The sequence below is a fragment of the Oncorhynchus keta genome, chromosome 29, assembly GCF_023373465.1.
Source record: "Oncorhynchus keta strain PuntledgeMale-10-30-2019 chromosome 29, Oket_V2, whole genome shotgun sequence".
In the NCBI taxonomy this organism is placed as follows: Eukaryota; Metazoa; Chordata; class Actinopteri; order Salmoniformes; family Salmonidae; genus Oncorhynchus; species Oncorhynchus keta.
In genome coordinates, this window is record NC_068449.1 from 20,538,751 (window position 1) to 20,610,839 (window position 72,089).

The 72,089-nt window shown below is 43.7% G+C and overlaps 1 protein-coding gene across 1 annotated transcript; it reads left to right on the forward strand.

The window, feature by feature from the left end:
* The first annotated feature begins 6,306 nt into the window (after nucleotides 1–6,306).
* Nucleotides 6,307–36,398, forward strand: LOC118362444 (bcl-2-modifying factor-like). The gene is made up of 4 exons (XM_035742780.2): nucleotides 6,307–6,469; nucleotides 11,224–11,420; nucleotides 11,839–12,029; nucleotides 30,351–36,398. The coding sequence occupies exons 2-4, from the start codon at nucleotides 11,249–11,251 to the stop codon at nucleotides 30,465–30,467; spliced, it is 480 nt and encodes a 159-aa protein (XP_035598673.1). The 5' UTR covers nucleotides 6,307–6,469; nucleotides 11,224–11,248; the 3' UTR covers nucleotides 30,468–36,398.
* The last annotated feature ends 35,691 nt before the right edge of the window (nucleotides 36,399–72,089 follow it).

Consider the following 72,089-nt stretch of genomic DNA (forward strand, 5'->3'; position numbering starts at 1 on the left):
CACTGCAAATCAACTATTAATATTAACATTACCTGTGCAGAGTCTTGGTGTAGTGGTAACACCTGAGAACGGAGAGCAATCTCTTCTTCCAACCTTCCCACTGCTCCTCCCTAAGTCTGAATAAAGTGTCAAACCAGCTAAAAAAATGTGTTTTAAAAATAATATTAGCATACTTTAAATGTCATCCTCGAATTTTGAGTGTCCATTTAATGTTCAAAGCATCCTGAATACACCTGAATATACCTTTATTTTACACTCTTCCACCCTGGTCATAGGCCTAAGCCATGTCAAAATACCTAGAATTGCAGGAAATTAGCTTTAATCATCCAGAAGTGGTGCTCCTAGTGGCCGGGGTCTTTAATGCAGGAAAACTTATATCAGTTTTATCTAATTTCTACCAGCATGTCACATGTGCAACCAGAGGGGACAAAAACTCTAGACTACCTTCAATCCACACACAGAGATGCATACAAAGCTCTCTACCACCCTCCATTTGGCAAATCTGTCCATAATTCTCTCCTCCTGATATCTGCTTACAAGCAAAAACTAAAGCAGGAAGTACCAGTGACTTGCTCAATACGGAAGTGGTCAGATGGATACCAAGATGGCGTAGCAGTGAAAACGTGTTTGTTTGTCCTCTCGTGTACTTTTGTATTTTTCATATTTTTGTATATATATATTTCAATTTATCTCTTTTCGATTTTTAATTCGATTATACCTTCCGGTAACCTGCCTCACCCAATGTGATACGGAATCGCTATTATTTAAAATTTTAGAACACATTCAAGAACCTCCAGAAGCTAACCAGCTAATTAGCTACAACCTATTTAGTCATTGTTAGCCACTGCTAACGGCTTTTACCTTCTGCAGAGATACCAGCCCTGTTTTTAGCCTGGATAATACTCGCTAGTCTACCAGTATCGGACTGTCTCTCCACAACAACGCCGGATTCCTGCCGTAATCCCTGGACCACTACTTCTGATCTTCACAGCTAGCTTGCAGCTTGCTAGCTCACAGGTCGCAGTTGCAAATGAGAACGTGTTCTCAACTAGCCTACCTGGTTAAATAAAGGTGAAATAAAATAAATAAAATAAACAGCTTGCAGCTAGCTAGCTCACAGCCAGCTTGCACTCACCGTGGTACCCAGTACCCGGAGCTATCCCTGAGGCCCACCTACAGGCCTACTCAGCTCTTCAGCTGAACCCCACTCATACACGGCTAGAGCCCAATACTCCACCGGATTCTTGCTGTAAACTCTGGACCTTGGCACCGCTGCTACCGATTGGATATAGTGGCTAACGCCACTGCCACGAAGCTAGCACCAGTTAGCCGTGAGCCAGGCACATCTCCCGGCTAGCAAACTAAATTCCACAATACCTCTTTCGCCATCTGGCTTGGATTCTCTGTCGACGCGGCGCCCCGCCGCACCACCACGACTGGTCTGCGGATGAATACTCCATCCGCTGTGCCTTCATCCGGCCTCCATCGGAGCAGACACTCCTACTAGCCCAGGGATTTAACTGTAGCTCCAACTTCAAAATGTTCTGGGACACTGTAAAGTCCATGGAGAACAAGAGAACCTCCTCCCAGCTGCCCACTGCACTGAGGCTAGGTAACACGGTCACCACCGATAAATCCATGATAACCGAAAACTTCAACAAGCATTTCTCAACGGCTGGCAGTGCCTTCCTCCTGGCTACTCCAACCTCGGCCATCATCCCCCCCCCCGCAGCTACTCGCCCAAGCCTCCCCAGCTTCTCCTTTACCCAAATCCAGATAGCAGATGTTCTGAAAGAGCTGCAAAACCTGGACTTGTACAAATCAGTTGGGTTTGACGATCTGGACCCTCTATTTCTGAAACTATCCGCCGCCATTGTCGCAACCCCTAGTACCAGCCTGTTCAACCTCTCTTTCATATCGTCTGAGATCCCCAGGGACTGGAAAGCTGCCTCAGTCATCCCCCTCTTCAAAGGGGGAGACACCCTGGACCCAAACTGTTACAGACCTATATCCATCCTGCCCTGCCTATCTAAGGTCTTCGAAAGCCAAGTCAACAAACAGATCATTGACCATCTCGAATCCCACCGTATCTTCTCCGCTGTGCAATCTGCTTTCCGAGCCGGTCACGGGTGCACCTCAGCCACGCTCAAGGTACTAAAAGATATCATAACTGCCTTCGATAAAAGACAGTACTGTGCAGCCGTCTTCATCGACCTGACCAAGGTTTTCGACTCTGTCAATCACCATATTCTTATTGGCAGACTCAGTAGCCTCGGTTTTTCTAATGGCTGCCTTGCCTGTTTCACCAACTACTTTACAGACAGAGTTCAGTGTGTCAAATCGGAGGGCATGTTGTCCGGTCCTCTGGCAGTCTCTATGGGGGTGCCACAGGGTTTAATTCTCGGGCCGACTCTTTTCTCTGTATATATCAATGATGTTGCTCTTGCTGCGTGCGATTCCCTGATCCACCTCTTCGCAGACGACACCATTCTGTATACTTCTTGCCCTTCCTTGGACACTGTGCTATCTAACCTCCAAACGAGCTTCAATGCCATACAGCACTCCTTCCATGGCCTCCAACTGCTCTTAAACGCTAGTAAAACCAAATACATGCTTTTCAACCGTTCGCTGCCTGCACCCGCACGCCCGACTAGCATCACCACCCTGGATGGTTCCGATCTAGAATATGTGGACATCTATAATTACCTAGGTGTCTGGCTAGACTGTACACTCTCCTTCCAGACTCATATCAAACATCTCCAATCCAAAATCAAATCTAGAATCTGCTTTCTATTTCGCAACAAAGCCTCCTTCACTCACGCCTCCAAACTTACCCTAGTAAAACTGACTATCCTACCGATCCTCGACTTCGGCGATGTCATCTACAAAATAGCTTCCAATACTCTACTCAGCAAACTGAATGCAGTTTATCACAGTGCCATCCATTTTGTTACTAAAGCACCTTACACCACCCACCACTGCGACCTGTATGCTCTAGTCGGCTGGCACTCACTACATATTCGTTGCCAGACCCACTGGCTCCAGGTCATCTACAAGTCCATGCTAGGTAAAGCTCCACTTTATCTCAGTTCACTGGTCACGATGGCAACAACCACCCGTAGCACGCGCTCCAGCAGGTGTATCTCACTGATCATCCCTAAAGCCAACACCTCATTTGGCCGCCTTTCCTTCCAGTTCTCTGCTGCCTGTGACTGGAACGAATTGCAAAAATAGTTGAAGTTGGAGACTTTTATCTCCCTCACCAACTTTAAACATTTGCTACCTGAGCAGCTAACCGATCACTGCAGCTGTACATAGTCTATCGGTAAATAGCCCACCCAATTTACCTACCTCATCCCCATACTGTTTTCATTTATTTACTTTTCTGCTCTTTTGCACACCAGTATCTCTACCTGCACATGACCATCTGATCATTTATCACTCCAGTGTTAATCTGCTAAATTGTAATTATTCGCCTACCTCCTCATGCCTTTGCACACAATGTATATAGACTCTTTTTTCTTTTTCTTTTTTTTCTACTGTGTTATTGACTTGTTTATCGTTTACTCCATGTGTAACTCTGTGTTGTTGTCTGTTCACACTGCTATGCTTTATCTTGGCCAGGTCGCAGTTGTAAATGAGAACTAGTTCTCAACTAGCCTACCTGGTTAAATAAAGGTGAAATATATATATATATTTTTTTAAAGATGAAGCAGATGCTTCACTACAGGACTGTTTCGCTAGCACAAACTGGAATATGTTCTGGGATTCATCAAATGGCATTGAGGAGTATACCACCTCAGTCAGCAGCTTCATCAATAAGTGCATTGACGAAGTCGAACCCACAGTGACCGTAAGTACATATCCCAACCAGAAACCATGGATTACAGGCAACATCATCATAGAGCTAGAAGCTAGAGCTGCTGCTTTCAAGGAACGGGACCCTAATCCGGAAGCTTATAAGAAATCCCGCTATGCCCTCAGACGGACCATCAAACAAGCAAAACTTCAACACAGGATTAAGATTGAATCCTACTACAGTGGCTCTGACGCTCGTCGGATGTGGCAGGGCTTGAAAACTGTTACAGACTACAAAGGGAAACCCAGCCACGAGTTGCCCAGTGACGCGAGCCTACCAGACGAGCTAAATGCTCGCTTCGAGGCAAGCAACACTGAAGCATGCATGAGAGCACCAGCTGTCCTGGATGAAAGTGTGATCACGACCTGGGTAGCCAATGTAAGCAAGACCTTTAAACAGGTCAACATTCACAAAGCTGGGGGCCAGATGGATTACCAGGACATGTACTCAGAGCATGCGCGGTCCAACTGGCAAGTGTCTTCACTGACATTTTCAACCTATCCCTGACGGAGTTTGTAATACCTACACGTTTCAAGCAGACCACCATAGTCCCTGTGCCCAATGTAGCGCTCATGTCTGTAGCCATGAAGTGATTTCAAAGGCTGGTTATGGCTAACATCAACAGCATCCTCCCGGATACCCTAGACCCACTCCATTTCGCATACCGCCCAACAGATCCACAGATGATGCAATCTCAATCATACGCCACACTGCCCTTTCAACCTGGACAAGAGGAGCACCTATGTGAGAATTCTGTTCATTGACTACAGCTCAACATTCAAAACCATAGTGCCCACAAAGCTCATCACTAAGCTAAGGACCCTTGGACTAAACACCTCCCTCTGCAACTGGATCCTGGACTTCCTGACGGACCGCCCCCAGGTGGTAAGGGTAGGCAACAACAGGTCTGCTATGCTGATCCTCAACACTGGGGCCCCTCAGGGGTGTTTCCGTAGTCCCCTCTTGTACTCCCTGTTCACCTACGACTGCATGACCAAACACGACTCCAACACCACCATTAAGTTTGCTGACGACACAACAGTGAGTAAGCCTGTTCACCGACAACAATGAGACAGCCTATAGGGAGGAGGTCAGAGACAACAACTTTTCCCTCAATGTGAGCAAGACAAAGGAGCTGATCGAGGACTATAGGAAAAGGTGGGCCAAACAGGGCCCCATTGACATCGACAGGGCTGTAGGGGAGTGGGTCTAGAGTTTCAAGTTTGTTGTTGTCCACATCACCAACTAACTATCATGGTCCAAACACACCAAGACAGTCGTGAAGAGGGCATGACAACACCTTTTCACCCTCAGGAGACTGAAAATATTTTGCATGGGTCCCAAAAATCCTCAAAAGGTTCTACTGCTGAACCATCGAGAGCATCTGACTGTAAGGCTCTACAGAGGGTAGTGCGTACGACCCAGTACATCACTGGGGCCAAGCTTCCTGCCATCCAGGACCTATATAGTAGGCGGTGTCAGAGGAAAGCCCAAAAAATTGTCTGAGACTCCAGTCGCTCAAGTCATAGACTGTTTTCTCTGCTACCGCACATCAAGCGGTACCGGAGCGCCACGTCTAGGACCAAAAGGCTCCTTAACAGCTTCTACCCCCAAGCCTTAAGACTGCTGAACAATTAATCAAATGGCAACCGGATTATTTACATTGGCACCCCCTCCAATAGTTTTTTACACTGCTGCTACTCACTGTTTATCATCTATTCATAGTCACCTCACCCCTACCTGCATGTAAAAATTACCTTGACTAACCTGTACCCCCGCACATTGATTTAGTACTGGTACCCCATGTATATTGCCTCGTTATTGTTATTTTATGGTGTTAGTGTTTATAGTTCTTTACTTTAGTTTGATAAATATTTTCTTAACTCTTTCTTTAACTGCACTGTTGATTATGGGCTTGTAAGTAAGCATTTCACGGTAAGGTCTACACATGTTGTATTCGGTGCAGGTCATTGCTCTGGTCATTGCAAAACTATTGAGTGGGCATAGTGTAACCTATAACATTCAATGTTTTTTGTCACTCATAATACTACTGACATTACTCTTATTATACAGATTATACAGTAATACAGTAGTAGTCTATAAACCCTTTGTGCTCACTTGTTCTTACTTTCATTGATAGCAGCTCAATCAGCTAAGAATAATCAATAAACCGAAACAGTTTCGTGCACGAGGGAATTTCAAAACTGAAGCTGTCTCGTGCACAAGGGAATTTCCCGTCCACGTGTCTGAATACACTATTTTGAAGGCGGGATCAAAACAAACACTCTGATTGGTTATGAGAACAAAACGCGAAAAATATCTTAAAGGGCCATACACGAGTCACGTTATAAAACAATAAAAATGGCCTAACGTACCGATGCTTCTTTAAGACCACTTCAATTTAGCCTATTTTTTTTTCTGTGTTCACGCCCTGTTTGAGGGCGGGTGATTTTCTAGCTGACGTCTGTGAAATGAAATCAGCTTGTTGCTATTTGTCTCACACAGAATAAAAGTTTGCGTGGGGTGATCCTGAGTACGGACTAAACCCATTTGGGTTTACAGTGAAAATATACCCTTTTCATTTTTCTATACACTAAGGACTATCTTGTGGTGAGTTCCGAGTCTTAATGTATCAAATAATATTGAACACTGTCATTAACCTGTTGTTTTTTACATTGTTGTTTTGCTGGTCTGCATAGTTTGAAAGACCTGCCTGTGCTGTAAAATCTTGGACATTGTGTGTCATCATTGAGCCGCTACATTGTCTCTCACAACATCCCTGTATAGCCACTGGGATAAAGTGACTTTACCGACCCATTATGTGGCTATTTCTCACCGATATATGCCATCGGATGAATATTTTACTAACTTTTGTCTTGACAGTAGTTGTGGGGTGTTGTATTATGACAACAATCGTAGCCAACCTTGTAGGCTGTTTTACTTTTCGCGCTGCGATCTCTGTAGAGCTACGGTCTGTCGGCACCGTGTCGGCATTTCCAGCTTCTGGTTGGTTTACTTAAACTCTAAACAAGCACGCAATTTAACCAGGGACTCACACTGGAAAAGAGCACATCTATATTGTCGACTATGTAATTCGTTCAACTTTGATTATTAACGTGCATGGCTTATAAACAAAGGAATAAGCAAGTGTAATAAGACAGCTATTACAGGTTGTTCTGAAATAATCAGAGCGCGTTACGATAAAGAAGAAAATAAAGATTATCTGCGGCCGCACAATAAATGAGTTGAGAGAGACGGTTGTCATTGTCATATCTCACAGTTCAGTGTCTCTGGGGTAGTATAGCACATATAATGTCAGTTACCCGAATGGTTTTAGTGTCCTTTGCCTGACCCACCCGTCTTGACCACACTCCTTATCCGTAACCTCACTTTCCCAAATAACTATATGCAGAGACACAGATAAAGAACTAGTTATCACTGTCAGATTTCCAAATAGTGGGATATAGTGTGATGGGGGTAGAGAATTATTACAGGGGGCTGCATTTGTGTCTCTGTGAGTGTGTATGTACACTGCACGTGTGTAGTGTTTTTGGGGGGTGATGGCCTTCTTTGTGGTGTAGGGTCTTCTTTGTGGTGGAGAGTATTATTTGTGGTGTGTACATGACTCTGAGTATAACGTTCAACTATGTGTTGTTTATGACATTAGTGCTGTGCTCAAGAGGTGTAGGGGTGTGAATGTTAAGCTGAGCTGATGTGAGTGTGTTGTCAGTATCTGTGAAGGTGGTGTTTAGAGTTGTACTAAGTGATAGTAGGCTATTTGTAAATCCATGAACCCAATGCAGTAGGGGGAGCCACTGGCTGACACACTTAAAAGGGCAGACTTTGGTCTGTGGCAGAGAACTGAATGGAAGTAGTAAGAGAAATAACCTAAGTATATCTTTTCCACATTTTGTTATGTTACAACCTTGTTCTAAAATTGATACAAACATTTCTTACTCTCATCAATCTACACACTATACCCCATAATGACAAAGCAAAAACAGGTTTTCAATTTATTTTGCAAATGTATTACAAACAAAAAAACAGAAATACCTTATTTACATAAGTATTCAGACCCTTTGCTCTGAGACTCGAAATTGAGCTTAAGTGCATCCTGTTTCCATTGATCATCCTTGAGATGTTTCTACAACTTGATTGCGGTCCACCTATGGTAAATTCAAGTGATTTGACATGATTTGGAAAGGCACAAACCTGTCTATATAAGGTCGCCCAGTTGACAGAACAAAAACCAAGCCATGAAGTCGAAGGAATTGTCCGTAGAACTCAGAGACAGGATTGTGTCGAGGCACAGATCTGGGGAGGGGTACCAAAAAATGTCTGCTGCATTGAAGGTCCCCAAGAACACAGTGGTCTCCATCATTCTTAAATGGAAGAAGTTTGGAACCACCAAGACTCTTCCTAGAGCTGGCCGCCTGGCCAAACTGAACAATCGGGGAGAAGGCCCTCGGTCAGGGTGGTGACCAAGATGGTCACTCTGACAGAGCTCCAGGGTTCCTCTGTGGAGATGGGAGAATCTTATCAGAAGGACAACCATCTCTGCAGCACTCCACCAATCAGGCCTTTACGGTAGAGTGGCCAGATGGAAACCACTCCTCATGACAGCCCGCTTGGAGTTTGCCAAAAGGCACCTGGAGGAATCTCAGACCATGAGAAACAAGATTCTCTGGTCAAATGAAACCAAGATGGAACTCTTATTGCCTGAATGTGTTTGGAGGAAACCTGGCACCATTCCTACGGTAAAGCATGGTGGTGGCAGAATCATGCTGTTGGGATGTTTTTCAACGGCAGGGACTGGGAGACTAGTCAGGATTGGGGGAAAGATGAGAGGAGCAAAATACCCAAGAAGACTCAAGGCTGTAATTGCTGCCAAATATACTTTAACAAAGTACTGAGTAAAGGGTCTGAAAACTTATGTAAATGTGATATTTCAGTTGTATGTTTTTTTAATACATTTTCAAAAATGTCTAAAAACCTGTATTTGCTTTGTCATTGTGGAGTATTGTGTGTAGATTGATGCAATGTGGAAAAAGTCAAGGGGTCTGAACTTTCTGAATACACTGTATTTTCTTGCAACTTCCATGTTCTTGTCTTGTTTGCCAGAACAAAGCACTAAGTGGTTTTCCACATAGGGCTTATTGTGAATGCATACAGCGTGGCATAGCAAACCCCAGAATAATAGGCACTAAAGAGACTGAGGCAAATCTCTTTGGGTGAATAAATTAAAAAGTGTCCTCAGAAGCTGGCATTTTGACAAATCCAAGGAGAGAAGACGAGAGTGGATCTGTTGCTCTTCCTCCAAGGCTGTCATTACCCATTTGTTGCACTCTCATTTGGAAGTGGTGTGTTAGTAGCCTAACCCTGCATTAAAGGCTTGATGGAGAGTTCTGAAAGGGTTCACAAAGGTTACTTACATTTCAGAAGTATTTTCATGACTCGTTTGACCCCCATATTGCTGCAGGTTGCAATGCTGTGAATGAACCAAGCAGGGAGATTGTTGTCTGCTAATCTCTTGTGGACAGACTACGTAAGCATAAATGGTACAGTAGAGCTGTCATGCGTGGAGCAAATCAAATCAAATAAAATTTTATTGGCCACATACACATGGTTAGCAGATGTTGATGCAAGTGTAGTGAAATGCTTGTGCTTCTAGTTCCGACTATGCAGTAAAACCTAACAATTAATCCAACAAATTCACAGCAACTACCTTATACATACAAATGTAAAGGGATGAACAAGAATATGTACTGTACATGTAAATATATGGATGAGCGATGGCGTGTGGCATAGGCAAGATGCAGTAGATGGTGTCGAATACAGTATATACATATGAGATGAGTAATGTAGGATATGTAAACATTCTTAAAGTGGCGTTATTTAAAGTGACTAGTGATACTTTTATTACGTCAGTTTATTTAAGTGGCCAGAGATTTGAGTCTGTATGTTGGCAGCAGCCTCTCTATGTTAGTGATGGCTGTTTAACAGTCTGATGGCCTTGAGATAGAAGCTGTTTTTCAGTCTCTCGGTCCCAGATTTGATGCACCTGTACTGACCTCGCCTTCTGGATGATAGCGGGGTGAACAGGCAGTGGCTCGGGTGGTTGTGGTCTTTTTGGCCTTCCTGTGACATTGGGTGCTGTAGGTGTCCTGGAGGGCAGGTAGTTTGCTCCCGGTGATGCGTTGTGCAGAACGCACCACCCTCTGGTGAGCCTTGTGGTTGAGGGCAGTGCAATTGCAGTACCAGGTGGTGATACAGCCCAACAGGATGCTCTCGATTGACAACATATCCCAAGTGAGCCATGTTTCCGTGAAACAGAGAATGTTACAATCTCTGTCTCTCTGGAAGGCAACTTGTGCCCTAATTTCATCCACCTTGTTATCTAGAGATTGGACAGTTTAGTTCCGGTGCTTTGGACAAATCACATTTTCACAGGTGTTAGCATCTTTTGAATTTCGGAAGAGGAAGGGATATTTGGCCGCTAGTCTAGTTTCCGATCTCTTCTCAACACATATGAACCCAGAACTTAATCGAGCATCTGACCAATTACACAATACTTTAGTTCTGGGTTAACCAAGATTATTTTCTCTGCGAGCCTAGGGCCTGAAACACTGGAAGTACTGGGGGGATCCTTAAGTGTGATCTTGAAGCAATGTTGTACATAATCTTTTAACTTTTTTGTTGTTTTTTACAACTGTCTTGAACTATTTATTATAAGCAAGTCTTTAGAGACCAAGCTTCAGTTTTGCCATATAAACCTATTAGTCAGATATGCAAATAATTTGTTGTCTAGGCTACTCTGCATGTTGTAGTCTCAATCATTTGGACTGTATGAGGGACCAAGCTAGCCACAGGTCTGCTGGGTTGAGATCTGAGAGAGATGGAGACTGCCTCTCGCTCAACCAAACCCCCGATTTAGGTACATTTAGCCAACAAGTCTCTTAGCCGCAGCCAATTGTGTGGTTTGATGACTGTGATGAGCTGAACGATTTGTCTAAATCAGCAGTGTGCTTCACAACCACAGACTGAGCAGATCTCTGCTAGTTTTCTGTTCCACATAGATATCCCCCACTGACCTGGGTCTGCTCTGTCTGGATCAGCAAGCGTGGGTTTTATTTATGGAAGGGTAGTTATTATGGATTAGAAAGTTGTCTTTAATGATAATTAAATGTTAAATGTACTCTGCCTGAGGTCCTGCCTGAGGTCATCTCATTAGTACAGAGACAGACATGTTTAGAATCCACATTGATTTGAAGGTAATGATCTCAATTGATCAAAACAGTAGTCAAAGGAAGTCTTAGCAGAGCAATAGGCCCAACTCCCTCTCAATTTCTCTCTTATCCCCCTAGGCTGGTCTTGGCAGATCGCCGCCGTATGGACGATGAGGAGGATGATGTGTTTGAGCCAGACTCCCACTGCTGGCGCACAGCCTTCAGGGAGATAAAGTACGAGGACAGGGGAACCCAGACACCCAGCCCTGTCCTGCCACTGCCCAATAATATGCTGCCCTGCGGGGTGGCCCAGGAGCCCAGACCACTCTTCTACGGTACGGCCACACACACTATGTTAACACACACCCACGCAAACACAGTGTGAGGAATAGATAAGAGTGGAGCTCTGCTGTACTCCGTTCTTGGCGCCTGATAGTCCCAGCCACAACAGCTTTTATGACCTGTGTGTAGTGTACCCAGCTGCTTTCCCATTCAGATGGCGCCATTAGGTGATTTAGCCTGGCCCTGATGTGACAACAGGCCATACCTGTATAACTGACCCTTTACTAGAACACCAAGGATAGCTGTCTGTCAGTGATGCCCTCTCTGTCCTGTCACGCTACAGATAGCACTGGTAATGGAAAAGATTACTGTATCTGAACTTTGGAGTTGTTATGAGTTGCAGAGCATATGGCACTCTCAATGAACATTAAGATATTGACCTGACCAGTATCTATGGCTTTTTTCCCACAGGCAACGCAGGCTTTCGATTACACTTCCCAGCGCAGTTTGAGCGTGTTGGAGACCAGGGGCCTCTGGGAGAGCGAGGGGGGATGGAGCGGCTCAATCGGCAGCCCCAGCTGCCAGCACGCAGCATAGAGGTCTGCATTGGACAGAAACTCCAACTCATCGGAGACCAGTTCCACCAAGAACACCTTCAAGTGGTGAGAATACCCCCTGTGACTGACTGCACAGCACAGCTAAAGTCCACTGAGCAGGCCTACTGTACTCAGAGGTCTGCTGAGAGAGAGAGACTGAGCAGCAGAAGTGTCTTCTTTACGGGCATCCATTGTGGTTATGTCTCAGTGTCCCGTATTTGTTTTGGCTAGTCAGTGAGCATGCATTAGCCCAGTGTTCTGACCTCTCATTCTACCCCCCCCAAGACGTAGCTTAACCAGGGCAGCCTTTCCCACACTCACCCTTTCCCTCCCGGTCTCAGCTTCCTGTTTATTTCTCTCTGCCTTTCTCACCCCATTTCCTCCCTATGCTGCCACGGCGCCACAGGGGGCATGGAGGAGTCCACACCAAACACTGTATACTATGGTCGGGGTGACACTTTTAGTTCATGTACTGGCTGCATTGAAGTAGTCAGACTATTCTCTCTTGGCATACTATAGGTTAGGTTGTATTGGTGGTAGAACTGTGGATCATTGAGAGTTTCTTTCTGCAGAGCACCAATGGCACATTTAGAGGGAAAGGAAAACACAGAGTCAAAGACACACTCACACACACTCTTACACACATAAACACACTCAACACATTCTCACACAGAGACTAAGCTGAAGTGACCGGACTAGGTAAACATGTTGTACATGCTACGATTATGATATATGATTGTCTCACCCAGCTGTCTTAAGATGAATGCACTAATTGTAAGTCACTCTGGATAAGAGCGTCGGCTAAATAACTCAAATGAAAAAACTAATATTGTAACCCGAAGCTTGGCGCGTGAGCCCAGGTGAACAGCTGTGGTTAGGGAGTCTGACCAACTTAAGAAACCGTCTTGCATTTCCTTAAAATCTCTTTCATGAATTGAGTCTTAAGCATGAAACACACAGAGAATCTCACTGCCAATAGACTGCTGACTAGGTACTTACCACAGTGGGAGGTCATTCCTTCACTTGCTAGAACAAAAGCGGTACCTGCTGCATTCCGCCCCAGTAGCAACGAACCTGCCATTTCTATTTGTAGAATCGCAATGCTCGTCAGTGGCCAACTACTTGACTTTGAGCCAATCAGAGAGCACGAACCCCCACGTGGGGGAGCCATCAGGAGTGACAACAAAAATGAAAAAATAACACATTTTCTCTGTACATTCATGGTTAAATGTCATGAGCCAGTCATACTTCATATGCAATGTAGGCTATGGGATGGTAACTAGTTAAGTACACAGACGCAATGCAATGTACACAACGCTAAATACTTCCTCCAAACTAGCTAACACGGTAGTTAGTATTGACATAATTAAAGCTGCAATATGTAACTTTTTGGGGGACCCAACCAAATTCACATAGAAATGTAAGTTATAGATCTGTCATTTTTATGGAAGACAAGTCTAAGAAGGGGTAGATTGGTTCTATGTGCACTATGCCTATGCTTCCCTGTCTTGTACACCACCACAAGTTTTGTGAAAATACATGTTTGGTTATGGAAAATATATTTCACAGCAGTTTAGATGGCACAAGGATCTCTACACTATACTTGCTTGTTTTGTCACAACTGAAGTTAGGTGAACTATTCAAATTTTAGCAACCAGGAAATGGCTGAGCGATTTCTCTGTAGTGCACCTTTAAATCACAATGGATTAGTGTCTGTGAAACAGCTGCCTGTGTTAGCTGCCAAGTTAGTGCAGTGTCCTTAGCTAGCTAGAAAGCTATATTGTGCTAGCTAGCGAATATGCTAACATTTGGTAGCTAGCAAAAAAATTGGCTATGGGCCGGCACTGGCAGTATGAGATTATGGAGAGGGAATTAAGTAGTTTCTTCATCATCTTGCTAGGTAGTTATCTAGCTGTGGCCATCTGGGATTTCTACAAAATAGCAATATTTAACATAGCTATCTAGATTTCATTGGAATCTAAACCATAAATTAAGCAACACTCACAGACATGCGTTTTTCAAACAATGCTACTGCCACCATCTGGTGTGGAGTATTTTAACAAGGCTGTGGATGACGACTTCAAGGTCTTTGCTGTGTGAACACAAAATAGATTGACTGCTGACACTGTTCAGAGGTGCTAAGGCAGGCAAACATTTGACAATCCTACCAGTGTGTTTGAGCTACAGTGCATTCTGAAAGTATTCAATCTACACACAATACCCATAATGACTAAGCAAAAACAGGTTTTTAGAACTTTGTGCACATTTATAAAAAATATTACGTATACATAAGTATTCAGACCATTTACTCAGTACTTTATTAAAGCACCTTTGGCAGGGATTACAGCCTCAAGTCTTCTTGGGTATGACGCTACAAGCTTGGCACACCTGTATTTGGGGAGTTTCTCTCATTCTAATCTGCAGATCCACTCAAGCTTTGTCATGTTGGATGGAGAGTGTCGCTGAACAACGATTTTCTGGTCTTTCCAGAGATGTTTGATCAGGTTCAAGTCCGGGCTCTGCCTGGGCCACTCAATGACTTTCAGAGATTTGTCCCGAAGCCACTCCGTCATTGTCTTGGATCTCTTCTTTGGGTCGTTGTCCTGTTGGAAGGTGAAACTTCGCTCCAGTCTGAGGTCCTGAGAGCAGGTTTGCATCAAGGATTTCTCTGTACTTTGCTCCGTTCATCTTTCCCTCGATGCTGACTAGTCTCCCAGTCACTGGCACTGAAAAACATCCACACAGCATGATCCTGCCACCACCATGCTTCACCGTAGGGATGATGCCAGGATTCCTCCAGACATGGCGCTTGGCATTCAGGTCAAATAGTTCCATCTTGGTTTCATCAGACCAGAGAATCTTGTGTCTCATCGTCTGAGAGTCTTTTAGATGCCTTTTGGCAAACTCCAAGCGGGCTGTCATGTGCATTTTACTGAGGAGTAGCTTCCATCTGGCTGATTGGTGGAGTGCTGCAGAGATGGTTGTCCTTCTGGAAGGTTCTCCCATCTCCACAGAGGAACTGTGGAGCTCTGTCAGAGTGAACATCGGCCAAAGCCCTTTTCCACCGGTTGCTCATTTTGGCTGGGCGGCCAGCTCTGGGAAGAGTCTTGGTGGTTCCAAAATGATTCCATTTAAGATTGATGGAAGCCACTGTGTTCTTGGGGACCTTCAGTGCTGCAGACATTTTTTGGTACCCTTCCCCAGATCTGTACTGCGACACAATTCTGCCTCTGAGCTCTACGGCCAATTCCTTCGACCTCATGGCTTGGTTTGTGTTCTGACATGCACTGTCAACTGTGGGACCTTATAAAAGACAGGTGTGTGCCTTTCCAAATCATGTCCAAACAATTTGAATATGACCACAGGTAGACACCAATAAAGATGTAGAAACATCTCAAGGATGATTCATGGAAACAGAATGCATTTTGTCTCCCACACTCACGCTGAGATTTTATTAATACCACAGACTTCTGTCCTGCAGCCACCGTGCACTGTGACTCATCTGATATGACACAGGACATTGCAGGCAGGCGTTATTACACTAGGGCTATGATACACTGACTGACACACAGCTTAGCCTCAGCAGAGACAGGCCAGGGCAGGGTATAAGGGAATCTCTCTCTCTCTCTCTCTCTCTCTCTCTCTCTCTCTCTCTCTCTCTCTCTCTCTCTCTCTCTCTGTCTCTCTGTCTCTCTCGTTTCTCACTGGGTAAACACAACAAGTAACATCAGTTAGTATGAGAACAATGTGATGTCATATCCTGAAGCTACAGCGCGATAGGGCTCACACACTCACACACTGCTAATCTCAGCAATTAAACTCTCCCGGGCAGGTGGGACGGTAGCTTCGCAGCTGGCGAACATCCGGTGAAATTGCAGAGCGCCAAATTCAAAATACAAAATTGCTAATATTAAAAATTAATAAAAATACAAGTGTCATAGATTATTCTTTAGCTTAGAATCTTGGTAATCGAAGCACGTGGTCCAATTTACAATAGGCTTTACGGCGAAACCATAGCATTTGATTGTCTGAGGACAGCACCTCACGTACTTCCTGCATTAATATAAATTCATAACCTGCACAGGTGTCACAAAACACAAAAATAACAATAAAATAAATCACTTACCTTTGAAGATCTTCATCTTTTTGTAATCCAAAGGTCCCCAGTTACACAATGAATGATCGTTTTGTTCGATAAAGTCCCTCGTTATATCCCAAAAGCTCTGTTTGGTTGGCACGATTTGTTCAGTAATCCACTGGCTCAAAGGCGGTCAAAACATGCAGACGAATACATCCTAATAGTACTCGTAAAGTTTGTCAAAACATGTCAAACGATGTTTATAATGAATCCTCAATTATCTAAATAATCAATAATATTTCAACTGGACAATTGTGTATTCAATAGAAAGGAAAAACAACGAAGGACGCGCACACGGTCACGCAAGCAAACCAGCACTTCATGTAATCAGTGTCCACTAACCAAAAGGTCTTTGTCTTTGTAGTTTTTCAAACTACAAGACTGAAACCATGTCTAAAGACTGTTGACATCTAGCGGAAGCCGTAGGAACTGCAACCCGAGTCCTAGTTATGAGACTTTCACATAGAAAACCATAGGAAAGTCAAATGACCAAAAAAAAAATATTCCCGGATGGATTGTCCTCGGGGTTTCACCTGCAAAATCAGTTCTGTTATACCCACAGACAATATTTTAACAGTTTTAGAAACTGAGATTTTTCTATGCAATACTACCAATTTTATGCATATCCTAGCTTCTGGGCCTGAGTAACAGGCAGTTTACTTTGGGCACGTTTGTCATCCAAACTTCAAAATACTGCCCCCTGCCCCAGAGAGGCTAAGGAAAAAAACAACCGCGTGAGGCATTGTTTTTTAGATTTCCGAATCCCATAGAATAGTGGATCTGGAATATTGACTTTGATTACCTACATAGTAAGCAACAGTTAGGTGTTATTTCAGTTCTTGAAGTTCTTGATTTACTCTCTTGTCATTCGAGTGGACAGAATTACTGTTCTTGTGTGCAGAGCCCACTCAGCCCAGGGAGTTATACAGGCCTGAGTCTCTGAGAGTTTCTCTCTGCCTGTCTGGCTGCTGTTGAGTGATGCTTGTACAGACTAACCCAAAACAGACCCGTGTGGTTTGTATGCGTGATCTCAAGTTTAGCCCATGTCTACTATTCCTGGCGCTGTGGTTTTGTTGTGTATATAAGTCTTCAGCAGTGAGGTAGGTACACTCATTTCCGTGCTGCATGTATGCACGCACCCACATAAACTCCGAAAAAGACAGGACCCTGTCTTTCAAAGATAATTAATACAAATCCAAATAACTTCATAGATTTTCATTGTAAAGGGTTTTTAACACTGTTTCCCATGCTTGTTCAATGAACCATAAACAATTAATGAACATGCACCTGTGGAACGGTCATTAAGACACTACCAGCTAACGGGCCTCCCGGGTGGCACAGTGGTTAAGGGCGCTGTACTGCAGCTGTGCCACCAGAGACTCTGGGTTTGCGCCCAGGCTCTGTCGTAACCGGCCGCAACCGGGAGTTCTGTGGGGCGACGCACAATTGGCCTAGCGTCATCCGGGTTAGAGAGGATTTTGCCGGTAGGGATATCCTTGTCTCATCGCGCACCAGCAACTCCTGTGGCGGGCCGGGCGCAGTGCACGCTAACCAAGGTTGCCAGGTGCACGGTGTTTCCTCCGTCACATTGGTGCGACTGGCTTCCGGGTTGGATGCGCGCTGTGTTAAGAAGCAGTGCGGCTTGGTTGGGTTGTGTATCGAAGGACGCATGACTTTCAACCTTAGTCTCTCCCGAGCCCGTACGGGAGTTGTAGCGATGAGACAAGATAGTAGCTACTACGGAATTGGGGAGAAAAAAGGGGTAAAAAAAGAAAAAAAGATATTAAAAAAGACACTACCAGCTTACAGGCGGTAGGTCACAGTTATGAAAACTTAGGACACTAAAGAGGTCTTACTACTGACTCTGAAAAACACCAAAAGAAAGATGCCCAGGGTCCCTGCTCATCTGCGTGAGCGTGCCTTAGGCATGCTGCAAGGAAGCATGAGGACTGCAGATGTGGCCAGGGCAATAAATTGCAATGTCTGTACTGTGAGACGCCTAAGACAGAGCTACAGGAAGACCGGACGGACAGCTGATCGTCCTCACAGTGGCAGACCACGTGTAACAACACCTGCACAGGATCGGTACATCCAAACATCACACCTGCGGGACAGGTACAGGATGGCAACAACAACTGCCCGAGTTACACCAGGAACACGCAATCCCTCCATCAGTGCTCAGACTGCCCTAGTAGGCTGAGAGAGGTTGGACTGAGGGCTTGTAGGCCTGTTGTAAGGCAGGTCCTCACCAGACATCACCAGACATGGGCACAAACCCACCGTCTCTGGACCAGACAGGACTGGCAAAACGTGCTCTTCACTGACGAGTCACAGTTTTGTCTCAACAGGGGTGATGGTCGGATGCGCGTCTATCGTCTAAGGAATGAGCGTTACACCAAGGCCTGTACTCTGGAGTGGGATCGATTTGGAGTTGGAGGGTACATCATGGTTTTGGGCGGTGTGTCACAGCATCATCAGACTGAGCTTGTTGTCATTGCAGGCAATCTCAACGCTGTGCGTTACAGGGAAGACATCCTCCACCCTCATGTGGTACCCTTCCTGTAGGCTCATCCTGACATGACCCTCCAGCATGACAATGCCACCAGCCATACTGCCCGTTCTGTGCGTGATTTCCGGCAAGACAGGAATGTCAGTGTTCTGCCATGGCCAGCGAAGAGCCAGAGATCTCAATCCCATTGAGCACATCTGGGACCTGTTGGATCGGAGGGTGAGGGCTAGGGCCATTCCCCCCCCCAAAAATGTCCAGGAACTTGCAGGTGAGTTGGTGGAAGAGTGCGGTAACATCTCACAGCAAGAACTGGCAAATCTGGTGCAGTCCATGAGGAGGCGATGCACTGCAGTACTTAATGCAGCTGGTGGCCACTCCAGATACTTACTGTTACTTTTGATTTTGACCCCCCCCTTTTGTTCAGGGATACATTATTCCATTTCTGTTAGTCACAAGTCTGTGTAACTTGTTCAGTTTATGTCTCAGTTGTTGAATCTTGTTATGTTCATACAAATATTTACACATAAGTTTGCTGAAAATAAACACAGTTGACAGTGAGAGTACGTTTTAATTTTTTGCTGTGTTTACGAACACGCTGTGTGCGTGTGTGTGTGCATGCATGCATGAGACTGAGTATGTGTGTGTGTGAGTGTGATCTCGTCTTTCAGACTCACTTGGACTGCCACTTTTCAATGTTGATATGTCTCTCTCGCCATCCCTCCATTTCTCCCTCTTGTTGGGTTATTGCAATTATGTAGGGCATCAGCAGGCTTTCAAACACAGTTTAACATTCATCTCTTTGATTGACTCATAAATTAAGAGACATGGCATACTGTGTATTATGGCTCAACACCCTCCCATTTCCATATCATCCTACCATCGTGGCAGGGGAAGGGCTTAAGGTGCTTAAGAGTATAAGAGGAGCATTGGTGCTGACAGATAAATTGCTCCTCCGTATGAGAAGGCTGGAGGGGACGGAGCAGAGGTCCCCAGAGCAGAGTAAGCTGACATGACAGTAATGACAGACACAATGACAGGAAGACTGCCACAGTCTGCATGGGGGCGAGGAGCAGAGTTGAGTTACAATAGTGTGTTTTTCTAAAGACTCCTCCTGGTGCTTTCGATGAGTGTTGAAAGCGTAAGCATTGAATGTCCCTAGGGTGTGTGTGTGTGTTTACTTTCCTTATCTTCTCACTGTTTTATAAGGGCACTCTATTTTCTTTACAGCACACATGAGGGGGTGGGGAAAAATGCTTGTGGTTGTTGAGATGTGCATGTCTGTATTCCTGTCCACTTCTGCCTCTTGGTTGCACTCCTGTCCTGAGCTGTGAGTCTCTGGCCACTGGTCGCTACCTGTCTGTGTAGCTGATAAGCTAATGCTTGTGTGAGCCATTGGGCCGACAGACAGACAGGTTGCCTGCATCATGAGGCTCTGACAAAACACACCAGGCTTATGTTAAAGTGATGATGCTCGGCACACGCATACTCCGGCTGACTGGCTCTCGTTCAAGCAAATGAGAAATAAGAGCACTCAGGATTTCCGGAAGGCCAAAGTTAGTTACTTTAAGGAGCAGTTCTCTCACTGTGGGTCTAACCCCAAGAAGTTCTGGAAAATTGTTAAAGACCTGGAGAATAAATCTTCCTCCTCACAGCTGCCCATGTCCCTTAATGTTGATGATGTGGTTGTTACTGACAAAGAGCACATGGCTGAGCTGTTTACTCACCACTTCATTAAGTCAGGATTCCTATTTAACTCTGACATGCCTCCTTGCCCGTCCAACATTTCCTCATCTCCCACCCCTTCTAATGCGACTAGCCCCGATGCCCCTCCCTCTTTTCCCCCTGCCCTGCTACAAATTTTCTCCCTGCAGTGTCCAAGGTGCTAAAGGAGCTGATTAAACCTGACCCCAAAAACCATCTGGGTCAGTTGCTGCCCCTATCATTGCCAAGCCTATCTCTGACCTTTTTAACCTGTCTCTCCTCTCTGGGGAAGTTCCCATTACTTGGAAGGTAACCACGGTGCACCCTTTATTTAAAAGGGGATATCAAGCTGATCCTAACTGTTATAGGCCTATTTCTATGTTGCCCTGTTTATCAAAAGTGTTGGACAAACTGACTGGCTTTCTTGATGTCTATAGTATTCTCTCTGGTATGTGGTTTCCACTCAGGTTATGGATGTGTCACTGCAACCTTAATGGTCCTCAATGATGTCACCATTGCCATTGCCAAGCAATGTTGTGCTGCTATTTTTATTGACTTGGCCAATGCTTTTGATACGGTAGACCATTCCATTATTGTGGGCCGGCTAAGGAGTATTGGTGTCGCTGAGGGGTCTTTGGCCTGGTTTGCTAACTACCTCTCTCAAAGAGTGCAGTGTCTCAGCCACTGCCTGTCACCAAGACCTACCCCAAGGCTCGATCCTAGGCCCCACGCTCTTCTCAATTTACATCAACAACATAGCTCAGGCAATAGGAAGCTCTCTCATCCATTTATATGCAGATGATTCAGTCTTACACTCAGCTGGCCCCTCTCTGGATTTTGTGTTCAACACTCTACAGCAAAGCTTTCTTAGTGTCCAACAAGCTTTCTTTGCCCCTAACCTTGTTCTGAACACCTCCAAAACAAAGGTCATGTGATTTGGTAAGAAGGATGCTCCTCTCCCCACAGGTGTGATTCCTACCTCTGAGGGTTTAGAGCTTGAAGTAGTCACATTATACAAGTAATTGGGAGTATGGCTAGAAGGTACATTGTCCTTCTCTCAGCACAAGCTGCAGGCTAAGGTTAAATCTAGACTTGGTGTCCTCTATCGCTCCTCTTTCACCCCAGCTGCCAAACTAACCCTGATTCAGATGACCATCCTACCCATGCTAGATTACGTAGACGTAATTTATAGTTTGGCAGGTAAGGGTGCTCTCCAGCGGCTAAATGTTATTTACCATTCGGCCATCAGATTTGCCTTCAATGATCCTTATGGGACACATCACTGCACTCAATACTCCCCTGTAAACTGATCATCTCCGTATACCCGTCGTACGACCCACTGCTTGATGCTTATTTATAAAACCCTTTTAGGCCTCACTCCCCCCTCCCTATCTGACACAAACAACACCCGTTCTTCCAGTCACATTCTGTTAAAGGTCCCCAAAGCACACACATCCCTGGGTCGCTCATCTTTTCAGTTCGCTGTAGCTAGCGACTGGAATGAACTGCTAAATGACAAAAATGTAAATGTAAATGTAACTGCAACAAATACTTAAACTGGACAGTTTTATCTCCATCTCTTCATTCAAAGATTCAATCATGGACACTTACTGACAGTTGTGTCTGCTTCGCGTGATGTATTGTTGTCTCTACCTTCTTGCCCTTTGTGCTGTTGTCTGTCCCAAATAACGTTTGTACCATGTTTCGTGCTGCTACCATGTTGTGCTGCTGCCATGTTATGTTGCTACCATGTTATGTTGTCATGTGTTGCTGCCATTCTAAGTTGTTGTCTTAGGTCTCTCTTCATGTCGTTTTGTGGTGTCTCTCTTGTTGTGATGTGTGTTTTTGTCCTATATTTATATTTTATTTTTAATCCCAGCCCCCGTCCCCGCAGGAGGCCTTTTGCCTTCTTGTAGGCCGTCATTGTAAAGCATAATTTTTCTTAACTGACTTTCCTAGTTAAATAAAATGCGTTTAAAAAGTGTCTGTTCTCTATCACTGGCTAAATTTAGACCCTGACTGAGTCATTTTAGACAGTTGGTAGTGTGACTCATGACCAATGAGGGAGCTACAGGGTGGGCCCACACCTTGTCACCCTCTCTGTGCTGAGCAGGGTGGAGGAACCAGAGGAGGAGACAAGGTCTCTGCTGCCGTTTTTACAGGACATTATGGCTGTGAGAATGTACACATTAGAGGTCGACCGATTAATCAGAATGGCCGATTAATTAGGGCCGATTTCAGGTTTTCATAACAATCGGAAATCTGTATTTTTGGACGCCGATGTTGCCTTTTTATTTTACGAGGCAAGTCAGTCAAGAACACATTCTTATTTTCAATGACGGCCTAGGAACGGTGGGTTAACTGCCTTGTTCAGGGGCAGAATGACAGATTTTTATGTTGTTAGCTCAGGGATTCAATCTTGCAACCTTACTGTTAACTAGTCCAACGCTCTAACCTCACGAGGAACCTGCCTGTTACGCGAATGCTGTAAGAAGCCAACGTAAGTTGCTAGCTAGCATTAAACTTATCTTATAAAAAACAATCAATCAATCAATCATAATCACTAGTTATAACTACACATGGTGCGCATTCGCGAAAAAGGACTGTCGTTGCTCCAACGTGTAACCATAAACATCAATGTCTTTCTTAAAATCAATACACAGAAGTATAGAGTTTTAAACCTGCATATTTAGCTAAAAGAAATCCAGGTTAGCAGGCAATATTAACCAGGTGAAATTGTGTCACTTCTCTTACGTTCATTGCACGCAGAGTCAGCGTATATGCAACAGTTTGGGCCGCCTGGCTCATTGAGAACTAATTTGCCAGATTTTTACGTAATTATGACATTACATTGAAGGTTGTGCAATGTAACAGCAATATTTAGACTTAGAGATGCCATCCGTTAGATAAAATACGGAACAGTTCTGTATTTCACTGAAAGAATAAACGTTTTGTCTACGAAATGATAGTTTCCGGATTCGACCATATTAATGACCAAAGGCTCGTATTTCTGTGTGTTATTATGTTATAATTAAGTCTATGATTTGATAGAGCAGTCTGACTGAGCGGTGGTAGGCACCAGCAGGCCTGTAAGCATTCATTCAAACAGCATTTGCGTGTGTTTTGCCAGCAGCTCAAGCATTGCGCTGATTATGACTTCAAGCCTATCAACTCCCGAGATTAGGCTGGTGTAACTGATGTGAAATGGCTAGCTAATAGCGTTTCAAACGTGACTCGCTCTGAGACTTGAAGTAGTTGTTCCCCTTGCTCTGCATGTGTAACGCTGCTTCGAGGGTGGCTGTTGTCGATGTGTTCCTGGTTCGAGCCCAGGTAGCAGCGAGGAGAGGGATGGAAGCTGTTATACTGTATACTGTTACACTGGCAATACTAAAGTGCCTATAAGAACATCCAATAGTCAAAGGTATATGAAATACAAATCGTATAGAGAGAAATTGTCCTATAATTTCTATAATAACTACAACCTAAAACTTCTTACCTGGGAATATTGAAGTCTCCTGTTAAAAGGAACCACCAGCTTTCAAATGTTCTCATGTTCTGAGCAAGGAACTTAAACGTTAGCTTTCTTACATGGCAAATATTGCACTTTTACTTTCTTCTCCAACACTTTGTTTTCGCGTTATTTAAACCAAATTGAACATGTTTCATTATTTATTTGAGGCTAAATTGATTTTATTGATGTATTATATTAAGTTAAAAGTGTTCATTCAGTATTGTTGTAATTGTCATTATTACAAATAAATAAAAACAATCCGTTGATTTAATCGGTATCGGCTTTTTTTGGGGGGTCCTCCAATAATCGGTATTGGCGTTGAAAAATCATAATCGGTCGACCTCACATTAATGTCATTGTGTGGCGTAGCAGTGTTTGTTGATCAAATATATTGTGTTAACCTAGTCAGTTGTACAACTGAATACATCAACTGAAATGTGTCTTCCTCATTTAACCCAACCCATCTGAATAAAAGAGGTGTGGGGGGGCTGCCTTAATCGACATACACGTCATCAGCGCCCAGGGAGCAGTTGTCGTTGGGGGTTAACTGCCTTGCTCAAGGGCAGAATGGCAGATTTTTCCACTCGGGGATTCAAACCAGGCGTACATACAGCATTACTGACTGTCACAATTGCCTATAATAGGCTTCGCCGTCTGTCAGAGTTGGCCAGTTCAGGTGTAATCACAGACAGATTGATGGGCTTGGTTATGTGCTTTCTAGTTGTAATTAGATGTAAAGGCACAACTTTCATAAGTGCTGCTACCCTAGCTGTTGTTAGCGCTGTGTCTCTAGGTGAACCAAACTGAACAAAAATATAAAACGCAACATGCAACAATTTTTAAGATTTTACTGAGTTATAGTTCATATAAGGAAATCAGTTAATTTAAGTAAATTCATTAGGCCCTAATCAATGGATTTCACATGACGGAGAATACAGATATGCATCTGTTGGTCACAGATACCTTTAAAAAAAGGTAGGGGCATGGATCAGAAAACCAGTGAGTATATGGTGTGACCAGAAATTGCCTCATGCCATGCATCACATCTCCTTTGATTAGAGTTCAGGCGGTTGGTTGTGGCCTGTGGAATGTTGTCTTACTCTACTTCAATGGCTGCGCGAAGTGGCTGAATATTGGCGGGAACTGGAACACGTTGTCGTACACGTCAATCCAGAGCATCCCAAACATGCTCAATGGGTGATGTCTGGTGTGTATGCAGGCCATGGAAGAACTGGGACATTTTCAGCTTCCAGGAATTGTGTACAAATCCTTGCGACATGGTGCCGTGAATTATCATGCTGAAACATGATGTGATGGTGGTGAATGAATGGCACGACAATGGACCTCAGGATCTCATCACGGTATCTCGGTGCATTCAAATTGCTATTGATAAAATGCAATTGTGTTCGTTGCTCGTAGCTTTTGCCTTCCCATTCCATAACCGTACCGCCACCATGGGGCATTCTGTTCACAACATTGACATCAGCAAACCGTTCGCCCACACGACGCCACACACGATGTCTGCCATCTGTCCAGTACAGTTGAAACCGAGATTCATCTGTGAAGAGGACACTTCTCCAGTGTGCCAGTGACCATCGAAGGTGAGCATTTACCCACTGAAGTCGGTTACGACGCGGAACTGCAGTCAGGTCAAGACCCTGGTGAGGACGACAAGCACGCAGATGAGTTTCCCTGAAAAGGTTTCTGACAGTTTGTCCAGAAATTCTTTGGTTGTGCAAACCCACAGTTTAATCAGTTGTCTGGGTGGCTGGACTCAGACGATCCCGCAGGTGAAGAAGCCGGATGTGGAGGTCCTGGGTAGGCGTGGTTACACATGGTCTGTGGTTATGAGGCCGGTTGGAAGTACTGCCAAATTAGAGAAAGGAACATTCAATTCTCTGGCAAACGTTCTGGTGGACATTCCTGCAGTCAGCATGCTAATTGCACACTCCCTCAAAACTAGAGACATCTGTGGTATTGTGTTGTGTGACAAAACTGCACATCTAAGAGTGGCCTTTTATTGTACCCAGCAAAGGGTGCACCTGTGTAATGATCATGCTGTTTAATCAGCTTATTGATATGCCACACCTGTCAGGTGGATGGATTATCTTGTCAAAAGAGAAACGCTCACTAACAGGGATGTAAACAAATTTGTGCACAACATTTGAGAGAAATACGCTTTGTGTCCGTATGGAACATTTTGGGGATATTTTACTTCAGCCCATGAAACATGGGACCAACACTTTACATGTTGCATTTATATTTTTGTTCAGTATAGTTCAATTTGTGCATTGGATAATATATATTTATAAAGCAGACTTCTTTCGTTGTTATGCAATTATCAAAATATCCCGAGCTTATCTTTTGATAAATGCTATATCACAAAATCAATATTCCCAGTAGTACCTCAAATATCCGATGGCTATACAATAATGTATTTCTTCCTTTTACAAAAACGGGTGCGGGTGTGGAAAGTGCATGAGCCTGTTTGAAACTGGCACCAGTTTATGCAACGCTCTGCAAAGTTCATCTCACTGTATGGGGGCTAGTGGAAACCTGGGTCTTATCACATTGCAAAGTGCAGGCTAGTTGTAAACAGGTTGATTTCTGGGCTTGCACACAGATGCTGCATCAGATGTCATGTTAAGAAACATGTCAACTCGGCAGTCACGCTTTGGTGGAATTGGTTGACAACGGGAGAATGTTGTCTGACACTGGCAATGTGCTAAGCTTTTTTTTGTCAAAGCTTTTTATCCAGCCTATTGTTGCTCTTTGTTGACGTGTGACGTGTATCTGAAATAGCTGTGGTGTTATCAGGTCCGGTAGTGTCTGTGTTTCGTCTGTGGAGCTAAGCTCAGCTCTCATACTGAGATATGTTCCTGTGGATCCACACCCCTCCTCAAGTGCTCTCTAGTCCTATATAGTGCAATTATCTTATCTCCTCCTCTATGGCAGAGATAGCTTTATCCTCCAAATCACACACCATCCAGTTGGCTCTCCAGCCTGAGGGGGAGAGGGAGGCTGCTCCTGATGTGCTGTTGATTCTGTTTCCATAGACTTGCTGTGCAATGAATGTGTCTGTGGCACGGGGTGGGGTGGAAGTTAGTGTTACATTGGCTGGGGTTAGGGTTCTCAATCCTGCACACAAAGAACCTGCATTTATAAGTAGTGCTGGACACACACACAGACTGTTGTGAGAATATCATAGCCATTCCGGTGTCTGGTTATGACCTATCCCTCCTCAATTCACCATGTTGATCTCTCTCAATCACTATCACCACCCATCACACACCAGCACACATCCACAGCTCCAACTGAAGACCCTGGTAAAGGAATGATCAAATCAAATCAAATCAAATTTATTTATATAGCCCTTCGTACATCAGCTGATATCTCAAAGTGCTGTACAGAAACCCAGCCTAAAACCCCAAACAGCAAACAATGCAGGTGTAAAAGCACGGTGGCTAGGAAAAACTCCCTAGAAAGGCCAAAACCTAGGAAGAAACCTAGAGAGGAACCGGGCTATGTTGGCCAGTCCTCTTCTGGCTGTGCCGGGTAGAGATTATAACAGAACATGACCAAGATGTTCAAATGTTCATAAATGACCAGCATGGTCGAATAATAATAAGGCAGAACAGTTGAAACTGGAGCAGCAGCACAGTCAGGTGGACTGGGGACAGCAAGGAGCCTTCATGTCAGGTAGTCCTGCACGGTCCTAGGGCTCAGGTCAGTTGAAACTGGAGCAGGAGCATGGCCAGGTGGACTGGGGACAGCAAGGAGTCCTCATGTCAGGTAGTCCTGGGACATGGTCCTAGGGCTCAGGTCCTCCGAGAGAGAGAAAGAAAGAGAGAAGGAGAGAATTAGAGAACGCACACTTAGATTCACACAGGACACCGAATAGGACAGGAGAAGTACTCCAGATATAACAAACTGACCCTAGCCCCCCGACACATAAACTACTGCAGCATAAATACTGGAGGCTGAGACAGGAGGGGTCAGGAGACACTGTGGCCCCATCCGAGGACACCCCGGACAGGGCCAAACAGGAAGGATATAACCCCACCCACTTTGCCAAAGCACATCCCCACACCACTAGAGGGATATCTTCAACCACCAACTTACCATCCTGAGACAAGGCCGAGTATAGCCCACAAAGATCTCCGCCACGGTACAACCCAAGGGGGGGCAACCCAGCCAGGCCGACCACAACAGTGAATCAACCCACCCAGGTGACGCACCCCCCAGGGACGGCACGAGAGGCCCCAGCAAGCCAGTGACTCAGCCCCGTAACAGGGTTAGAGGCAGAGAATCCCAGTGGAAAGGGGAACCGGCCAGGCAGAGACAGCAAGGGCGGTTCGTTGCTCCAGAGCCTTTCCGTTCACCTTCCCACTCCTGGGCCAGACTACACTCAATCATATGACCCACTGAAGAGATGAGTCTTCAGTAAAGACTTAAAGGTTGAGACCGAGTTTGCGTCTCTGTAGGCAGACCGTTCCATAAAAATGGAGCTCTATAGGAGAAAGCCCTGCCTCCAGCTGTTTGCTTAGAAATTCTAGGGACAATTAGGAGGCCTGCGTCTTGTGACCGTAGCGTACGTGTAGGTATGTACGGCAGGACCAAATCAGAGAGGTAGGTAGGAGCAAGCCCATGTAATGCTTTGTAGGTTAGCAGTAAAACCTTGAAATCAGCCCTTGCTTTGACAGGAAGCCAGTGTAGAGAGGCTAGCACTGGAGTAATATGATCAAATTTTTGGTTCTAGTCAGGATTCTAGCAGCCGTATTTAGCACTAACTGAAGTTTATTTAGTGCTTTATTAGCCGGAAAATAGAGCATTGCAGTAGTCTAACCTAGAAGTGACAAAAGCATGGATTAATTTTTCTGCATCATTTTTGGACAGAAAGTTTCTGATTTTTGCAATGTTACTGTAGATGGAAAAAAAGCTGTCCTCGAAATGGTCTTGATATGTTCTTCAAAAAGAGAGATCAGGGTCCAGAGTAACGCCGAGGTCCTTCACAGTTTTATTTGAGGCGACTGTACAACCATTAAGATTAATTGTCAGATTGAAGATCTCTTTGTTTCTTGGGACCTAGAACAAGCATCTCTGTTTTGTCCGAGTTTAATAGTAGAAAGTTTGCAGCCATCCACTTCCTTATGTCTGAAACACATGCTTCTAGCGAGGGCAATTTTGGGGCTTCACCATGTTTCATTGAAATGTACAGCTGTGTGTCATCCGCATAGCAGTGAAAGTTTACATTATGTTTTCGAATAACATCCCCAAGAGGTAAAATATATAGTGAAAACAATAGTGGTCCTAAAACAGAACCTTGAGGAACACCGAAATGTACAGTTGATTTGTCAGAGGACAAACCATTCACAGAGACAAACTGATATCTTTCCGACAGATAAGATCTAAACCAGGCCAGAACTTGTCCGTGTAGACCAATTTGGGTTTCCAATCTCTCCAAAAGAATGTGGTGATCGATGGTATCAAAAGCAGCACTAAGGTTAGGAGCACGAGGACAGATGCAGAGCCTCGGTCCGATGCCATTAAAATGTCATTTACCACCTTAGTGCCGTCTCAGTGCTATGATGGGGTCTAAAACCAGACTGAAGCATTTCGTATACATTGTTTGTCTTCAGGAAGGCAGTGAGTTGCTGCGCAACAGCCTTCTCTAAAATCTTTGAGAGGAATGGAAGATTCGATATAGGCCGATAGTTTTTATATTTTCTGGGTCAAGGTTTGGCTTTTTCAAGAGGCTTTATTACTGCCACTTTTAGTGAGTTTGGTACACATCCAGTGGATAGAGAGCCGTTTATTATGTTCAACATAGGAGGGCCAAGCACAGGAAGCAGCTCTTTCAGTAGTTTAGTTGGAATAGGGTCCAGTATACAGCTTGAAGGTTTAGAGGCCATGATTATTTTCATCATTGTGTCAAGAGATATAGTACTAAAACACTTGAGCGTCTCTCTTGATCCTAGGTCCTGGCAGAGTTGTGCAGACTCAGGAACTGAGGTTTGGAGGAATACGCAGGTTTAAAGAGGAGTCCGTAATTTGCTTTCTAACAATCATAATCTTTTCCTCAAAGAAGTTCATGAATTTATCACTGCTAAAGTTGGGGAATGCTGCTTTTTAGTTAGCTTTGCCACAGTATCAAAAAGGAATTTCGGATTGTTCTTATTTTCCTCAATTAAGTTAGAAAAATAGGACGATCGAGCAGCAGTAAGGGCTCTTCGGTACTGCACGGTACCCCCTTCCAAGCTAGTCGGAAGACTTCCAGTTTGGTGTGGCGCCATTTCCGTTCCAATTTTCTGGAAGCTTGCTTCAGAGCTCGGGTATTTTCTGTGTTAGTTTCTTATGAGACATTTTTTAGTTTTTAGGGGTGCAACTGCATCTAGGGTGCGCAAGGTTAAATTGAGATCCTCAGTTAAATTTTTGTCCTCTGGCGTCCTTGATGAATGATGACATTTTTTAATTGAGGCCACTTATGCTGTTCTGACTCAGTTGTATTTCTCCTTTGTTTTGTTGCAGTATCACCGAAACCAAAGGAACATGAGGCCCTTGTGGTGGCGCCTGGCCTCGGCTCTGCTCACCCTGCTGTTTGAGCAGGAGGCCATCGCTGGAGGGGGGAGAGCAGGGTGGAGGTGATGGAGAGGACCAGCCCAGCCCAGACTACCCCTCTCCCACAGGAACTGGACTCCAAATGGCACTGTCAAATTTAACACGGGTCTGTTGGGGAAAAATTACAAAAGAGAAAAGGTCCCCGCGGGACGGAGACAACCATTTTTTACGAGGTTGTTTTTTTCCAAGAAGATGCCATGTTGTTTCACGAGATTTCTCTACTGGACGATGTCCTTATTTTGGTAATTGTTTGATGTAGTATTTTGTACAGTACATTATTCCTGTTGAATTTGTTTGCACTTCCGTATGTGTACATCTTGAATGACCTCCATGGTCCCGGGAATGCCTTGTCAATGTCTTCTACCACAACCCAATGACTGTTGACAAGAACCAAGCAGAAGAAAGAAATAGATGGAGGGATCTGAAGAAGGGAAAGAAGAGTGGTTCATATGGTTTTCTTTTCTGAAGTTTCCAGGAAATAATTGGTCAAACTTGATAACTTACTAATTTCCAAAGATGCAGTCTCTCAGAACAAAGCATTTTTCACCTAAACCTTCTCCTCAATGGGGTTGTGTATACTGTTATATTACATGTTGATTATTCTTTGCTCTTCCAGTCACTTTTATTGTTTTGATTTCAATAATTGTTGTTTTTCCCATTGTCACCAAAAATAATGAAACATCCAGTGGCTTCCGATGTGGTAAATGCCACTTTGTGGTGTGAAGGTAGATCCAGTACATAGCCGCGGGAAATAGGGGTGCTACAGCACCCCTGATAAAAAAGTGTATATATATATATATATAACATTTTCTCATAACATTTGTGAACTAGGCCTTTATTACTGCTGTATTAGCAGAGAAAAATACTCTTTAGGACCCCCACCCCCCACCCCCCTTCAACAGCACTCCCAAAACATCTACCCGCAGCCATGATACAACTTCCAAAGCAAAAGTGGATCCCACGAGTTACTCAGAGAGAACACCAGGTTTTCAATCATAGTTTATTTCAGAGTTATCTCTTACTCATTTCATAAATCCCTGAACTGGACCCCAGTCATTGTGAGAGAGATTGTACTGATCATTTTTTTGTTTTAAGACTACCAGGCCCTTCAAGTGGAGCTATGTGTCCACACTGTTTGCACTATAGTACATCAGTCAGGAGTAGATTCGGTTACAAAGCCAACCTCTGTCATTAAATGAAGGTTTTTAACTGTATCTGATTTGCAATGGTAACATTACAATGTTTTCATTCACATGACCAAGCTATATCTTCCCAGGAAGTGACTGAAAATGGCCTGTTATCATTAGAATAAAACATCTGAGGTACACGTGATGCTGGTTAAATGAATGCCTCATTGAAATTCCAATGTTTTTTAGCCCTCCAATCGATGTGCTCTCTAACCCACTGCCAGAGATGCACTTGTATTCTGGACACCAAAACAAACATGTGAAACAACAACATCTTCCCTCCTCTCAGGATTCTTGCATGGGCTTTTATATATATATATATTTTAACCTGTGTAGTGATCTTGTATTAGTTCTTTGTCCTCAGATCCTGTGGTGTAACTTTTTAATAGAAATCACCGCTGATAATCCAATTGACAAGAAAACGTGTCTGAGATTCGAAATGAACTGGTAGTATGCAAGACTGTAATGACTATTGAAATATGAATCTTTTTGAAGACACTGCTGTATTCTTGAAGATGCTGTTTGTTGTACATTTTATTGCCTTTTTACTTCACTTTTTGTCCATTTTGAAGTAGCAGTATATATCATGAGGCTGTAATTTCAGACACAACTCCTGTTAATATGGTTATGTTTAGTCCTACAGTACTTTACTTTTTGCCCATTTTGAAGGAGAAGTATACATCATGAGGCTGTAATTTCAGACACAACTCTTGGTAATTTGGTCCTACAGCCATCTTCTGTGTCATCTTCTGTCTGTATAATCAGTGCTTTCTTTCAACCCATAATTTAGAATGCTGGAGAAACAGGTAACTGCCAAAATCAAGGAAACACCCATATAAAGTGCCTTCATAGGGTGGTGTTGGGCCACCACGAGCCAGAACAGCTTCAATGCCCCTTGGCATAGATTCTACAAGTGCTTGGAATAATATGGTGTTTTGTTGATGGTGGTGGAAAACGCTGTCTCAGGCGCCCCTCCAGAATCTCCCATAAGTGTTCAATTGGGTTGAGATCTGGTGACAGTGACGGCCATTTCATATGGTTTACATCATTTTCATGCTCATCAAACCATTCAGTGGCCACTCGTGTCCTGTGGATGGGGACATTGTCATCCTATGGGGGCATAGCCATGGTAGCCAAAATAATGGCCTGCCCAACCTTTTTAAACATATATATATAATGGGATATTAATTCATTTATTAACTCAGGAACCACACCTGTGTGGAAATACCTGATTAAAATATACTTTGCATCCCTCATTTACTCAAGTGTTTCCATTATTTTGGCAGTTACCTGTATGTTTCAGTGCCAGGGAAAATACAAATAACAGTTTCCCATGTAGAGTAGGATGACAAAGGAATGGAGTGGTTCAGTCCAATTCTGTTGTCTGCATCAGTTGAAATATATTAGATACATAACCATAGATATAAAGGTATTCTTTAGACAGACTGGTCAGATGATGACGCTTGCTCTGTCTGTTGAGGCAGGGACTAATTTAGAACCATGTGGGGCAGTGAGAGATGAGCTGAACATCGCTGTTTTTGTTGTTTGTTGTTTCCTGCAGATCCTGAATGCTGAGCCAGTCACCGTAGCCTCCTGTCTCACTGTAGCCCTTAAACCGTCCCTAAACTCGCTTCTCTCGCTCTACTGTAGCCTACATCTATGTGTACTGCTCATCCATTTCCTTTAGGACTTTTAGCGTTGTTTTCCGTTTTTTTATTTTTTATTTATTTTTTGTATATTCACCCTTTTCTACTGTATGGATTTTGTGTGCAATTTCTCTTCCTTTTGTTTTTTAAAAATGTGTATATAATTCATTTGTTTGACTGTATAGAACGATGGTTATCTGCGAAGTGTTTTCCCTGAGGGTAGTCATCTCCAGAAATGGGCCCAATCGGTTAAGGCATTTATATGAATCAACCATGTCACGTTAGCCATTCAGCAGATAGCAGTAAAATCTCAGTGTTCATTCTGGAAAGATCACAGATCAGTTTAGCTACAGTTGAAGTCGGAAGTTTACATACACTTAGGTTGGAGTCATTGAAACTCATTTTTCAACCACTCTACAAATGTCTTGTTAACAAACTATAATTTAGGCAAGTCGGTTAGGACATCTACTTTGTTCATGACCCAAGTCATTTGTCCAACAATTATTTCACTTATAATTCACTGTGTCACAATTCCAGTGGGTCAGAAGTTTACATACACTAAGTTGACTGTGCCTTTAAACAGCTTGGAAAATTCCAAAAAATGTCATGGCTTTTAGAAGCTTCTGATTGGCTAATTGACATAATTTGAGTCAATTGGAGGTGTACCTGTGGACATATGCAAGGCCTACCTTCAAACTCAGTGCATCTTTGCTTGTCATCATGGGAAAATCTAAAGAAATCAGCCAAGACCTCAGAAAGAAATTGTAGACCTCCACAAGTCTGGTTCATTCTTGGGAGCAATTTCCAAACGCCTGAAGGTAATATGTTCATCTGTACAAACAACAGTACGCTAGTAACACCATGGGACCACGCACCTGTCATACCACTCAGAAAGGATACGTGTTCAGTCGCCTAGAGATGAATGTACTTTGGTGCGAAAAGTGCAACAGCAAAGGACCTTTGCAAAGGAAACAGGTACAAAAGTATCTATATCCACAGTAAAACTTATTCTATATCGACATAACCTGAAAGGCCGCTCAGCAAGGAAGAAGCCACTGCTCCTAAACCACAATAAAAAGCAAAACTACGGTTTGCAACTGCACATGGGGACAAAGATCGTACTTTTTGGAGAAATGTCCTCTGGTCTGATGAAAAAATAATAGAACTGTTTGGCCATAGTGACCATTATTATGTTTGGAGGAAAAAGGGGGAGGTTTGCAAGCAGAAGAAACACCAATCCAACTGTGAAGCACGGGGGTGGCAGCATCATGTTGTGGGGGTGCTTTGCTGCAGGAGGGACTGGTGCACTTCACAAAGTAGATGGCATCATGAAGAGGAAAATTATGTGGATATATTGAAGCAACATCTCAAGACATCAGTCAGGAAGTTAAAGCTTGGTCGCAAATGGGTCTTCCAAATGGACAATGACCCCAATCATACTTCCAAAGTTGTTGCAAAATGGCTTAAGGACAACAAAGTCAAGGTATTGGAGTGGCCATCGCAAAGCCCTGACCTCAATCCTTTAGAAAAATTGTGGGCAGAACTGAAAATGCGTGTGCGAGCACGGAGGCCTCCAATCCTGACTCAGTTACACCAGTTCTGTCAGGAGGAATGGGCCAAAATTCACCCAACTTATTGTGGGAAGCTTGTGGAAGGCTACCTGAAACGTTTGACCCAAGTTAAACAATTTAAAGCCAATGCTACCAAATACTAATTGAGTGTATGTAAACTTCTGACCCATTGGGAATGTGATGAAAGAAATAAAAGCTGAAATACATCATTCTCTCTACTATTATTCTGACTTTTCACATTTTTTAAATAAAGTGGTGATCCTAACTGACCTAAAACAGGGAATCTTTACTCGGAATAAATGTCAGGAATTGTGAAAAACTGAGCTTAAATGTGTTTGGCTAAGGTGTATGTAAACTTCCGACTTCAACTGTACATAACTACAGTATGACCATTGTCTGGTCAATGCTTTGGAGCTGGATCAGTACCGTGCAGATAATTTGCCAAAACATTTTTTTTGTCACTGGGCATTGGTTATGGGTTCAATCCTTTTAGTCTATTTTAGCATTCTTCTGTAATAAACATGCACTGGAAAGTACTTTGTGTCTGTAGATCTGATGTGTCCCTGAGCAGTCCCTGTGATATTGTACAGTGTACTCTGGTTCGTTCTTTCAAATCTGTCATGTGCTGAACGAGCTGTGTGTCTGTAGTATAGCAGACCATTGACGATGCATAGAACAGTCTTTGATTTATTTGAAAGAGAAAAAAGCCACCATGGTGCCCAGAAATTATTTTTCAGAGGGGGTTCTGAAGCTGTGTACTGGAGATAGACATATACTTGCCATATCTCAGCACTGTGCAAAGCTACAGGAACGCTATACAGTGAGTTTTGTATATTATGGAAAAACCGTCAGTGTCTTGATTTATTTTGTCCACTTTCTTTAAATGTACCTTTTTTTATGAGACCATTTCGTACTCAATTGTCTTTCCTAACTTTTTTAATGTCTTTTCATATGAAAGGGTCAGCTTTTATAGGGACAGTTTTGAGGCTTTTAAATAGTTTTTAATACCTGCTCGATCTTTTTAACAAGTCCAATGAGATCAAGGGCTTTTTTTGTATATAAATGAGCTTGAAACATTCCTTTTTTGACTGGTTCTGGTGTAAACATGTTCTCAACGATACCGTCAAAACGGAACCATTTATTTTCGTGTTGTGCTCCATATGACCTCTGAGGTTAACTCATAACCAAGAAACATTGTCCTTTTCTAGGAACCGATGAACTGTACATGTATTACTGACACCTGGAAAATGCCTTTAACTGCTCAGTTTCAACTAAGTCTTGATTATCACACACTCTCTGTACTCCCAAGAAAAGAGACCCAGCGAAAATGTAGCATTTTTGTGAACATTGACTGTGTGTTTTCAAGACTGTACTGTGCACTCAATTATTTTTTTGTGTTTTATTTTTGTTGATACATTATGGAAGTAAGGACAATTTGTTATGTAGTGCAATATGCTGTACATATAAGAGCTTTGCTCAACAAATCTTTTTCTGAATTACTTGTTCTGTTTTATTGGTACTTTTTTTTCAATAAAATTATATTGAAAGTGTAAATGGCTTCAATTGTTTTCTCCCCAAAAAATGTCCCCTGGTAAAACTACATGTTACAGTTGAATTCAGAAGTTTACATACACTTACAGTTGACGTCGGAAGTTTACATACAGTGGGGAGAACAAGTATTTGATACACTGCCGATTTTGCAGGTTTTCCTACTTACAAAGCATGTAGAGGTCTGTAATTTTTATCAAAGGTACACTTCAACTGTGAGAGACAGAATCTAAAACAAAAATCCAGAAAATCACATTGTATGATTTTTCAGTAATTAATTTGCATTTTATTGCATGGCATAAGTATTTGATACATCAGAAAAGCAGAACTTAATATTTGGTACAGAAACGTTTGTTTGCAATTACAGAGATCATACGTTTCCTGTAGTTCTTGACCAGGTTTGCACACACTGCAGCAGGGATTTTGGCCCACTCCTCCATACAGACCTTCTCCAGATTCTTCAGGTTTCGGGGCTGGCGCTAGGCAATACGGACTTTCAGCTCCCTCCAAAGATTGTCTATTGGGTTCAGGTCTGGAGACTGGCGAGGCCTCTCCAGGACCTTGAGATGCTTCTTACGGAGCCACTCCTTAGTTTCCCTGGCTGTGTGTTTTGGGTCGTTGTCATGCTGGAAGACCCAGCCACGACCCATCTTCAATGCTCTTACTGAGGGAAGGAGGTTGCTAACAGATCTTGCGATACATGGCCCCATCCATCCTCCCCTCAATATGGTGCAGTCGGCCTGTCCCCTTTGCAGAAAAGCATCCCCAAAGAATGATGCTTCCACCTCCATGCTTCACGGTTGGGATGGTGTTCTTGGGGTTGTACTCATCCTTCTTCCTCCAAACACGGCGAGTGGAGTTTAGACCAAAAAGCTCTATTTTTGTCTCATCAGACCACATCACCTTCTCCCATTCCTCCTCTGGATCATCCAGATGGTCATTGGCAAACTCCAGACGGGCCTGGACATGCGCTGGCTTGAGCAGGGGGACCTTGCGTGCGCTACAGGATTTTAATCCATGACGGTGTAGTGTGTTACTGGTTTTCTTTGAGACTGTGGTCCCAGCTCTCTTCAGGTCATTGACCAGGTCCTGCCGTGTAGTTCTGGGCTGATCCCTCACCTTCCTTTTGATCATTGATGCCCCACGAGGTGAGATCTTGCATGGAGCCCCAGACTGAGGATGATTGACCGTCATCTTGAACCTCTTCCATTTTCTAATAATTGCACCAACACTTGTTGCCTTCTCACCAAGCTGCTAGCCTATTGTCCAGTAGCCCATTACAGCCTTGTGCAGGTCTACAATTTTACCCCTGATGTCTTTACACGGCTCTCTGGTCTTGGCCATTGTGGAGAGGTTGGAGTCTGTTTGATTGAGTGTGTGGACAGGTGTATTTTATACAGGTAACGAGTTCAAACAGGTGCAGTTAATACAGGTAATGAGTGGAGAACAGGAGGACTTCTTAACGAAAGTGTAACAGGTCTGTGAGAGTCGGAATTCTTACAAGTTGGTAGATGATCAAATACTTATGTCATGCAATAAAATGCTAATGAATTACTTAAAAATCATACAATGTGATTTTCTGGATTTTTGTTTTAGATTCCGTCTCTCACAGTTGAAGTGTACCTATGATAAAACATTACAGACCTCTACATGCTTTGTAAGTGGGAAACCTGCAAAATCATCAGTGTATCAAATACTTGTTCTCCCCACTGTATACTGTAGCCAAACACATTTAAACTCAGTTTTTCACAATTCCTGACATTTACTCACAGTAAAAATTCTCTCTCTTAGGTCAGTTAGGATCACCACTTTGTTTTAAAGAATGTGAAATGTCAGAATAATAGTAGAGAGAATTATGTATTTTAGCTTTTATTTATTTCATCACAATCCCAGTGGGTCAGAAGTTTACATACACTCAATTAGTATTTGGTAGCATTGCCTTTCAATTGTTTAACTTGGGTCAAACATTTCGGGTAGCTTTCCACAAGCTTCCCAAAATAAGTTGGGTGAATTTTGTCCCATTCCCCCTGACAGAGCTGGTGTAACTGAGTCAGGTGTGTAGGCCTCCTTGCTCGCACACGCTTTTTCAGTTCTGTCCACACATTCTCTATGGGATTGAGGTCAGGGCTTTGTGATGGACACTCTAATACCTTGACTTTGTTGTCCTTAAGCCATTTTTCCACAACTTTGGAAGTATGCTTGGAGTCATTGTCCATTTGGAAGACCCATATATACAGTGTGTGCAAATGAGGTAAGATAAGGGAGGTAAGGCAATACATAGGCCATGGTGGAGAAGTAATTACAATATAGCAATTAAACACTGGAATGGTAGATGTGCAGAAGATGAACGTGCAAGTAGAGATACTGGGGTGCAAAGGAGCAAGATAAATAAATAAATACACTATGGGGATGAGTGTCACGCCTTGGTCTTAGTATTTTGTGTTTTCTTTAATTATTTGTTCAGGCCAGGGTGTGACATGGGTTTATTGTATTGTCATATTGTTTTTTTTGTAGGCATTGGGATTGTGGTTGATTAGGGGTGTGTCTAGTATAGGCTTGGCTGCCTGAGGCGGTTCTCAATCAGAGTCAGGTGATTCTTGTTGTCTCTGATGGGGAACCGTATTTAGGTAGCCTGGGTTTCACTGTGTATTTCGTGGGTGATTGTTCCTGTCTCTGTGTAGTGTTCACCAGATAGGCTGTAATTAGTTTTCACTAATAACTAATAGTTATTTCATGTATCGCGATTCATTCATTAAAGAACATGAGTAACAACCACGCAGCATTTCGGTCCGACTCTCTTTCAACAAACGAAGAATGCCGTTACAATGAGGTAGATAGATGGGCTGTTTACAGATGGGCTATGTACAGGTGCAGTGATCTGTGAGCTGCTCTGACAGCTGTGATTAAAGATAGTGAGGGAGATATGAGTCTCCAGCTTCAGTGATTTTTGCAGTTCGTTCCAGTCATTGGCAGCGGAGAACTGGAAGGAAAGGAACAATTGGTTTTGGGGGTGACCAGTGAGATATGTATTTGGCTAAGGTGTATGTAAACTTCCGACTTCAACTGTACATAACTACAGTATGACCATTGTCTGGTCAATGCTTTGGAGCTGGATCAGTACCATGCAGATCATTTGCCAAACATTTTTTGTCACCGGGCATTGGTTATGGATTCAATCCTTTTGGTCTACTTTTGCATTCTTTTGTAATCAACATGAACTGGAAAGTATGTTTTGTCTGTAGATCTGATGCGTCCCTGAGCAATCCCTGTGATATTGTACAGTGTTCTTTCAAATCTGTCATGTGCTGAACTAGCTGTGTGTCTGTAGTATAGCAGACCATTGACGATGCAATAACCTGCATAGAACAGTCTTTGATTTCTTTGAAAGAGAAACAAGACACCATGGTGCCCAGAAATTATTTTTTAAAGTGGTAACCCTATCTGACCTAAAACAGGGAATATTTACTAGGATTAAATGTCAGGAATTGTGAAAAACTGAGTTTAAATGTATTTGGCTAAAGTGTTTGTAAACTTCTGACTTCAACTGTGTGGTTACTTGATAAATTCTTTGCTTCGATGCAAGTACTGTAGTGCTGAGGTAGAAGTTATTATTCTCTTCCCTCCAACATCCAACATCAAGTTGTCCATTTGTTATAAGCATCATTGTGAAATGAAGCCACTTAAAACTATCCAAGCATCTGAGGATTGCCAGCTAGCCATTAGAAGTTAGCCAGGTGTTTGTCAGTGGGAGTGCCCGTCACATCCCTCCTGCTGAGTGCTCATTCATTTATTGGGAGCGATGGGGCCTTCAGCCTACACTCATGACTGTCTAACTAGCAGTACTGTATACACACACACACACACACACACACACACACACACACACACACACACACACACACACACACACACACACACACACACACACACACACACACACACACACACACACACACACACACACACACACACACACACACACACACACACACACACACACACACACACACACACACACACACACACACACACACACACAGGCCTGTCTAGCAGGGCATTGGTAATACTGAGGATGAGTAGCTACTACAGACAACCTGTGCCCTGGTCTCCAGCAGAGCCTTGGTTAGGAGGATGTGTCCATGAAGTCCCCTCACTCTGCATTACTGTCACTTCTACAAAGGTCAGAGCCACGGCTGCCATGCCTGCAGATGACTTATACAGTACTACTGGGACTGTCAGACCAGGGGGCTTGATATTTTATTTTATTTTTATTTCACCTTTATTTAACCAGGTAGGCAAGTTGAGAACAAGTTCTCATTTACAATTGCGACCTGGCGACCTATACTGCGACTGCAATTGCGATACTGCTGATTACAAATATATGCATGAATGTCCCTTATGCATAACAGTGGTGGAATATCAGTGTGTGGTTCCTAACATGGTGTTTATAATGACTATATAATCACTTGTGAATGTTCTTGTGAGATAAAGGTGTTGTTTTTATACATACATGACATACACAAGTACCACAACATAAAATAAACCTCACATTCAATATGTGAGGTTTATGTCAATTTCTTTGCACCATATCTTACAAGGGATCATCATTACAACAAATTGCAGTAAAACCCAGTGTTATTTTGCTCCTCAGCTCAGGCTGAGTTGAATAGACTAGTTAACGCTGTGTGCTGTGTGTAAAGTCACCTCCCCCAGGTCTGACGTGTGGCAAGCGTATTGTCATGGCTGCCAAGTAAGATTTCACACCTCACTGACACCCGACTCACCTGTTTGGCCACTTCCAGCAGGAGAACTCCCGGGCCTGTGTGCATCAGAGGATGTGGTGGGTTCTCACTTCTAGCTACTATAGGTTTGTCATTTAAAGTATCTCTTAAAATGTCTTCAAATCCTCCAAAAAGCAACAAGAGACTAAGAAAAGATAAAAGTGATAAAAGATGTGTGATCAAAACAAGTGAAGCAGCCAGACCAGGTGTTATCAGTGCAATGATTGCTTTGTTAGCATGGCTCTGCTCTGAGGGGGGAGGTGGCAATCCTCTCCTGGGTTTACTCTCCCTCAGGGAGTGGAAGGCTGAGGCTCTGCCTTGCAGCAGGAGGAGGAGGAAGGGCCCATAGTTCCCTGGCTCTCTAGCCTGCTCCTCTTGGCTCAGCACTTTTGTGGGCTTGAGTCTTGGCTGTTCCTGGCACAAACAATGGCTTCTCTGTTCCACGGACCGCCCGCTGAAAGAGACACCCATTAGAGGGAGCGTCTATCTCTGGGGTCAGGCCCATGGGTCACTTGCAAGTGCAGCTCTTGTTTATGTCTGCAAAGCCAATCGATGCAGTGCAGCCTCCGTGACTGGAGCCTTTGGCTGAGTGGGGCGGCTCACAAGAGAACCGAGAAAAGAAGACTGATTGTGCTCAGCTGATGAACACAACAAAACCAGCACAGAGTCAATCTCTACATGTCATTCGGTCTGGCCTCTGCCTAGTACTGGTTCGGTTTTCTCTCTGTAGAGGCTGACAGTTGTGCTAAAGGCATCAGATAGGCACAGTATCATTAAGTGAATAAAGTAGCTATGAGCTGGAGAATAACAGCAAATTAGCGCTGACAGGCACCTCATCACCCCCTGTGTCCCACCCAGCCACAGAATCCCCCCCAGGACTGTACTCTCACCCAACACCATCTCATCTCACACCATCTCACCCAAACACATAGGTAATTACTAAATTACCACCTATGAGCAGCACACTCATTTCATTAACCTATAATTTCAGACAGACATTTACTGGGGGAGCAACTAGTGACTACAGCTCATTTTAATGTGTCTACTATGACATGAATTACTCCTTGACAATAGCAATTTTACCCTATTATCAGGGACAAAGAGGACCATATAGAGCTGGATAGGCTACATGGATAGGTCGGTTTGTTAGTTCAATTGTTTGTATTTTCTGCCAGGCCTCATTGCCTGGCAGAGAAGGTCTGGCTGTTGTCTGGCTGGTGTGAAAAAAAGGACAGAGTTTTCTGTAAATGTATATGTTCCAAGTTTATGTGTAACATTTTCCAGTTTTTCTTTGTTCTGTTTGTTGATATTGTGCTTCTGTAACGACATCCCTCCTAGTCTGAAAGCATCTGCAAAGTGGGCTGTAAAGAGGGGGGCTAGGACGAGAACAAGGGGGGGTTGGGAGGTACCTCCTGATTGAGTGACAGCACCAAAACAACTCTGTGGCTCTCCTGATTGCATGCCAGATGAAGTTGATGGCAGGGGACTAGTGCTGTCTGGGAAGACATATTAAAATGGAGATAAACCAACCTCATGATTATAGCACTTTTCTCTTTTGTTTAAGATGGTTCTTTAGATAGCATTGTGTATTTTGGCATTGTTTGTTTTTGCCTTTAATTGTCTTGTCTGTGCTTTGGCTAAAATAATACTGGAGGTGCCCATGGCCTCTGACTCACTACCTGAAGTACTGTTGTGTTGTTGTTTGAGTAAGAGGCAGTGATCCACCAAATGAACATTATTACTAAGAGTTTATAATAGTCCATTGACAGTGAATAGTAACACCATCCTGTTGCTTGACACTTTATCCCAGAGTTATTTCCATGCTACTTCTGCAGAAAGGCAATAGTCTACATATCAAATAACAACCTCAGCCATGTCATAGCGAACACAAACACTGAAGTATTCTCACATTCTCTACTCTTCTCTGTACACATCTGGCTCCAGGAAAGTCTACAGTTGTCATGGGAACACCAGCTAAGTCAACAAAGCCAGAGTGCATAGGCTGAGCTAAGTTGTACTGGGTATGCTGGGGGTAACAGAGCCCCCTCCAACACAGCTAACCTCCCAGTCGGCACAGACTCATTGCTGGGCGATATGAACAGAAATCCATATCACGATAAATGTAATGAATTATCACAAAACTATAAATAGAACAATATGTTTATTTCAGTGATAATGTCTGAAAATCCATACCAATATATCCTCAAAACACCGGCTTCGAGGGAATTATCACTTTTACACAACAGGTTACGAACATGTTCAAATAATGATTTACATACAGTGCCTTGCAAAATTATTCATCCCCCTGTCACAGTGCCCTGCAAAATTATTCATCCCCCTGTGATGTGGGGTGGGCATTCTATGTTTTATATTTCTTTGGTTTTGGCCGAGTGTGTTTCCCAATCAGAGGCAGCTGTCTATCGTTGTCTCTGATTGGGAATCATACTTAGGTATATCATACACAGGCTGGAGAATATCGGCGTCCTAAGGGGGAGCTAGAAGCAGCAAAGGCGGAATGGCGAAGATACGAGGAGTTGGCACGACGAAGCAGGCACGAGAGGCAGCCCCAAAACAATTTGGGGGGAGGCACACGGGGAGATTGGCGGAGTCAGGTTATAGACCTGAGCCAACTCCACGTGCCAGCTCTACGCTCCAGACCTCCAGTGCGCCTCCTTGGCCCAGTATATCCTGTGCCGGCTCTACGCACAGTGTCTCCGGTGCGCTTTCACAGTCCAGTGCATCCTGTTCCAACGTCCCGCAGTTGCCGGGCTAGGGTGAGCATCCAGCCAGGACGGGTTGTGCCAGCTCTGCGGTCTAGACCTCCAGTGCGTCTCCACGGCCCAGTATATCCTGTGCAGGCTCCATGAACCCAGCCTCCAGTGATGATCCAAGGCACAAAGCCTCCAGTGATGATCCATTGCCCGAAGCCTCCAGTGATGATCCATGGCACGAAGCCTCCAGTGATGATCGATGCTCCCCAGTCCGGAGCCTCCAGCGACGGTCCCCAGTCCGGAGCCTGCAGCGATGGTCCCCACCCGGACCCTCCCCTATAGGTTCAGGTTTGTGGCCGGGAGTCCACACCTTTAGGGGGGAGGGGGGTACTGTCACGCTCTGACCTTAGAGAGTCGTTTTATTTCTCTATTTGGTGAGGTCAGTGTGATGTGGGGTGGGCATTCTATGATTTGTATTTCTTTGGTTTTGGCCGAGTGTGGTTCCCAATCAGAGGCAGCTGTCTTAGGAGCTCTCTAAACAGGTCAGGGACAAAGTTGTGGAGAAGTACAGATCAGGGTTGGGTTAAAAAAAAATATCAGAAACTTTGAACATCCCACAGAGCACCATTATAAAAAAAAATGAAAAGAATATGGCTCAACAACAAACCTGCCAAGAAAGGGCCGCCCACCAAAACTCACGGATCAGGCAAGGAGGGCATTAAACAGAGAGGCAACAAAGAGACCAAAGATAACCCTGAATGATCTGCAAAGTTCCACAGCGGAGATTGAAGTATCTGTCCATAGGACCACTTTAAGCCGTATATTCCACAGAGCTGGGCTTTACGGAAGAGTGGCCAGAAAAAAAGCCATTGCTTAATAAAGAAAAAAATAAGCAAACATGTTTGGTGTTCGCCAAAAGGCATGTGGGAGACTCCCCAAACATATGGACGAAGGAAAAAAATGAAGAAAATGGGCAGATGAGACTAAAATGTAGCTTTTTGGCCATCAAGTTAAACGCTGTCTGGCACAAACCAAACACCTCTCATCACCCCGAGAAAACCATCAGCATCATGCTGTGGGTATGTTTTTCAGGGACTGGGAAACTGGTCAGAATTGAAGGAATGATGGATGGCGCTAAATACAGGGATATTTTATAGGGAAACCTGTTTCAGTCTTCCAGAGATTTGAGACTGGGACGGAGGTTCACCTTCCAGCAGGACAATGACCCTAAGCATACTGCTAAAGCAACACTTGAGTGGTTTAATGGGAAACAGTTAAATGTCTTGGAATGGCCTAATCAGAGCCCAGACCTCAATCCAATTGAGAATCTGTGGTATGACTTAAAGATTGCTGTACACCAGTGGAACCCATCCGACTTGAAGGAGCTGGAGCAGTTTTTCCTTGAAGAATGGGCAAAAATCCCAGTGGCTAGATGTGCCACGCTTTTTAAAAAAACCTTTATTTAACTAGGCAAGTCAGTTAAGAACAAATTCTTATTTTCAATGACAGCCTAGGAACATTGGGTTAACTGCCTGTTCAGGGGCAGAATGACAGATTTGTACCTTGTCAGCTGGGGGGTTTGAACTTGCAACCTTCCGGTTACTAGTCCAACGCTCTAACCACTAGAAATACCCTAAGAGACTTGCAGCTGAAATTGCTGCCAAAGGTGGAATAGTTATGAATAGTTATGCACGCTCAAGTTTTCAGTTTATTTTGTGTTATTTCTTGTTTGTCTCACAATAAAAAATATTTTGCATCTTTAAAGTGATAGGGTATCAGTAAAGTGTCAAATGATACAAACCCCCCAAAAACCTATTTTAATTCCAGGTTGTAATGCAACAAAATAGGAAACATGCCAAGGGGCTGAATACTTTTGCAAGCCACTGTATTTTCATTAAAACTTTACTTTTATTAATTTATTCATACTATTTCATCCTTCCACAATAAATAGTCCTGACACAGATCAAGGGTTGCTACCCAAGCCGGCTAGTCATTCATTCTATCGGTTCGGTTGCCAGAGACACGAACCAGTTCAGTCCTTTGGTTCTGTATCTATGGACCCAGTGGTTCTTTCTAAATGTTCGATTGCCATACTGGATGGCAATTTTCTTGCCCCTTGCTTGCTATCTAGCCAACTATGGCTAAATTACAGTAACGTCAAACAGTGCAGCCAGAATAACAGCAAAGTAGCTGCATTTAGGTTTGCTTTTGCTGTTTTGTAGTGACCATTTGGATACATCCATAACAATGACCTAATAATGCTCAATTTCACCTGGCGTAGAAATGTGCACTCTCATCAGGACACTATTGTTCAGAGGAGCTAGCCCACAACACAGCCAACACAATCACTTCAAAATGAAGATGGAAAGACAGCAAAATAGCTGCACTTCATTTCATTTTACCTGTTGATAGTTCTATTGATAGTTCTTTGTATATATCATAAAACATTATGCTGATTCATGATTTCAACTGGCTGAGAAAAGCTGCCTGCCTATCTGTCTCATCCAGACTCCCAACACGTTCATTACCATGGGACAGCTGGAGATCGAATTTGAATATTGAAACAATATTGCAAATGTCAGAGACAGGCAGCAAGGTTTATACAAATCTCCGCTGTTGAAAACGAAATGTTAGTCTAAAAGAAAAATTGCCTGGTTGGGCTGATGAGACAGTGGATTGCGCAATCAGATGGAACAGAGTAAATGGGCATTTTAACGTCAAAGATTTAGCCGGTGGTAACTTGTGGAATAGAAACCGGCTGGAATGTGGTTTAAACTAATCAAATCAAATTTTATTAGTCACATTTCACCTTAGAGTGAAATGCTTACTTACAAGCCCCTAACCAACAATGCAGTTTAAAAAAATATGGATAAGAATAAGTAAATAAAAGTAACAAGTTATTAAAGAGCAGCAGTAAAATAATAAAAATAACGTGATTATATACAGGGGGGTACCGGTACAGAGTCAATGTGCGGGGGCACTGGTTATTTGGGGCAATATGTAAACTCAGCAAAACAATAAACGTCCTCTCACTGACAACTGCTTAACATGTGTAAATCTTTGTATGAACATAACAAGATTCAACAACTGAGACATAAACTGAACAAGATCCACAGACGTGACTAACAGAAATGGAATAATGTGTCCCTGAACAAAGTGGGGGTCAAAATCAAAAGTCCGTATCTGGTGTGGCCACCAGCTGCATGAAGTAATGCAGTGCATCTCCCCCTCATGGACTGCACCAGATTTGCCAGTTCTTGCTGTGAGATGTTACCCCACTCTTCCACCAAGGTACCTGCAAGTTCCTGGAAATTTCTGAGGGAATGGCCCTAGCCCTCACCCTCCGATCCAGGGCTCTTCACTGGCCTCGTCGCTGGCATCTTCGCTGGCAACACTGACGTTCCTGTCTTGCAGGAAATCACACACAGAATGAGCAGTATGGCTGGTGGCAATGTCATGCAGGAGGGTCATGTCAGGATGAGCCTGCAGGAAGGGTACCACATGAGGGAGGAGAATTTCTTCCCTGTAACGCATAACGTTGAGATTGCATGCAATAACAACAAGCTTAGTCCGATGATGCGGTGACACACCACCCCAGACCATGACGGACCCTCCACCTCCAAATCGATCCCACTCCAGAGTACAGGCCTTGGTGTAACGCTCATTCCTTAGATGACAGACGCGCATCCGACCATCACCACTGTTGAGACAAAACCGCGGCCCGTCAGTGAAGAGCACTTTTTGCCAGTCCTGTCTGGTCCAGAGATGTGGGTTTGTCCGCTAAGGTGACGTTTTTGCCGGTGATGTCTAGTGAGGAGCTGCCTTACAACAGGCCTACAAGCCTTCAGTCCAGCCTCTCTCAGCCGATTGCGGACAGTCTGAGCACTGATAGAGGCATTGTGCGTTCCTGGTGTAACTCGGGCAGTTGTTGTTGCCATCCTGTACCTGTCCTGTAGGTGTGGTGTTTGGATGTACCGATCCTGTGCAGGTATTGTTAGACGTGGTGTGCCACTGTGAGGATGATAAGCTGTCCGTCCTGTCTCCCTGTAGCCCTAGCCACATCTGCAGGTTTCATTCCTCCTTGCAGCATGCCTAAGGCACGTTCACGCAGATGAGCAGGGACCCTGGGCATCTTTCTTTTGGTGTATTTCAGTAGAAAGTCAGTAGAAAGGCCTCTTTAGTGTCCTAAGTTTTCATCACTGTGACCTTAATTGCCTACCGTCTGTAAGCTGTTAGTGTCTTAACGACCGTTCCACTGGTATTTGTTCATTAATTGTTTATGGTTCATTGAACAAGCATGGAAACAGTGTTTAAACCCTTTACAATGAAGATCTGTGAAGTTATTTGTATTTTTACAAACTATCTTTGAAAGACCGGGTCCTGAAAAGGGACGTTACTGTTTTTGCTGAGTTTATATGAAGGTAGAGTTATTAAAGTAACTATGCATAGATGATAACAACAGAGAGTATCAGCAGTGTAAGAGAGGGGGGGGGGGCAACGCAAAAAGTCTGGGAAGCCATTTGATTAGCTGTTCAGGAGCCTTATGGCTTGGGGGTAGAAGCTGTTTAGAAGCCTCTTGGACCTAGACTTGGCGCTCCGGTACCGCTTGCCGTGCGGTAGCAGAGAGAACAGTCTTTGACAAGGGTGGCTGGAGTCATTGACAATTTTTAGGGTCTTCCTCTGACACCGCCTGGTATAGAGGTCCTGGATGGCAGGAAGCTTGGCCCCAGTGATGTACTGGGCCATTTGCACTACCTTCTGTAGTGCCTTGCGGTCGGAGGCCGAGCAGTTGCCATTCCAGGCAGTGATGCAACCAGTCAGGATGCTCTCGATGGTCCAGCTCTAGAACCTTTTTGAGGATCTGAGGAGCCATACCAAAACTTTTCAGTTTCCTGACGGAGAATAGATCATTTTCAGTTCATCGTCCAGCTCTAGCACAGACTCACCAGCCCTCTAGTCCCGAAGCCCTCCATCATCCAGTCCCCATTCCCATCCAGTTTTATGTTTTAGTCATTTAGCACATGCTCTTATCCAGAGCAATGAGGGTTAAGTTATTTGCCCAAAAGCACATCAACTGATTTTTTACCGAGTCAGTTCAGGAATTAGAACCAGCGACCTTTCGCTTACTGGCCCAACACACTTAACCGCTTAACCTCTAAGCTACCTGCCGCCATCCCAAGCCTCAACTCAAGCCTCCCAGCCCTTCTAGCCCTCAGCCCTGCTCTGCTATCAAATCACAGCAAATCACAACTATCAGCAGATGGATCGGTCAATACTGAAAGGACAATAATTTATTATTTTATTTTCTGTAGTTGAAGACAATGTGTTTGTGGGATTTTAACACAATGTGTGATTTTTATATCTGTGCATGAAACATTAATTCACTTCAGTTCAACCCCTTCCCAATTAGTATACAAGGTTATGAAAGTGATGTACTATTGTGGTATAAGTAAGGCAAAGATGCATTTAATTCATGCTTAGAAACGGAGGCTTTAAGACCCTGGCATGCATAAGTCATTGAGAAGGGGGCTGCAAGTGTTAAATTCATGTGATTTGGGACAGTGAGAGTTCATCTCTTTGACTCTGTCCATATTCTGTATTTTGTTTCTCCATTGGTTCTTAATTTATTCTGCAGCCGTCTCTGTACATTTTCTTTAGAAAATAAGTTGTGCAATCACTGTGCAGCACTGTGAGTTCTCTTCTGTTAACCAAGAGAAACCCGGCAGAGCCCAGTCCTTTGCTGAGCGCCAGTCACTCCAAGCCGCACAGCTGTGAAGCACACGCAAGCAGAAGGACAAGCACACACATACATATGCACGCACACTCACACACTCTTGGCACACATACACACACAGATAAAAGCACACATGCACACACACACATTTGTTTAACTATCCTTGTGGGGGCCAAACAATTGATTCCCATTCAGAATTCTATTTTCTCTAATCCCTAACCTTAACCATGACCTTACCCCCAAAACCCTATGTCCTAACCCTAACCCCTAACTCCAACCGTAATTCTAACCATAAAGAGATATTTCAGGATTTTGGCAATGGGGCCCTTTACTTCCCCAGAGTAAGATTAACTTGTAGATACCAATTTTATATCTCTGTGTGCACTTTGAAGGAAGTTGCTTACTAGCTCTAGTGCAATTACTAACTAGCGTTAACGCAATGACAGGAAGTCTATGGTGTCTGATAGCATGCTAGCAGATACTGTAACATAGACTTTGAGTCATTGCGCTAATGCTAGTTAGCATTAACGCAAGAAAATGTCTCTAACTTCCTTCATACTGGACACAGAGACATTACAAATGGTATCCACAAGTTCATCTGACTCTGGGGAAGTAGATAAAGGGCTATTGCCAAAATCCCAAATGATCCTTTAAACTCTATTTGTAACCCTAACCCTAACCCTAACTCCTAAGCCTAAAATAGCCTATTTCCTTCTGTTACCACTTGTCAGAATTGTCCTTGTTCTAGCCCCAACAAGGATAGTTACACCCAAAACACACACACACACAATCTCTGACTCACAAACACTAGCAGTATCCTGCGGTCAAGGGGAGGGATTTAAAATCCTCCAAGTAAAGCACATAAACCTAGTGAACTTGCCATTTTTGTCTCCTGCTGCCTATTGTTTTGTGGGCTACTTTTTACATGTTATCTTTTTATGCTTATCTTATTACATTTAAACCCTAATTAAAGGATTCGAACTGTAAACCTTCCCACCGCAGGCAGCTGTTGTTTCATGTGTCTGATAATCCATGCTTTGGAACATCACTTGAGGAGGCTCAAGCAATATACAATATACAGGACATAAACAAGGCGGGGTATTGTTGAGAATTAATTGGCAGGAAAAAGCTCCTTTCAGAATAAAATAAGGCAGTCACTGTGGTTTCCTGAGGACACACCAGTCTCAACCCTCTGTGTTCACTCTGCATGAGGTGTTCAGTAATGAGAGCAGCATTTGCTCATGCCCAGTTTCCAGACAGCCCCTTGCTGAGAGACAGCGAGGCAGGGAGGCTGCAGATAAAGAGCTGATAGAGCCTCCTGGCAGAAGCCGGTCCGGTTCAGTGGGTGGAGACAGTTTTTCTGGAGATAGTTGGCTGGACGTCAGACCAGAGACGTCAGGCTGCCTTGTTAGTGTGTGTGTGCCTCACCTTGATAACATAAGTGTGGTGAGGGATGGGGCAGGGACAGAGAAAAACAAGCACACCAGGGCTGTGTATGAGGCTCTGCATGTACGTGTGTATGGTTCTGTGCCTGCGTGTGTTGGCTCACGCAATGGATCCCTCCTAACAGTAACAACTGCAAAACATTTTGGGAAAGTGTTAAACTCAGAGACATTTTTCCCAGCTCAGGTTTCACAAAAACAGACCAAGCCCTCGATCTCTCTTGCCTTCCCTCCCCCACTCATAATTTTCCACAAATTTTTTCATGCTCCCCCTCCCTTCCCTCATCCTCTCTCTCATATGCACACTTCCTCCTTCCCCTCCTCTCTGTGCTGGCTGTTGTTGACTGACGGACAGTGCTGATTTACTCCAGGCTTGGATGGCTGCCATCTCATCTAAAAAATTGCACGAGTTGCAGGGCCAGCAGAGCCAAGTTCTGATGACAACAAGGTAGTAGATTGGCTCTTTGCCTCTCTCTGCACTGCTAAACCCCAGCAGGCCTGATGTGTCCAGCAGCTGGGAACAGAACCCATCTTCAACGTCTGTGCAATGGACTTATTTAGACATCATAGCATAAGAATGAGGAGGAGGGATGGCTGCCATTTTATGGCCACCTAACCAATTGTGCTCACAGCTGCGAGCTACCCAGTGACACGAGCCTACCAGACAAGCTAAATGACTTCTATGCTCGCTTTGAGGCAAGCAACACTGAAACGTGCACGAGAGCTTCAACTGTTCCGGATGACTGTATGATCACGCTCTCCGTAGCCGATGTGAGTAAGACCTTTAAACAGGTCAACATTCACAAGGCCGCAGGGCCAGACGGCTTATCAGGACGTGTACTGCGAGCATGCGCCGACCAACTGACAAGGTTCTTCACTGACATTTTCAACCTATCACTGACTGAATCTGTAATACCAACATGTTTCAAGCAGACCGCCATAGTCCCTGTACCCAAGAACACGAAGGTAACCTGCCTAAATGATTACTGACCTGTAGCACTCAGGTCTGTAGCTATGAAGTGATTTGAAAGGCAGATCATGGCTTATATTAACACCATTATCCCAGAAACCCTAGACCCACTCCAATTTGCATACCGCCCCAACAGATCCACAGATGCTGCAATCTCTATTGCACACTGCCCTTTCCCACACGGACAAAAGGAACACCTATGTGAGAATGCTATTCATTGACTACAGCTTAGCATTCAACACCATAGTGCCCTCAAAGCTCATCACTAAGCTAAGGAACCTGGGACTAAACACCTCCCTCTGCAACTGGATCCCGAACTTCCTGACAGGTGGTAAGGTTAGGTAACAACACATCTGCCACACTGACCCTCAACACGGGGGCCCCTCAGGGGTGTGTGCTCAGTCCCCTCCTGTATTCCCTGTTCACTCATGACTGCATGGCCAGGTACGACTCCAAAACCATCATTAAGATTTCCGATGACACAACACCGACAACGATGAGATGGAGAGGAGATGATTGTGGACTAGAGGAAAAGGAGGACCGAGCACACCCCCATTCTCATCAACAGGGCTGTAGTGGAGCAGGTTGAGAGCTTCAAGTTCCTTGGTGTCCACATCACCAACAAACTGTGCTGGTCAAAACACATCAAGGCAGTTGTGAATAGAGCACGACAACACCTATTCCTCTTCAGGAGACTGAAAAGATTTGGTATGGGTCCTCAGATCCTCAAAAAAGTTCTACAACTGCACCATCAAGAACATCCGGACTGGTTGCATCACTGTCTGGTATGGCAACTACTCAGCCTCTGACCGCAAGGCACTACAGAGGGTAGTGCGTATGACCCAGGAAATAACTTGGGCCAAGCTTCCTGCCATCCAGGACCTCTATACCAGGGGATGTCAGAGGAAGGCTCAAAAAATGTAAAAGATTATTGCCACCCTAGTCATAGACTGTTCTCTCTGCTACCGCACGGCAAGGTGTATCGGAGCACCAAGTCTAGGTCCAAAAGGCTTCTTAGCAGCTTCTACCCCAAGCCATAAGACTCCTGAACAGCTAATCAAAAGGCTACCCAGACTACTTGCATTGCCCCCTCTCTTTTACTGTTTTACACTGCTGCTACTCTCTGTTAATTATCTATGCATAGTCACTAACTCTACCTATATGTACATATTACCGCAACTACCTCGACTAACCGGATGCCCCCGCACATTGACTCTGTAGCATTTACTGTAGTAATTTTACAGATTGTAGTATACTGTAGCAATTACTGTAGTGATTTTTCAGATTGTAGTATACAGTAGCATTTACTGTAGTGTTGTGGCAGACATTATTGTAGTGTTTACTAGAGTGTTTTTTAAATTTTATCTTTAACATTATCAGGAATCAAGGTAAGAGCCAGTTGCAGACTGTCGAAGTAACAATGTTTATTGTAGCAACAGGGACAGGTAAGACAGGTCAAGGCATGCAGGGGTCGAAGAACCAGGGTAAGGCAAAGAACAGGATGGCAGGTGGACTCAGGGTCAGGGATTGGCAGAGTTCAGTTATCTAGAGGTGGCGCAAAGAAACAGGATGGCAGGCTCAGGGTCAGGCAGAGAGGTCAGGCGGGCGGGTACAGGGTCATGACATGCTAAGATCAAGAACCAGGAGGACGAGGAAAGGGAGGCTGGGAAACAATAGGAGCTGACAGGAAAAACGCTGGTTAGCTTGAACGAACAAGACGAACTGGCAACAAACAGACAGAGAACACAGATATAAATACATAGGGGAAAAAATACATAGGGGACTTGGACTGGTCTTCCACAGCAGGGTGGCATAGAGAGGAGGGCGAGTTAGGGGAGAAGAACAATTATCTTTCAGACCCACCAGTGCACTCACTCCAAGAAATGAGCTAGCTCTCTTAAAGGGACAAGTAGACACAAAATGACCGGCAGTACCACAATACAGAAAACTCTGGGTCTTAAGTCTGCGTATGCATTCAGCTGGAGGTAGCCTAGCCCTGTCAAGCTGCCTCGGCTTGGGAAGAGATGAATCGGCAGTGTCCAGAGGCTCTTGGAGGGACTCAGGTAAACACAGATTCTTTCGTGGACTTCCGGAGTTTATTAACTACAAGGTAGGATCCCTGAGTGAGCGATTGGACCGCAATCAAACCTCTTCTCCCTCCTACGTTCCCATAACCAACCATCGATCCGGATGTTTAAAGCTCATCCTTTACCTCCTCTGATAATCCATTCAGAAACATGTAGAACAGCGCTTCCGAGTTCCAGGTACCCTCCGCTGCTAGCATGCGGAACTCCATCGCATAGTTTGCCACAGTGAGGGTGTCCTGCCAAAGCTGGAGTAACTTCCGGGCGGCCTCTCTCCTGGAGATCAGAGCCTTGAACACCTTTCTCACTTCCGCCACGAATACCTCCAGACTGAGGCAGACGGTGGATTGTTGCTCCCACACTACCGTGGCCCAGGGAAGTGCCCTCCCGGACATCAGCGTAATAATATAGGCTGTCTTCGAGCTGTCCAAGGGGAACAAAGAAGGCTGCAGCTCGAAAACAAGGGAGCACTGGGAGAGAAAGGCCAGGCAGGTTCTGGAATCTCCATCATAGCGCTCCGGGGGAGGTAAGCAGGGTTCCAGGGAAACCGGCGTGACGGTGCTGCTACCAGCCGGTCTACAGAGGGGCTGGGAGGTTACCGTCATGGTTGGCTGCCCAGTAGGCAACCCACTGACTTGCTCCCGCACAATGTCCAATGCTTGGTCGAGACGTACCTGCCATCATACAGGAACTCCTTGTGCCTACCAATGGTTTCTCCTTGGGAGGAGATGGCATAGCAGAGCTGGTCCAAGTCTGCTGGGTCAGTCATGGCCAGTTCGTACTGTCAGGAATCAAGGTAAGACCCAGATGCAGAGTGTCAAAGTAACAATGTTTATTGTAGCAAGAGGGGCAGGCAAGACAAGTCAAGGCAGGCAGGGGTTGATGAACCAGGGTAAGGCAAAGGAATAGGACGGCAGGTGGACTCAGGGTCAGGGATGGGCAGAGTTCAGTTATCCGGAGGTGGGGCAAAGGTGCAGGACTGCAGGCAGGCTCAGGGTCAAGCAGAGAGGTCAGGTGGGCGGGTACATGGTCAGGACATGTAAAGGTCAAGAACCAGGAGGACGAGGAAAGAGAGGCCGGGAAACGATAGGAGCTGACATGAAAAACGCTGGTTAGCTTGAACGAACAAGACGAACTGGCAACAAACAGACAGAGAATACAGGTATAAATACACAGGGGATAATGGAAAGATGGGCAACACCTGGAGGGGGATGGAGACAAGCAAAAGGACAGGTGAAACAGATCACAGCGTGACAAACATAGAAGTGGAGGCTTTCTCCTTGAGGAAACCTGCTCGATAAATAACAAATTGTCTACAGTAACAGTCAAAAGTTTGCACACACCTACTCATTCAAGGGTTTTTCTTTATTTTTACTATTTTCTACATTGTAGAATAATAGTAAAGACATCAAAACTATAAAAGAGCACATGTGGAATCATGTAGTAATGAAATAAATGTTAAACATATCAAAATACATTTTATATTTGAGTTTCTTCAAAGTAGCCACCCTTTGCCTTGACGACAACTTTCCACGCTCTTGGCATTCTCTCATCCAGCTTCACCTGGAATTCTTTTGAAACAGTCTTGCAGGGGTGCCCACATATTGTGAGCACTTGTTGGCTGCTTTTCCTCTGCGGTCCAACTCATCCCAAACCATCTCAAATGGGTTGAAGTCTGGTGATTGCGGAAGCCAGGTCATCTGATGCAGCACTCCATCACTCTCCTTCTTGGTCAAATAGCCATTACAAAGCCTGGAGGTGTGTTGGGTCATTGTCCTGTTGAAAAACGAATGGTAGTCCCACTAAACGCAAACCAGATGGGATGGTGTATCGCTGCAGAATGCTGTGGTAGCCATGCTGGTTAAGTGTGCCTTGAATTCTAAATAAATCACTGACCAGCAAAGCACACCCACACCATCCCACCTCCTCCTCCATGCTTCACGATGCGAACCAAACATGCAGAGATCATCCGTTCACCTACTCTGCTTCTCACAAAACACAGCGGTTGGAACCAAAAATCTCAAATTTGGACTCATCAGACCAAAGGGCAGATTTCCACCGGTCTAATGTTCATTGTTCGGGTTTCTTGGCCCAAGCAAGTCTCTTCTTCTTATTTGCGTCATTTATTAGTAGGGTTTTTTCAGCAATTCGACCATAAAGCCTGATTCATGCATTCTCCTCTGGACAGTTGATGTTGGGATGTGTCTGTTACTTGAAGCCTGTGAAGCATTTATTTGGGCTGCAGTTTCTGAGGCTGGTAACTCTAATGAACTTATCCTCTGCAGCAGAGGTAATTATGGGTCTTCCTTTCTTGTGGCAGTCCTCATAAGAGCCATTTTCATCATAGCACTTGATAGTTTTTGCGACTGACTGACCTTCATGTCTTAAAGTAGTGATGGACTGTCATTTCTCTTTGCTTATTTGAGCTGTTCTTGCCATAATATGGACTTGGTATTTTACCAAATAGGGCAATATTCTGTATACCACCCCTACCCTACCTTGTAACAACACATCTGATTGGCTCAAACGCATTATGAAGGAAAGAAATTCCACAAATTAACTTAAGCTGGTTGAGAAAATGCCAAGAGTGTGCAAAGCTATCATCAGGACAAAGGGTGGCTACTTTGAAGAATCTCAATTTTAAAATTCATTTAGATTTGTTTAACACGTTTTTGGTTACTACATGATTCCATATGTGTTATTTCATAGTTTATAATACAATGTAGGAAATAGTAAATATAAAAGAAAAACCCTTGAATGAGTAGGTGTGTCCAAACTTTTGACTGGTACTGTATAACCTGTAGGTAGATAGGACTGGTGTTGGATAGTTCAGAGCTTCTGTTTCTATAACCTGTAGGGAACACAATATATGGTCTACTCTATACTTGGCATGTAGGTTTCTCACTTATGGGTGGCACAAATTGAGATATGGGGGATAGTGTTGGCAGTGTATACACAAATTAAATACTGTAATATTTACTATAGTTAAAAAACTGCAGTGTTTTTGCGGACTGTAGTGTTTTTACTAACATTACTGTAGTGTTTTTTTCACCCCGGATAATACAGTCTACTACAACATTCTATAGTAAATACTACACATGACCGAGGGATACTACAGCATGTAGTATAGTATTCAACAGTATACTTCAGTTTACTACAGAATTCTATTGTAAATAGTGTGGTATTCTATAGTAAACAGAAATATTTTTTCATGTGGGTCCTGTCCCAACTGTCATTCATTCACATACTGAGGTCACAGTGCCAGCCATCACAGCTAATCAACAGGCTCATCCCTAACGCTGAGGGCTGGCGTTATTACTCAGTGGAACCGTGTAAACTCCTGAACCCAGACTCCTCTAAGAGATAACATACAGACATCTGGAGCTGGAAGCCACCTGGGATGGATTCAGACTCCCATGATCTTCTCTGAGCTGGCAGCTCATCATTAACCTGATGACACTACTGTACCATGGGAACACATGAAAACATTCCTCAAGATAAACAAAACAACAAATTCACTGTATCTCATGAATAACATTGGGGAAGAGTACAGAGTTTCTTGTATGAAGGTTATCATTCCAAGTAGTACTTCAGTAGTACTCCAGCAATTACGTTATTATTTTTTAAATTGCACTTTGGATATTGACTTTGTTAAAAGTATTTAAAATAACCTGGCATGGAACCCCAGCTGAATCCACTCGGGAAACACAGCATAACAAAACAAATACAGACACTCAAATGAACAGATTTCCTCATAAATTATTCAGTTCAAAGACAGTCAGATGTAGAGATCAAAATGTTAAAAACTGTGAATTTAATCAACAGTGAGTGATGTGTAACATTTGTATTTTAAACTTCATTTTGGTGACTGCCTTGCCCATGATTTACTACAGCTGTCACCAACCTTTTCTGAGTCAAGATCACTTTCTCGTTCAAAAAGCATGTCGAGATCTGAGAAATGTTTAATATCACTTAAAAATGTAAAACTAACCTATCAAAAACAGTTCTGTTGGAATGATGTTTGTGCAGTAGGCCTTATACATTATCACAATATATTGGCCTGCCAATATTGTTCTTCTCAGACCATATTATATTTCAAACTCAAGCTTTGATAACAAAATAGATCAGTTGGTGTAGTGCTTGCAAGGCACAGCTGAGCATGAATTGAAATAATTAGCAAATAATTCGCTTTTTTATTTTAGTGGACTGATGGTACCTGCATCTGTCATGGTGCTTTTAAGAATACTGGCAACTCGGGGGAAAAACTAGGTCAAATCCTTTCCTGAGGAATATTAAAAAAGACACAGGCGGTTAATAATAAAAACGCAGGCCTATGGAGACACTTGGCTACTCATTCATTGCTGCTACAGCAGCGTTTTATGTTTTCAAATTGTGTTGAATAAAAACATTGTTGACAGTGCTGAATATACACTTAAACATGAACCCACTCTTAAAAACAGCATCTGTTGATTTCTTTGAGAGTCTCTCTCTGGTCATGGTTTTAAAAGTTATGCAATCTCATGTAGGCTATCAAACTTTGCTGTGGCCTGGTCATGGAAGCTGTGGGCACAGTGATTTGAGCTATGATTGGCCAGCACAACTAAATTTAGCCACAGCTCTCCCGGTCTGCGGGCTTCTGAATCAAGTGTCTACCTCCAAAAGCAAAACACAAAGAAAAAAAAGCGCAAGCGATCAATCGGTTGGTGACCACTGAATTACCAGATTGATGTAGTGATGATTACATTCTGTGTAGATCACAATAAGAGATCACAATAAGGACTTGAATTTTCCCATGGCATCTCATTGTCTTAATACTTTACTATATGCTGTAGACTACCTGATACTACCTCCATGAGATGTGCATAACTTGAATATTGACCTTTCTGTCGGGTCCTATTGGAGATACAGTGCATTTGGAAAGTATTCAGACCCCTTCCCCTTTTCCATATTTTGTTACGTTACAGACTTATTCTAAAAAAAAAAAATGTTGCACATCAACCTACACACAATAGCCCATAATGACAAAGCTAAAACAGGTTTTTAGACATTTTTGCAAATGTATTATGAATAAAAACCAGAAATACCTTATTTACATAAGTATTCAGACCCTTTGCTATGAGACTAAATAAATTGTTTCTACAACTTGATTGGAGTCTACCTGTGGTATATTCTAATTATTGGACATGATTTGGAAAGGCACACACCTGTCTATATAAGGTATCATAGTTGACAGTGCATGTCAGAGCAAAAACCAAGCCATGAGGTCGAAGGAATGGTCTGTAGAGCTCTGAGACTGGATTGTGTTGAGGCACAGATCTAGGGAAGGGTACCAAAAAATGTCTGCAGCATTGAAGGTCCCCAAGAACACAATGGCCTCCATCATTCTTAAATGGAAGTAGTTTGGAACCACCAAAACGGGCAAACTGTGCAATCAGGATAGAGGGACCTTGGTCAGGGAGGTGACGAAGAACCCAAAAACCCACTCTGAAAGTCTAGAATTCCTCTGTGGAGATGGGAGAACCTTCCAGAAGGATAACCATCTCTGCAACACTCCACCAATCAGGCCTTTATGGTAGAGTGGCCAGACGGAAGGCACTCCTTAGTAAAAGGCACGGCAGCCCACTTGGAGTATGCCGAAGGCACCTAAAGACTCTCAGACCATAAGAAACAAGATTATCTGGTCTGATGAAACCAAATTTAACTCTTTGGCCTGAATGCCAAGCGCCACGTCACCTAGCACCATCCCTACGGTGAAGCATGGTGTTGGCAGCATCATGCTGTGGGGATGTTTTTCAGCATCAGGGACTAGGAGACTAGTCAGAATCGATGGAAAGATGAAAGGTACAAAGTATAGAGATATCCTGAATAATAAACTGCTCCAGACTTCAGACTGGGGTGACGGTTCACCTTCCAACATGACAATGACCCAAAGCACACAACCAAGACAATGCATGACTGCCTGCGGGACAACTCTCTGAATGTCCTTGAGTGGCCCAGCCAGAGCCCAGACTGTAACCCGATCGAATATCTCTGGAGAGACCTGAAAATAGCTGTGCAGCGACGCTCCACATCCAACCTGACAGTGCTTGAGATGATCAAAAGAGAAGAATGGGAGAAACTCCCCAAATACCGGTGTGCCAAGCTTGTAGTGTCATACCCAAGTAGACTTGAGGCTGTAGTCACGGCCAAAGGTGCTTCAACAAAGTACTGAGTAAAGGGTTTGAATACTTATGTAAATGGTTTATTTAAAATAAAAAACATAAACATGTTTTTGTTTTGTAATTATGGGGTATTATGTGTAGATTGATCAGGGAAAAAATATTTCAGCAATTTTAGAATAAGGCTTAAACGTAACAAAATGTGGAAAAGGGGTCAGAATACTTTCCAAATGCACTGTAACTTCCTGTTGGCTTGCGTGAGTGAGTTCCTTAATAAAGGTCAGACAATAGTCTCTCAGTTTGCTGCATTTCTTGCACGAACTTGAAGCCAGACACAACAGGAAGCCAAAAGATCATTGTTGATTTAGTCATCAGTCTTCCAGTGGGCTGATGTGTGAAACCTCTACCTTCCCAGTTTGCTACATTTATACACAAAACAAACAGATTATGTAGCTCAGGTGTTCCATGCATTGCAGATAGTGCATTGCTGTGTAGGGACTGGGTTGACCGGGTTCCTATGTGTCAGATTGTGGTGCCGTTCAGTTGTGTTGTGTTGTGTGGTGTAGTATGGTGTGGTGTGGGAGGACCCTCCCCTGCAAACGGCTGTGACGCCGGAGAGATAGCGGTGAGTCTGTGGTTTCTACAGACGGAGGATCATGGCCACTGACAGTCTTGATGCGAGCCAGAACAGAACAGGCAGACGGGTAGGTGCCTTCAACTGCAGTCAAACCACTCATAGGGGACTTCTTTCCTGTTTCATCACATGATATGTCTTCTCAGCCACAAGAGCGGCACAGGAACGTTAGACCTGACAGAGAGAATGTGAACTGGCAGAGGAGTTCTTCAGATAGAAGTAGGACTAGAAGTAGTACTAGAAGTAGAATAAGAAGTAGTACTAGATGTAGAACAAGAAGTAGAACTAGAAGTAGGACTAGAAATAGAACAGGAGGTAGGACTAGAAATAGAACAGGAAGTAGTGCTAAAAGTAGAACAAGAAGTAGAACAAAAAGTAATACTAGAAGTTGGACTTGAAGTAGAACAAGAAGTAGAACTAGAAGTAAGACTAGAAGTAGGACTAGAAGTAAGACTAGAAGTAGGACTAGAAGTAGGACTAGATGTTGAACAAGAAGTAGAACTAGAAGTGTTATGTTTGCAAGCGAGCATCTTCGACTACTCACGTCACTTGACTTGTGGTAGAATGTTAAATTCTCGTTGCGGAAATTTGCAGAGTTACTCCTTTCTTATCTCTGTCTCTCCGTAGCGACGACCAATCTGACACCATGTTATGTTGGTTCCTTATATAATAACAAACCGGGGTGTAGGTTTAACTACTTTTTTTTTAACCTGTTACGAAAAGATGCTCGACTATGCTTGGAATTGATAGTTTTGGAAAGAAGACACTCTGACGTTTCCAGAACTGCAAAGATTTTCACTGTGAGTGCCGTTGAACAAAAGCTTCAGGCAAAACCAAGATGTTTGAGCGCCCAGGAAATGAACAGGATTTCTGAAGCTACGTTTTCCATGATCGCCTTATATGGCTGTGAATGCGACAGGAATGAACGGACACTTTCTATCGTTTCCCCAAGGTGTCTGCAGCATTGTGACATATTTGTAGGCATATCATTGGAAGATTGACCATAAGAGACTATAATTGCCAAGTGTCCCGCACGGTGTCTGCGTGGAAATTGGTGCGCAAAAGTCAGCTACCAGTATTTTTCCATCCGAATCAGAGAAGAATGCAGGCTTCCAGGGACGGCATTTCAATGAAGAGATATATGACAAAACACCTTGAGGATTGATTCAAACAACGTTTTCCATGTTTCAGTCGATATTATGGAGTTAATTCAGAAAAAAGTTTGACATGTAGGTGACTGAATTTTCGGTTAGTTTCGGTAGCCAAATGCATAGTAGCAAATGGAACGTTGTGTCCTACACAAGAATCTTTCAGGAAAAACTGGACATCTGCTATGTAACTGAGAGTCTCCTCATTGAAACATCTGAAGTTCTTCAAAGGTAAATTATTTTATTTGATCCCTTTGCTGGTTTTTGTGAATATGTTGAGTGCTAAATGCTAACGCTAAATGCTAAGCTAGCTATCACCACTCTTACACAAATTATTGATTTTCTCTGGTTCTAAAGCATATTTTGAAAATCTGAGACGACAGGATTGTTAAGAAAAGGATAAGCTTGAGAGCAGGCATATTTATTTCATTTCATTTGCGATTTTTAGAAATCGCTAACGTTGCGTTATGGTAATGAGCTTGAGGCTGTAGTAACGCGACCGCATGCGGGATGGGGCGGACTATGAGGTTAAAGAGTTTTTTAACCCTTTTTCGTGGTATCCAATTGTTGTAGTAGCTACTATCTTGTCTCATTGCTACAACTCCCGTACGGGCTCAGGAGAGACGAAGGTTGAAAGTCATGCGTCCTCCGATACACAACCCAACCAAGCCGCACTGCTTCTTAACACAGTGCGCATCCAACCCGGAAGCCAGCCGCACCAATGCGGCGGAGGAAACACCGTGCACCTGGCCACCTTGGCTAGCGCACACTGCGCCCAGCCTGCCACAGGAGTCGCTGGTGCGTGATGAGACAAGGACACTCCTACCGACCAAGCCCTCCCTAACCCAGGCGACGCTAGGCCAATTGTGCGTCGCCCCACGGACCTCCCAGTCGCGGCCAGTTACGACAGAGCCTGGGCGCGAACCCAGGGACTCTGATGGCACAGCTGGCGCTGCAGTACAGCGCCCTTAATCACTGCGACACCCGGGAGGCCCTGGTTTAACTACTTTTAATGAACATATACTTCAGCTAGAAAACTCTGGGTTTAACCATGCAAGACATTCTTTAACCATCCGCCTCCCGCATAGCCTGCTGGGTAACGTAGTCTAAATGTTATTAACACATAACAACACATATTCTTTCCTTTAAAAGAAAACTACTTTTCTATGTAACTACACATGTCACATCACATTTGTTTTCTCAACCTGCATAACATGCTATTTTCAATAACACATTTCTTTCCCCCCAAAAAATGTTTTCCTGAAAAAAAAGGTATTTTTTCAATTAAATATAGTCTGTCCAACAATACTCTATTGTGGCCCTATTTCTTTTCACATAAACCCAACATTCAGTCCAGGTGCCCCTTTATTGATTTTTTTTTAGCAATTCTCAATAAGCCTTTCTGTAACGGTTCTCTTGTGGTGAAGGAGAGTCGGACCAAAATGCAGCGTGTAGATTGCGATCCATGTTTAATAAACAAACGTAAAACACGAATCAATTACAAACACTACAAAACAAAGAACGTAATGAACGTAACGAAAACCGAAACAGCCTATACTTGTGTAAACTAACACAGAGACAGGAACAAGGACACTAAGGACAATCACCCACGAAACACACAAAGAATATGGCTGCCTAAATATGGTTCCCAATCAGAGACAACGATAAACACCTGCCTCTGATTGAGAACCACTTCAGACAGCTATAGACTTAACTAGAACACCCCACTAAGCTACAATCCCAATACCAACACACCACATACAAAAACCCCATGCCACACCCTGGCCTGACCAAATAAATGAAGATAAACACAAAATACCTCGACCAGGGCGTGACACTTTCAGGGGCTCTGACATTCCTTTTTGGTTGTTCTGCTGAAGTGCTTCCTGAAACAGTTGGACAGCGTTCATTGTCAGTCAGGGTGTTCTGACTTTTGTCTCAGTTGTGATCCATGCTCCGTTTGGATTTCATAGGATCGCGGTGCAACTTCTCTCTGCACATACCCTTGCTGCATCCAGGATCCTGTAGTGATGTCTCATAGTCGTACATGATCTCCAGGTTTCAGTTCAGGTAAGTGTCTTGCAATTTGTCGTGTCGCTGTTTTTGTTTGTCTTTCCGTTTTTCCTTTGCGAGTTTGACTTTGTGAGCACCTCTGAGTGTTAGCAAGTCCTCATGGATGGGTAGGTTGGTTCTGATGCGATGTCCCATCAACATTTGTGCAGGTGAAAGTTTGTTTTGCATCGGTGCACTGCGGTAGATCATCAGATTTTTTAGGAAATCCTCCTTTCTATCGTGTGCCTTTTTCATCAGACCTTTGACAATTTTGACTGAACTCTCTGCTAAGCCGTTGGACCTTGGGTAGTTGGGGCTGGAGGTGTTGTGTCGGAATCCCCAGTCATTAGCAAACGATCAGAATTCGTAACTTGAGAACTGCGGGCCATTGTCCGAGTACAGTTCAGACGCAACCCCATCTCTTGCAAAGACTGATTTCAAGTAGGTGATTACAGCTTTGCTCGAGGTAGTTGGCAGTGTTGCTACTTCAGGGTAGTTTGAGTAGTAGTCGGTAACAACAATGTGACTTTTGCCATTGCAGTCAAAAAGGTCAACTCCAACTTTATAGTAGGGTCTGTTGGGTACTGGATGAGGCATTAGCGGCTCTGCTTGTTGCTTTGGCCTGTAGGTCAAACACAGTTCACCTGAAGCAGTGGTCTGGCTGATTTCCTGATTCATTCTTGGCCAGTACATTACTTCTCGTGCTCATCGTTTGCATTTTTCCTCACCCAAGTGGACCTCGTGTATTTTCAGTAGTATTTTTTTGCGTAGTGTCATGGGAATGACAATCTTGTTACCTTTGAACACTATATCATCCACAACGGTGAGCTCTGCTCTGCACATCCAGAAATCCTATATTCTCCTTGGACAGTTGTTTTTCTGTGCAGGCTATCCTATCAGTGTTGTTTCTTTCAACTCTGTCATTGTTTGGTCAGCTGCGGTCTCTCTTTTGATCTGCTCCATTCTCTCAGAAGACACAGGAAGTGATGTTTACGATCATGTCGACATAGGCCTGAATCTCAGTGTTTTTCTGTGTGTCGAAGCTCTCCTTCTTGTCGACTGCTCGAGAAAGAGTGTCGGCGGCGAACATGAACTTTCCCGGGGTATAGATCATCTTCACATCATACTTTTGTAGTCTGATTAACATTCTCTGGATTCTCATTGGACAAGCATTCAGTGGCTTAGACATGATTGACACCAATGGTTTGTGGTCGGTTTCTACTTCGAAGTCTCGTCCGTAGACGTATTGGTGAAACCTTTCGCAAGCGTATGTGCTCGCCAGTAGTTCTTTCTCTATTTGTTCATACCTTGTCTCTGCGACTGTCAAGGCTCTGGACGCATATGCGACGGGTTGCCATGTATCGTCATGCTGTTGCAGAAGAACTGCTCCCAGGCCAAACTGTGACGCGTCTGCAGAAATCCTTGTGCTTTTCTCTGGATCTTCTGTGATTGTCTTCTTTAGGTTTTTGAAGCGGTTTTCCTGTTCATGGGACCATTCCCATTAATCTTTCTGTTCCAGAAGACATCTGAGTGGAGCCAACCATGCTGACAGTTGAGATATGAACTTTGCAAGGTAGGTGATTATGCCCATGAAGCTTCTTACATTGTCCTTGTTCTTCGGGCACTCCATGTTGTTGATGGCTGATGTTTTCCTCTGGTCTGGTTTGACTCCGTCCTCAGAAAGTACATCTCCCATGAAGGTAAGTGTTTTCACACCAAACTCGCATTTGTCCTTGGTTGGCTTTCCGTGTCAGGTCCAGCACTTGTCTCACTCTCGCATCGTGTTCTTCTTTTGTTGACCCCCAGACGAGGATGTCATCCATCATGATCTCCACTCCTGGAATGTGCTCGAAGATCATGTGGATTGTATTGTGGTAGACCTCTGGCGCTGAGAGAATCCCATATGGTAGATGAAGAAATCTGTGCCTGCCCTCAGGTGTGTTGAATGTGCATAGCCTTGAGCTTGTATCATCTAGCTTCATTTGCCAGAATCCTGATGAGGCATCAAGCTTACTGAACCACTTTACTCCAGCAAACTGCGACATTATCTCTTCTCCGGTCGGCAACTTGAAATGCTCTCTCTTGATTGCTTTGTTGAGATCTCTCAGGTCTAGACATATCCTGCGCTCGCCGTTCTGCTTCACCACAATAACCAGTGAGCTTACCCAGTCTGTAGGTTCATCCATTTTTGTGATGACGTCCACCTTTTCCATGCGTCCGAGTTCCTCTTTGAGCTTTTTCCTCAGTGCAAATGGAACTTTTCTGCATGCATGTACAACTGGAGTAATTTTGTCATCAGTACATATTTTGTGTTCTCCTGGTAAACATCCAAGACCCTCAAGCACATCCTCATACTCAGCCAGTATTGATTCTTGGTCATTTCCAGTCTGTGATGTCACTACATACACTCTGTTCAACAAATTGAGCTTTTCACATGCATTGATTCCTAGAAAATGCTGTTCACTCTTTTCCACAATCAGCAGCTGTGCTCTGAACTGTTTTCCTTTATGCTGTAAAGTTACTATGCAGCTACCTTTGACTGGTATGTTCTCCCCAGTATAACCAGTAACTTTTTCACCGGGTGTATTTTGCTCTTCACCTTCAGTGTTTTGTAGTCATCCAGCGACAACAGGTTTACCTGTGCTCCAGTATCAAGCTTGAATGATATTATAGTTTCATTCACAGTCAATGGCACAATCCATTCAGCATTTACTGCATTGCATATTTCCACAGAATCAACAAACTAATTCTTCCATCTCCTCCACTGTGTGAACCTTTTTCTTTGAAGGCTCAGCTTTGCAGCATTTTGCAGCATTTTGCGAAATTATTATTTTTCCCACAGTTGTTACATGATTTGCTATTTGCAGGGCATTTTTTTGGCTTGTGGATAAATCCACATTTTCCACATGTAGTGTTTTGATACCTCTCTTTTGCTTGTTTTTGTTTTGTACGGTGTTGTGTCTATTGCTCCTCTCTTTTTATTTCATACACTGACGTCTCATCCCTGCACAGCTCTTTAGCTTTGTGCTCTAGTGGTTTCAGCTGCCCGACACATATTCACTGCTTTATCCAAAGTTCAATCTTGCTCTTGCAGCAATCTCTCCTTGAGTCCATTATCAAGTATGCCACAGACTATCCTGTCTTTCACTAGTGAGTCTTTCAGATTTTCAAATTCACACGTTTTGCTCAGTGTGTTCAGCTCAGTCAAATACTGTTCAAACTGACTCCTTGTTTATGATCATGAGAGAAAAACTTGTATCTCTCAAACGTGACGTTCTGGCTTGGTACAAAGTACTCCTCAAATTTAGCCATTAGCACAGTCAATGTCAAGTTTGTCTCGTCTTGCTGAAAGCTATTGTAAATGTCCAATGCATCCTCTCCAATAACATGTAGAAAAATAGAAGCTTTCAATTTGCCATCATCTCTCCGTGCACCACTGGCTGCTAGGTAGATATTGAATCTCTGCTTGAAACGTTTCCAATTGTCAGCTAAATTGCCTGTTAACTGCATAGGAGTAGGAGGACTAAGCCTATCCATGACGGAGAACAGGAACAGTGTCAATTTCTCTTACTTCAGTATGTTGCTCATCAACTTGCTCGTCAACAGATTCCAATGCAGCCTCGCTCTCGCTGCTGTCACTCTCGCTGCTGTCGCTCTCGCTGCTGTCACTCTCGCTGCTGTCACTGCTGCTGTCGCTCTCGCTGCTGTCACTCTCGCTTCTGTCGCTCTCGCTACTGCTGTCACTCTCGCTGCTGTCACTCTTGCTGCTGTCATTCTCGCTGCTGTCACTCTCGCTGCTGTCACACTCGCTGCTGCGGCTCGTTGTCCTCGCTCTTGCAAGCTAGCATCTTCAACTACTCACGTCACTTGACTTGTGGTAGAATGTTCCATTTTCGTTGTGGAAATTTGCAGAGTTAATCCTTTCTTATCTCTGTCTCTCCGTAGCGACGACCAATCTGACACCATGTTATGCTTGTTCCTTATATAATAACAAACTGGGGCGTACTTTTAACTACTTTTAATTAACATATATTTCAGCTAGAAAACTCCATGTTTAGCCATATGCAAGGCATTCTTTAACCATTCGCCTCCCGCATAGCCTGCTGGGTAACGTAGCCTAATGTTATTAGCACATAACAACACAAGAAGTAGGACTAGAAGTAGAACAGGAAGTAGTACTAGAAGTAGAACAAGAAGTAAGACTAGAAGTAGTACAAGAAGTAGGACTAGAAGTAGAAGAAGAAGTAGGACTAGAGGTAGAACAAGAAGTAGGACTAGAGGTAGTACTACAAGTAGGACTGGAGGTAGAACAAGAAGTAGGACAATAAGTAGGACTAGATGTAGGACTAGAAGTAGTACTAGAATTAGGACTAGAAGTAGAACTAGAAGTAGGACTAGAAGTAGAACTAGAAGTAGAACAATAAGTATTACTAGAAATAGGACTAGAAGTAGGACTAGAAGTAGGACTAGAAGTAGTACTACCCCATAGTAATGTTAAACCACTGTATGTCTTTGTGTTTTTCATTCTTATATCAGCATTGTTTATAGAGAGTAATGTTGTGTTCCTGATAAAAACGTGGTCTGGAGTTATTTTCAAGGTTTCTTGGGAAAACCTGCAAGTGCTGATCCAGAGAGAAAATAGATAACACGCGTTGTTATGTCCTGTAAATAATACCATTCTAATGTTTTAGCGACAACAACAGGCATAACACCATTGTTTCGGGCCCAGTCCCACCTGTGATAATGTTCCCTTTTTGACAAGATTACAGCATGTCTGATAAGCTCTCCAACACATACCATACATTTGTTTTTATTTATTTAACCTTTATTTTGACAGGGAGTCATGCTGAGAACTAGGTCTGTTTTACAGATGAGCATCAATAAAGCTGTGGTCCTTTTGAAAACAATGATTTGGTGTTTTACAGGGGTCTGTCTATAATAGTCTTAGCTCACAATCATAGAGATTGCCACCATTACGCTTGATAAATCCAATCATGGACATGATAAAGAGAGATGATTGCATCTAATCTGCATTGAGTTACACCCTGCTGTTTCTAACATTGGACCACAGCTCTAATCTGGCTATTGACAGAAGGATTTCATCCTGGTAAAAATGACATCAGTTCCCACACAGTGTAAGCAGTCAGAGGGGATAAACAGAACAAACACCCAGATTTGGGTATGTCTGTATGTCATCTTGAATGCAGTTCCATGATAGAAGGACCCCGCAGAGATCAAGGCAAAGATGCCACAATCAGGGGACCCAGATGACCACCTGCCTACAGTACAGGGCAGATACGATCTCATGTATGGCTATAGTACCACAATAATTCAACGGTGATGACAGTACTGAAACAGTTTTTCTGTGTCACACACCATACAGATAATCAGAAAACACAAAGTGTTTAGTCAACATAGATAGATAATCCCATTATACATCATTATAGTTACATAAAGTCAGCGGTAAAGATCCCCTACCACTCTGGTTGGGCCCTGTGTCCATGGTAACAATCTGTCTAAGCGTGACAATGTTTTGTCACATTTCATTGCACTTTACTGTCACGTTGCCTTTCATTCGGTATGACTAGGCTCACTCTCATTGTATAAGCTTTCATGGCTGTCTCAAACTACTCATTCAGACCTGTTGTTTTTGCAGAAACATATAGATTGTCAAGAGCGTTCCACTTCAGTAAAGACAAGCACACATATAGAGATGAATAAACTGCTCTCTCAGGGTCCTACACAATGACTCTTACAATGCCTCCACTGGCACAGAGGATTTGGCAATTAGACTGTGACTGTTTCTGGCAGGAGTCCAGGGTCACAGCCCAATGGCTTCTGACTCAGTCAGGGTCCAGGCAGGGGGGATTGTTTACCAGTTGGATTTTAAGGCAGGGGGGTGGGGTAATTACAATGGTGCGGAAAACAAACAGAGGATGTAGAGAAAGAGAAGTGGTTGATGGCATACTTGGCTGATAGTCTGATTATTTATTTCTTATTGGTCTAATGGGAGCTTGTGTTTCCGTTGCTGTAGGATGTTTGGACTGAAAGGTGCAGACAACACATGTTCCAACACTATAACATGCTGGGTTATTACCACATGCTCCAACACTATAACATGCTGCGTTATTACCACATGCTCCACCACTATAACATGCTGCGTTATTACCACATGCTCCACCACTATAACATGCTGCGTTATTACCACATGCTCCACCACTATAACATGCTGCGTTATTACCACATGCTCCAACACTATAACATGCTGCGTTATTACCACATGCTCCAACACTATAACATGCTGCGTTATTACCACATGCTCCAACACTATAACATGCTGCGTTATTACCACATGCTCCACCACTATAACAAGCTGAGTTATTACCACATGCTCCACCACTATAACATGCTGTGTTATTACCACATGCTCCAACACTATAACATGCTGAGTTATTACCACATTCTCCACCACTATAACAAGCTGAGTTATTACCACATGCTCCACCACTATAACATGCTGTGTTATTACCACATTCTCCAACACTATAACATGCTGAGTTATTACCACATGCTCCACCACTATAACATGCTGCGTTATTACCACATGCTCCAACACTATAACATGCTGCGTTATTACCACATTCTCCAACACTATAACATGCTGCGTTATTACCACATGCTCCAACACTATAACATGCTGCGTTATTACCACATGCTCCACCACTATAACATGCTGCGTTATTACCACATGCTCCAACACTATAACATGCTGCGTTATTACCACATGCTCCAACACTATAACATGCTGTGTTATTACCACATGCTCCAACACTATAACATGCTGCGTTATTACCACATGCTCCACCACTATAACATGCTGAGTTATTACCACATGCTCCAACACTATAACATGCTGCGTTATTACCACATGCTCCAACACTATAACATGCTGAGTTATTACCACATGCTCCAACACTATAACATGCTGCGTTATTACCACATGCTCCAACACTATAACATGCTGAGTTATTACCACATGCTCCAACACTATAACATGCTGCGTTATTACCACATGCTCCAACACTATAACATGCTGCGTTATTACCACATGCTCCAACACTATAACATGCTGCATTATTACCACATGCTCCACCACTATAACATGCTGAGTTATTACCACATGCTCCAACACTATAACATGCTGCGTTATTACCACATGCTCCAACACTATAACATGCTGCGTTATTACCACATGCTCCACCACTATAACAAGCTGAGTTATTACCACATGCTCCACCACTATAACATGCTGTGTTATTACCACATGCTCCAACACTATAACATGCTGAGTTATTACCACATTCTCCACCACTATAACAAGCTGAGTTATTACCACATGCTCCACCACTATAACATGCTGTGTTATTACCACATTCTCCAACACTATAACATGCTGAGTTATTACCACATGCTCCACCACTATAACATGCTGCGTTATTACCACATGCTCCAACACTATAACATGCTGCGTTATTATCACATTCTCCAACACTATAACATGCTGCGTTATTACCACATGCTCCAACACTATAACATGCTGCGTTATTACCACATGCTCCACCACTATAACATGCTGCGTTATTACCACATGCTCCAACACTATAACAAGCTGAGTTATTACCACATGCTCCACCACTATAACATGCTGTGTTATTACCACATTCTCCAACACTATAACATGCTGAGTTATTACCACATGCTCCACCACTATAACATGCTGCGTTATTATCACATTCTCCAACACTATAACATGCTGAGTTATTACCACATGCTCCAACACTATAACATGCTGCGTTATTACCACATGCTCCAACACTATAACATGCTGCGTTATTACCACATGCTCCAACACTATAACAAGCTGAGTTATTACCACATGCTCCACCACTATAACATGCTGAGTTATGACCACATTCTCCAAGA

What these genes read in the sequence shown, in the direction of transcription:
- LOC118362444 (XM_035742780.2), top strand. Translation starts at nt 11,249, where the DNA reads ATGGACGATGAGGAGGATGATGTGTTTGAGCCAGACTCCCACTGCTGG. An exon ending in GCCCAGACCACTCTTCTACG is followed by an intron (nt 11,421 to 11,838) that starts GTACGGCCACAC and finishes TTTTTCCCACAG; the next exon opens with GCAACGCAGGCTTTCGATTA. An exon ending in ACCAAGAACACCTTCAAGTG is followed by an intron (nt 12,030 to 30,350) that starts GTGAGAATACCC and finishes GTTTTGTTGCAG; the next exon opens with TATCACCGAAACCAAAGGAA.